The 72089-nt window shown below is 36.6% G+C and overlaps 2 protein-coding genes and 1 long non-coding RNA gene across 4 annotated transcripts; 1 reads left to right on the forward strand and 2 right to left on the reverse strand.

Annotated features, from left to right (window-relative positions):
- Positions 1-17683: 17683 nt before the first annotated feature.
- On the reverse strand, positions 17684-39358 carry LOC111023501 (uncharacterized). Of its 2 annotated transcripts, XM_088126409.1 has the most exons (10): positions 38350-39358; positions 37783-38232; positions 35975-36083; positions 35462-35543; positions 29126-29248; positions 27913-27990; positions 24946-25049; positions 23434-23521; positions 23243-23341; positions 17684-18111 (listed from the first exon to the last, which is right to left on the reverse strand). In XM_088126409.1, exons 1-10 carry the CDS (start codon positions 39251-39253, stop codon positions 18016-18018), a joined length of 2133 nt encoding a protein of 710 aa, XP_087982535.1. In that variant the 5' UTR covers positions 39254-39358; the 3' UTR covers positions 17684-18015. The 2 variants fall into 2 exon arrangements, with proteins under 2 accessions (XP_087982535.1, XP_022156652.2); XM_022300960.2 differs by having other exon boundaries at positions 37783-39358.
- Positions 39359-42443: 3085 nt separating this feature from the next.
- Positions 42444-43805, forward strand: LOC111023509 (uncharacterized). Its single transcript, XM_022300968.1, has 2 exons — positions 42444-42875; positions 42960-43805. Exons 1-2 carry the CDS (start codon positions 42444-42446, stop codon positions 43803-43805), a joined length of 1278 nt encoding a protein of 425 aa, XP_022156660.1.
- Positions 43806-50173: 6368 nt separating this feature from the next.
- LOC111023506 (uncharacterized) lies at positions 50174-55748 on the reverse strand. Its single transcript, XR_002603130.2, has 5 exons — positions 55280-55748; positions 53895-53956; positions 52457-52506; positions 52317-52349; positions 50174-50396 (listed from the first exon to the last, which is right to left on the reverse strand). It is a non-coding gene; the product is annotated as an uncharacterized LOC111023506 (long non-coding RNA).
- Positions 55749-72089: the final 16341 nt, after the last annotated feature.

The raw sequence follows: 72089 nt of genomic DNA on the forward strand, positions 1-72089 counted from the left end.
ACCGTCACGAAAGGATGTCACGTGACCTCTCCTCCCCTGTTCAATGTCTTTCCGTGACATTCTATAACCGTCACGAAATCATTTTTCATGACGGTTTATGAACGTCGTGGAAGTCCATGTCTTTCATGACGCTAATAAACCGTCACGTGTGCTAATTTTTGTGACGTTTTTTAAACGTCTCGTATACCTTTCGTGATGGGCGTATACGTGACGGCGTTAAAAACGTCACGAAAGCTTTTTGTGATGCCAAAAAAACGTCACGGTAGACCGAATTTGTAGTAGTGATATTGCACACTTCACTTAATGCCCTTCCTCTCTTATTTGGGTTTTCTCTTTCTCAAAATATTGAACATCTTTACGCATCCTTTAAATCAAAAGGTTTTGGCTTTTTTCCCCCTAAATCAAAGGGATTAAAGGGGAGGGCTGATTAAAATCCTCCAAAAACCAAAAAAAAACAACAAATCGGTTTGGTTTCCTTTGGTTTTTATATCCGCTTAATTGAACCGATTTCGGTTTTTCCTCTTTGTCCAAAAATCAAACCAAACCGAAATTTTTAAACACCTAGTATTTTTTCCATCATTGTATTGACCATCAAGGAAATAGTAAACATGATGAAAGACAACAAATCGGCATTAATAAAGTAACTGTGACAGTTAAAAACTAGAAAAAAGTTTCAACGGTCGGAAAAACTATTTTGATAACAGTTAAACATCATTGAAAAAAAAAATCAATAAGATTCATTCTACCATCAAGATTTTCGCGAAAACTTCCATAGTGTTAGTTAACTATCAAGAAAAGTTGATAATAATGTCGGTGTATTAATTATTCGTAATATATAACTATGATGGTTTTTTGTGTTTTTTTCTTTTTTTTTTTATAATAAGAAACATATCCATGGAAAAGAAAGACAAAAGAATAGGCTAGGGACGAGGGACGAGGAGCCCCCCTCCACAAAATTATCAAAGAAATACTTTCCAATTCTGCAAGATCGTAGAGACTGTTATCGTAATATATAACTATCACAATATTTTGTGTCACAATTGTTTTGAATCAAGGTTCGTAATTGTAAGAAAAGTTTCTATGATGACGGTTTTAATGCATGAAGTTTGATGTCGAACTAACTCTTGATTGAGCTTTTGGGCCAATAAGCATCTTCATTACATGGTACTCCATTTTCTTAAATTTGGTGAAATATATTTCAGCTTTCTCAAAAAGCCAATCGTGACATTTAATCCTTGCAAGGCATAAAATCTCTTCTTGTTGATTTCCTTTCTTTGAACCTTGAATTATACAGTTATATATACAATTGCCCACATGAAGTCTTAATCTATTTATGTGAGTTGAAAGATGTTGTGAATATAGAGTTTTCCCAAATTGAAATATATCATTGTCTAGGTTCTCCATTAGAAAAGATGAAAAAAAAAACGCAAAAATAACCATTCATTTGAGAAAGAGAGTTTTAAGCGGAAACTTAGAACTTGTTTGCTAACATTCTCGTTTCTTGTTTCTCGTTTCTAATTTTCTGAAGAAATCTAAGTATTTTACAACTAACTTTGTTTCTTGTTTCTCCTTATTTGAGAAATTCTCACAATTGCATAGAAATTTTGGAAACAATCAAAACAAGTTTCTTTTTTCTTCTTCTTATTTCCATTTGTTTCAAAACATAACTAAAAAGATTGTTTTATCGTACTTGAATTCATGGATGTTAGAGCCATGCAGTTCATTTTTCTTCATTAAACGGGAACAAGAAACAGGAACGCTACTAAACGAGCCCTTAATGACTGTACATCCCTCTTCATACTATGTTTTCTTTTTTTTTTTCTCTCTTTCTGTCAAAGGCCCTCCCAGACAAGTTGAAGACGCACAGGGACAACATATTTGGGAGCAAAGATTTTTTAGGGGAAAAATGTAAAATATAAGGAAAAAAAATCTCTTGATTTTCCTTTTTTTTCTCCCTTTTTCTGGGGTGTTTTTTTTTTTTTTTTTTGTTTATTTAAATTTCTTCAACCCCTAAAACAGAAGAAAATCTAGAAGAAAAATTGGGAAATTCCTTCTTCCTTCTTTCTCTTTCTCTCTTCTTTTGAGTATTTTCTCTCTATAATTATAGATTAAGATGATGAAAAAGTTGGAGTGAAAGTTTGAAAGCAAAGGAGTGTTGATTCAGAGGAAGGAGACAAACAAGAGGACGAGGGATTTTTTTATCTATCAAGTTAAATTTTGAAAAAAATAATAATAATAAAATTAGATCAAGAGTTTTGAGCTTGTTTTGGTAGGTTCTTGTACTGATTTATTCATTTCTTAACTTTCAACTATTTGATTTTGATTCTTGGATTTGTTATGAAAATTGTTTCTTTCTACTTCTATTTTTTTTAATTATTATGCTTGAATTTTTTTATTATTATACGTCTCAATTATTATCTACAATTTAATCAAAATTGCTACTAAAACTTCATAAAATAACATAATCTAAAATCTCAACTTTAGGATTGACAGGAGCAAATTTTTATTAATTAAAATTTGAAAAAAAATCATTGAAATCTAGGTATAGTGGTATAATACAACAAAATTGTACTGAAAAATCAGCAAATAGACACAACTCCACTGAATAAGTCTCTATCCCAAACACAGATTTCAAAACTCTAGGTTAAACAACTCTGCACCCAAACATACACTAAACAACTCTAGACTACTTAACATCTTGATTTACTCTCCAGATTAAACAACTCCAGGTTTAATAACTATGTTGAGAAAATGAAAGTGATAAAAATAATGTGGAAGCAATAGTAAAATTCTCAATGTTTGATGAACAATGAGCAAATAAGAAATGTGAGAGAGTAGAAATCAATAGAAGAGAAATCAACTTCAAATTGAAGTGATACAAAATTGTGAATAAACAAGTGAAAGTACAAATGTTGGTGATACAAACTTCTCATGGAAGTTCACCCTTATATAGGTGTACAAAACACATAACTTACCAACATTAAAATGAAGAAACTTACCATTCATAAAAATAAAACTTAAAAGATAAAAAACTGAAAATTAAATCTAACAATTAAAAGAAAGAAACTTAAAGAAAAAAAAAACTGAAAATCAAACTTATGTTAAAAGAAAAAACTCATAAGTCATAACTCAATACGCCTCCTTGAGATTTGTCTTTGTCACACCCAACTTGGGTGCAGAAACACAAATTGTCTGTGAGATAAAGCTTTTGTGAGAATGTCGGCAAGTTGTTCTTCAGAACTACAAAACGTGAGCTTGATTTCGCCTTCATTCTCTACTTCCCTCAATAAATGAAATTTGACTTTAATGTGCTTTGTTCTACCATGTTGTACAAGATTTAAGGTAATAGCAATAGCAGACTTGTTATCACAAAATAATGTGGTAGGTTCTTCTGGTTTAAATCCCAAATCATCAAGCAATTTGTGAAGCCATATTGCTTGATTTTCAGCTGATGCGGCTGAAATATATTCAGCTTCAACAGTAGATTGAGCCACAATTTCTTGTTTTCTTGAATTCCAAGAGAAAACTCCAGTGCCAAGAGAAAACACATAACCAGAAGTACTTTTAGAGTCATCAACACAACCAACCCATCACTATCAGCATATCCAATCAATTTCAAATCACCTGTACACTCAAACCAGATTCTAAAATCAAGAGTCCTTTTAAGTATACAAGGACCCTTTTAGCAAGACCAAAATGAACTTCACTAGGTGAATTCATATATCTTGAGAGTAAACTTGTAGCAAACATTAAGTTGGGCCTGGATGTTGTCAAATACAAGAGACTTCCTACTAAACTTCTGTCGTTTGCAAGATTGGAAAACTTCTCACCATCATTCTTCGAAACTTTTAAATTTATTGCTAAAGGAGTAGAAACAGCTTACATGTTTCCATCTTCAATCTCTTCAAAATTCCTTTAGCATACTTTCTTTGGGCAATAAAAATATCCTTGTCTTCTTGATGGATTTCCATACCAAGAAAATAACGCATGTAACCGACATCTGACATCTCATACATCTTTTCCATCTCAACTTTAAAATCTTGAAGCATTTAATAATCATTTCCAGTTACTAGCATATCATCAACATAAAGAGAAAGAATGAGTTGATTGGAATTTTCACCAACATTAATATGGAGAGTGGTTTCTCTCAAACTCCTCCTGAAATCTTGAAGGATCAAATATGAATCAATTTTGCTGTACCAAGATTGAGGTGCTTGCTTTAGGCCGTAAAGAGCTTTTCTCAGACAATATACTTTCTCTTCCTTGCCTGTTTCTACAAACCCTTCGAGTTGACTAACATAAATCTCCTCTTCAAGGTCACCATTCAAGAAAGCTGATTTTACATCGAGATGGAATATTTTCCACCCCAATTGTGCAGCTAAAGCAATAATCAGTCGTATAGTGTCATGTCGTGCAACTGGAGCAAATGTATCTCCATAGTCAACTCCAAGTTGTTGTGCATACCCTTTTACCATGAACCTTGCTTTGTATTTGTTGATTGAACCACCAGAATTATACTTCACCCTGAACACCCACTTCATACCTAAAGTGTTCTTACCTTGCGGTTGGTTTACAACTTCCCATGTATTATTTTTATTGATCATTTCCAATTTAGCTTTCATAGCAGCAATCCATTCGGTAGATTGTGAAGCTTCATGATAGCTATTTAGTTCAACAATAACAAAGTTACAACTTTCATATACATCAGCTAGTGATCTTACCTTGTAATCTGAACCATCATTAGTTGCATCAACAAGATCATCATCATTCGAAGGAGGATCTTGGTTATCTTGATCATTAGAGTCAATTGAATCAAAAGAAGATTCAATTTGTTCTAAATTTTCAAAATTGGTGGGGTAGTCTCTGACAATTTTCTGCTCCTCAAAATCCCAATAAGAATCTTCATCAACAATGACATCACGACTCAAGATAACCTCTTCGATGTTCAAATAAAAAATTATATACCCTTTTGAATCAGAGGCATAGCAAATAAATACTCCTTTAAGTGCCTTCTCATCAAGTTTAGATCTCTTAATAGAAGGAACAAAAGAGTAACATATAGATCCAAAAATCTTCAACTTTTTAACGGAAGGACCAAGTTGTTGGGAAAAAATCTCCTACTTCTATCGTAGGAATAAGCAGAAAATAACTGAGAAAGTTAAAGAAAGCAATAAAATAAAGAAACACAAGAATTAACGTGGAAAAACTCCAAACCAGAGAAAAAACCACGGCCCACAAGGGAAAATCCACTATGTGAAAAATTATTACAATCACACAAATTTATCTCCCCAACCCCAATTACATAAAACACTCTTTCAAAGCAAATACCACTCAGTTAACTAGAGCTAGTATATCAGGCTTAAAGTATTTCAATTGGGATGACAAAAACTCAAGCCCATGAGCTCCTTTTATAGTAGTTGGAACACATCTCCTCCTTGTACTTTTTCGATGTGGGACAACTTCTAGCACATGGAGATCATCCTTGTATTCTTCCCATGTGGGACAACTTCAATTCCAATATTTTGCCAAAACCCAACAAATTCCACCTTGGCAAGATATTGAAAAAGTTTACAGCTTCTACTGCACTCATTGTCTTCACCGACAATCATAATTCTCAATTCAGAGAACCATAGTCTGCTCCACCATAAAAGTAGATCACTTGGAATTTCGCCTTCCAAGATTTTTCTTCCTCGTCACATGTCAATAATTCCTGCTAAGATTTATGGTGCAACTTCCACCTACTTGGCTCACTTAGAAGTTCTTCAGCTATCGACATAACTTCCACCACACACACCTTGCATAATCGCCAAGCCAATGCCCATGTGTAAATTTGTGGAACCGCTAACATCACATCCTCTATCATGGTAAAGTGGACATACCATGAGGATGAATTCTCTCTCTTCAAAGGAATTGATCATCGTCTCCCATGATGAGAGAAACATTGTCAGCATCCCGCCCAAAGCCCTTTGACGAATCAGCTCTGTTGGGACAATCTTTCTTCTTCATCCAATTGCTAGCTACCAGTGCCGAATCTTTATGTGAAGTACTTCACTATTCAGCCTTTTTTCCTCTAACAAGAGTTTACTAGTAACCTCGGCAAAATTCAAAGAATCCTTCCCATACATCAAGATCGACTTCATGTGTTCATAAGAAGGTGGAAGTGATAAGATGAGCCTGAGTGCTTTATCTTCGTCATCTATCTTCACTCTGATCGCCTCCAACTCAAAGATGATGCTATTGAGATTACTCAGATGATCTAAAATTTTCGTATCTTCCTCCATTCGCAGCGTGTGAAACTGCTCCTTCAGGTACAGCCGATTTGAGATGCCCTTTGCCTGATGCAACGCTTCGAGCTTCTTCCAAAGTTCTTTGGCTGTCGAAATTCCATGCACATTCGCAAGAATATTCTTAGCAAAACCTATTCGTATCGCGCTTGCAGCTCTCAAATCCATTTCCTCCCAATCTTCGTCACTCATGCTAGACTTCTTAGAACCTCTGCTGGAACCACCATTGGACTCCATTGGACCACCATTACCGCTTAGCTTTTCAGAAGCACCTTCACTCGGTCTTCCCTTCAATGCTTTGTGTAACCCAGATTGTATCAGCACATCCTTGCTTGCACTTGCCACAAGCCAAAGTTGATCCTTCCGTCAAATTTCTCCACGTCAATCTTCACTGGACTCATAAAGAATGACATATCTGCTTCACACTCCTAACAAATCTGCAAATAGTGAACAAACCACACTATTCACAGAACCGTAGCTCGTTTCAAGAAATCTTTTCTGATGTGGAAGTTTAGACAATGCTACAACCACAGAGCATACTAAAAAATTCTAGAAACTACGAACCTAAAGCTCTGATACAACTTGTTGGGAAAAAATCTCCAACTTCTACAGCAGGAATAAGCAGAAAATAATTGAGAAATTTAAAGAAAGCAATAAAATAAAGAAACACAAGAATTAACGTGGAAAAACTCCAAACCGGAGAAAAAACCACGGCCCACAAAGAAAAATCCACTATGTGAAAAATTATTACAATCACACAGATTTATCTCCCCGACTCCAATTACATAAAACACTATTTTAAAGCAAATACCGCTCAGTTAACTAGAGCTAGTATATCATGCTTAAAGTATTTCAATTGGGATGATAAAAACTCAAGCCCATGAGCTCCTTTTATAGTAGTTGGAACACATCTCCTTCTTGTACTTTTCTGATATGGGACGACTTCTAGCACATGAAGACCATCCTTATAATTCTTCCAATGTGGGACAACTTCAATTCCAATATTTTGCCAAAACCCAACATAAGCTTCATAAGGAGTCTTGCCCTTAACTGCCCTTGTAGGAAGTCTATTGAGCAAGTAAATGGCAGTACATACAGCTTTAGCTCAAAATTTCTTTGCCAATTTCTTCCCAAAGAGTAAACATCTTGCCATCTCCATCACAGTTCTGTTCTTCCTTTCTGAAACACCATTTTGCTGTGGCGTATAGGTAATGGACAGTTGGTGTTGGATTCCCAAGTCTTCACTAAACTTGTCAAATTGCTTGGAAGTATATTTCTTCACATTATCTGTTCTCAAAGTTTTGAGCTTGCAACCACTTTGAGTTTCAACAAGATTCACAAACTTCCTGAAATTTCAAAAACTTGAGTTCTCTCGATCAGAAAATACACCCAAGTTCGCCTGGAAAAATCATCAATAAAGAGAATAAAATATTTAGTATTCCCAATACATGCTTTGCGCATGGGACCGCAAACATCGCTATGCACCAATTCAAGCTTTCTGTGGCTCTAAAACTTCCACCTTTCGAAAAAGGTAGTCTGTGCATCTTCCCTTCTTGGCAACTTTCACAAATCTGATCAAATGAGACAAAGTTGGTAAATCATCAACCATGTTAGAAGAATGCAAAACTTGCAAAACTTTATTGTTGTACTGTTTAAAGCGATGATGTCATTTTTTGCTTTCTTCCGCTTTGACATGAAGAGCATGATGACATAGTGAGTCACCATTCAAAGAGAAAGCATTACCAATCATTTTTACCCGTGCAATCTCTACTCCATGAGGGTCATAAATAACGCAATCGTTATCTTTAAAAACCACAGAAAAATTGTTATGCAACAACTGAGCAATACTAAGCAAGTTTTGAGATAATCTTGGAACATATAAAACATTTGATATTATCTTTTCACCTTGTTTAGTATGCATGTCGACAGTACCTTTACCTTGAGCTAGTACCGTCTCGCCATGTCCACGAACCACCTTAGACTATATAAATCTGTCAATTTGGCTAAAAAGATTGATATCTTTAGCCATATGGGTAGTGCATCCGCTGTCAATTAGCCATAAGGTTGACTCGTTATTACTTGTATGAGAAGCCATAAACAACAAATTTGTTTCCTGATTATTGTCTGCACAATTTGCTTGTTGCTGGGAATTTTGGACTTGGTTTTGTTTGGCATAACAAAGCTTATCCGTATGACCATCCTTATTGCAATAGTCATAATAGAAGACTTGTTTGTTTTTGTACCAACAATCTTTCTCAGCATGGTTGGTCTTTTTACAAAACGGCGAGGAAATTTACCATTCTTTGACGCTCCTCCTTTTCCATTGTTTCCCCGATCTTTGGTTGATTTTTATCATCTTGTGCAGTAGATTCTTACCTTTGAACTTGGCATTAAAGACACCTTCAACATGCTCCTCGTTACGCATTGTATCCCTCTGTTCTTGGGCTTGTAACTTGATAATTAACTCAGCTATAGAGAGAGTAGTCATATCAGAAGACTCCTCTATTGCTAAGATTTTTTATTCAAATTTGCTAGGAGCACCAACCATTATTTTCTCCACAACTCTTTGATCTAGAAAATCTTCACTAGCAAGTCTGATCTGGTTCACAATGGTCATCACTTTAGTTGTGTAGTCCCTCACAGAATATGAATCTTTCATCTTAAGCATCTCAAACTCTCTTTTGAGAGTTAATAATTTGACTACTTTTACCCTTACACTTCCTTCAAATTCCTCCTGTAATTTATCCCAAGCTTCTTTTGCCGTTTTACAATCAATAATCTTGGCAAATATAGGGTCAGATAAAGCGGCATGAATTGCAAATAAAGCTTTGGGCTTCTTCAACTTCTCATCTTCATGCAATCTGATTTTATTCAATGTTGGATTTTCTCCCAATGGTTGAGGATCGACATTTGTTGAAACTGATTCCCAAAGGCCAAGTGCTTTGAGATAGGATTGCATTTTAACAACCCAAAATTGGTAGTTTTCACCATTAAAGTGTGGAGGGGAGGTAACACCAAAATTAGAAGACATTATCAAATAAGAAATTTGAATTTCTCTCACTTAAATAAAATCACAGCCTTTTAAATCTAACTCTGATACCACTGTTGATAAAATGAAAGTGATAAAAATAATGCGGAAGCAATAGTAAAATTCTTAATGTTTGATGAACAATGAGCAAATAAGAAATGTGAGAGAGTAGAAATCAATAGAAGAGAAATCAACTTCAAATTAAAGTGATACAAAATTGTGGATAAACAAATGAAATTACAAATGTTGGTGATACAAACTTCTCATGGAAGTTCACCCTTATATAGATGTACAAAACACATAACTTACCAACATTAAAATGAAGAAACTTACAATTCATAAAAATAAAACTTAAAAGATAAAAAACTGAAAATTAAATCTAACAATTAAATAATCTTAAAGAAAAAAACTGAAAATAAAACTTATGTTAAAAGAAAAAACTCATAAGTCATAACTCAACAAACTTCACTCCTTCCTCCAAACACCCCGTTGGAGACTACTTAAAACATATATTTAACCCAAGATTTATTTATGGTTTAATATAAATCTTCCATAGCTCCTGAGCCACATGTCTAACCTCTATCTAGCTTGGGTCTTTTATTCCTTGTATTAACTCAATTCATTGGCCAAAAGTCTGAACTACCAAATGATCTAAAAAAAATTATATGAGCTAACAAGGATATAATAGACCTAAAATTTATATGCTTTTATCCTCCCTACTCTGTAAGGACCCTTCCAGTTAGGTCTGAGCACTCTGTCAGATGAATTTCTCATGTCTGTCATGACTTTCCTCAAGATGAGATCATCGACTCCGAACTTTCGTGGTTTGAATCGGGAGTTGTAGTACCTGGCTGCCAGTTCTTGTGCTTAGTGACTCTCAGATGAGTGGTCTCTTTGTGCTCTTCCAACCGGTCAAGGTTTGTTTGGAGGGTCTGGTTGTTTGCCCTCTCGTCAAACAGCTCTATTCAGATTTGAAGAACAAGGAGTATTAGAAGTTCAACAATGGTTAGATACACCAATGGGACGTTGAGAAGCTGTTTTGCCCAACCTTTCAGCCCTTCCAGCTTCGCCTCAAGTTTCCCTTAATGATATTGTTTACTGCCTCAATGTGGCTTTTGACTTGTGGATGGGCTGGTGATGAGTAGAATCGCCTGAAGCTGGAATTGTCAAACTATTTGCTATTGTCCGAGATGATGGTATGGAGGATACTGAAGCAGCACATAATGCTTCTCCACATGAAGTTGGTTACTTTGTGCTCAATTATCGTTTCGAGGGGTTAAGCTTCTACCCTGGTGAAGCTAACCTTGACCGCACAAGGTTTGGTGCTTTGCCGTTTTAATAAGTCCAAAAATGAAATATTATGTCCATACGATTTTTACTCTCTTTTTCAACATTAAGTAGACCAACTTTCGTTTCTTTTGAGTTTTAATCAGTCCCAAAAAAATAAAAATTATTTTGTGCAAACGAGTTTGTCTCTCTATTTAAACCTTGACTGCACAAGGGTCAATACTTTATAGTTGTAGTGACTCCAAAACATAAATATTTCGTCAAAATGACTTTTACCTACTTTTTAAATATTAGGTAGACGAACTTTTGTTTCTTTTGAGTTTTAATCAATCTCATAATATATATATATATATGTATGTGTGTGTATGTATTTCGCGCAAATGAGTTTGTTTCCCTGTTCAAACTTTGATTGCACCTGATTCCAATGCTTTGTAGTTTTATTGAGTCCGCAACAAAAATATTTCTTCCAAACAACTTTTACTCGCTCTTTTAACCTTAACTATACCATCTTTTGTTTCTTTTGAGTTTTAATCTTTTCCAAAAATAAAATATATTTGGTACAAATCGGTTTGGCTTCTTGTTTCAACCTTGAATGCACCAGGTTCAGTGTTTTACAGATTCAATGAGTCCAAAACAAAAATATTTCGTCCAAACAACTTTTAAGACTGATTTTTGTTTTTTTTAGTTTTAATTAGTCCAAAAATTTAAAAAGGAAATTTTGCAATTTGATATAGAGGAAAAATAAACTCTTTCCCTATTGTTTAATTTGGATAGGTCGTCATGTCGTCATGTTGAACGATGTTTAGTACCACTAGTAGAAATTCGAGTTTTCTGCACGTTTAAAAAACGTCACGAAACCCTTTCGTGACATTTTTTATGACGTCACTTATGTCCCCATCCCAACATTTTTTACAGTTTTTATAGACATTGGAGGAATGCCACTTTGCCCGACGATTTTAGAAACCGTCTGACGAACTGTGGTTTAGTTATTTCTAAATTTAATAACATTATTAAACCAAAATGATCATATTTTGGCATTTTTTAATCATTATTTCTGACATATTTTAAAAAGGCTCAGAACAAATAACTTTTTTTGACTTTTTTTTATAAAATGTTGGGAAAAAGTTGTTAGGAAATCTTTCGACATTTTTTAAAAATTATTAGTCCTGGTGTTTTCTAAAAATAGTCGGGAAAACGTTATTTTTCCATTAAAAAGCGTCAAGAAAAAGTTGTTATGATTTTTTTTTAAAAAAATCATTATTCTCGACGATTTCCAAAAAGGTCAGGAAAGTTACTTTTTCCCTACCTTTTTTAAAAAAATGTTGGGAATAAGTTGTTAGGGAATTTTTGGCATTATTTTAAATCATTGTTTTCGATAATTTTGAAAAGCATTGGGAAAATTAACTTTTCCCGACCTTATTTTAGAAAAGGTCAGTAGGTGGCTTACTTATCCCGACATTTTATAGAAAATGTCGGGATAAGTGGGTTTTTCTTTACGTTATGGTTTTTGTTGGGAAAAAGAGCTTATCCTAAAAACTTTTTTGAGCGTCGGTAAAAAAAAGCATCAGAAAAGCCATAAATTCTTAAGTGTCACTACTAGAAATATGGTTTTTCATGACAGTTGTTAACAGTAAAAAAATTTGGATGAAAAAAAAACTGTCATAAATAATTGGGCCGCATTTTTTGCGGGAAAAAACCCAACTTTTCGGATTTTGTAAGTTTTATGACAGTTAAAAACTGTCACGAAAAGGTGGAGGCGCGATTTTGGCAAGAAAAAATGGTGATCTACGAAAATTTCCATGTTTAGGATATTTTATAATTATCAAGAAAAAAAAAATTCAAGTATTTCGTGACAGTTACCTAGACCATCTTGAGAATCTATGACATACCAAAAGTGTCACAAATGATTTTGAGCGCATTTCATTTCAGTCTGAAATACTGCAGTTTTATGGATGATATTAATTATTCCGGGATTCTCCGGTTGTATGAGTATAGATTTATGATTAATAGTTTCCTCAAATACTCCATGAAATAAGTAGAAAATGGTATTTGGTATAATGGTCTGCTTACCCTACTTAATTGTGCCCTTCCTCCTCGGTCACGAGTTTGAGCCTAGTGAATTTCAATTATTTTCTCAACCCTCTATTATTATATTTTTACAAAAAAAAAAAAAAATATTACTTTTTACAATAAAAAATTTAATTTAATTATATTTTCTATTTAAAATAAATAATATATATTTATTTTGTATCCACATTTCCTTGCATAAATTTAATTCATCATGAAAATCAAAATATGATGATAAACATAAAATAATATGAGTTAATTTTAGTTTCACCAAGTATTCCGTAAATAAAATATTCATATTTAATTTACACCCTGAATTTTTTATTTTTTTTATTGTAATGAAAGGTAGTCAACTTAATCGAATGTTTAGGAATTAATTTTGTTTTAAATTGGAATTAGTTAGGTTCATGAACCTTTAAATTTTTTATAACATAAAATTTTGAATTTTAGATAGAAATTTTTTAATTAAATCTTAATTTGAAATTTTTAGAATATTAATAGCAACTTTTTGAAAGAAAATAGAAACAAGTCATAATTTTTCTCAATAAAATGAAAAATAAAATCTTACTAGATATATCTTGTTATCAAAAAAAAATTTAAAATATATAAGTGATAGCATATTTAGTTACTTGTGTGAATTGAACTCAAGACGAGTGAGACTTATGGACACACCAACACCAACAAAATAAGCTAATTTATGAAATGTTCAAATATAATATTAATATAGTAATATTTCTTCATTCTAGGTAAATAAAATTAAAATAAATTAAATCAAACCACGCCATTTGCGAACTACTTTCTTCCTCATATGTTTTTTATGTTCTTTTCAAAAAACCTAAAGTTCATCATCTTCACTGCACTCTTTTACCTTCGCCGTCATCCTTCATCTTCCTCTACCATCGTTCAAGATTCATTACCTAGATGACGCAAATTCACATAATCGATCGCTGACACTACAAGAATTATGAGTTTTTTCCAACGCTTTTATTCTCGACGCTAGGCAAACATCTTTTTCCCGACTAAAGAATAATATTCGGGACTTTGCCGACTATTGACTAAGACAATCAGGAAAGGAATACATTCTCGACACTAGGTGAAGTTACTCTTACCAACACTTTTGTATAATAGTCGAGTAAAATTTTGTTTTTATATATTACCACTCCCGACGATTTTTGAAATAATCGGGAGAGGTTTATATTACCGACTATTTTATTACATAGTCGGACAAAATTTGTTCTTAATTTTTTTTTAAATTACCACTCCCGACTATTTTTAGACAAAAGTCTAATAGTGGACTTTACACCAATATTTTAATAAATTGTTGGGCGTTAACTTCCCGACTATTTTCGAAATAGTCTAGAGATATTAATATTCCCGACCATTCTAAAATAGCGTCGGTAATATTTTTTTAATTTTTTTAAATATTACAACTCCCGACTCTTTTGAGAAAGAGTTAGGAAAAACATATTTTTCAAATTATTTTAATAATTGTCGGGCAATATTATTTTAATTTTTTTTAAATATTACGACTCCCGGCTATTTTGAAAAATAGTTGAGAAAAGTGAATCTAGCCGAATATAAAAGAGTATAGAGATATATTATTTATAAAAGTATCATTTTGTTTTTAAATTAAAAAGTTTTTTAAATTTTTGTTTTTTAAAATAATAAACCAACGAAAGTTTTTTACATTTGTTTACATAATAAAAAAATTGCATCCTACCTATTAATAAAATGTCCGGAGAAGAGACTAAAAATACATAATCTCATTTTTCTTCTCCCTCAAAGTCTCTTCCTCTCCTTCTCTTTCAAAGCAGCACCAATATCGTCGCCCAGCCCCACCGCCGTCGCCCAGCTCCGTCATTCTATCATCCGCCGTCCAAGGTCGGCCGCCCCTCCAATCCTCCATTCCTTCTTCCTCTCTGCCAACCTAGCCTCTCCATTCAAATTGCAAGGCACAACCATAGAAATCGTTGATTACAAGCTTCAGAAGTTGAATTCATCTATTTCTCCTCCTTTCTCATGCCTTATTCATGCAAATCAAGTTCAGTTTGTTCTGTTCTAGGTTTTCTCATTTGATTTACGATTATTTACGATAATTTGGCCTTCAATCCTATCTTCGTTTTGGGAATTTATGGCAAATCAGTTGCTATATTATTTTTTTGGCTGAAAAATTTCACTACAAGAATTACCCAACTCAGATGAACATTTTCTTGCATGTTTGGATTTGAAGTTTTTCGCCCCATATGAGTCGTTCCAGCAATTGATTTTCCTGTGCCTAAATTATGTTGGACGTGGATTTTACTGGAATTGATTTATTTGAGAACAGTCGAGGAATTGAGATGAAAATTGGAATGCGCATAATTTGATTTGATTTTTTTTTTTTTGCTTCTGAAAGCTTATATGAATTGCGTATATGGCGTAAAAGTAGCAGTACATCTTCTCCTGTCGGTAATTTCATATGGCGCTGTGGTATCCTAACTCATTAATTTGATCCTGGTCACTGTTTTATTAATGAAAATTAGCTCATGGAAGTGTGTTTCTTTAATTAATTTGTTTTGGCTATCTGTTCCTCTCATTTCCCTCGTCGAGACTCTGTAATAAATGCATTAAGTTAGAGGTACTTTTACGTATGGAGTCAATATCTTTCTTTCTGTTTTGTGGGGATTGCATTTCAATTATTGAGCATAAATTTTGATCCAAACTAGTGACCTATAATAACTCATCAATTAGGTTTTGTTTTTTGTTTCAAAATTGATTCGAAGTCCTAAAGTACTGTGATAATGCCATCATTATCTCTCTCAATAATCAAAGGCAAGAAGTGTAGAGTTAAATTTGAAGTATCTTAGTGAAGTGAGGCTGCCTATGATGGATAATTATTACCTATAATTAATCAACCACACTTTTTCAATTCTCTTTTTCTATCTTTCTTTTTTTAATTTTATCTGTCTCTTTTTGCTAATCGAGAGAAATAAAAATTGGATGGATGGATGAATGCTTTTCTAAGGGGTAAATGTGGTTGATAGAAATAAACATGTTTGTCTTTTCTTTTTCTTTAAATCTTGATAAGTTGGAGAGCTTTTATTTAAGTTTCATGAAATTCCAAGATTTTATGACCTTTCGCGACGTTAAAAAAATCGTAATAAAGAATCCGACATCTGTAAATATCTATTGTTTCACTCCAAAAATGCACTCAAGATTTTATGAAAGTTTTTAAATAAAATAAAATTTATAAATGACATTCACTTCTCGCAACGTTTAAAAAATGTCATAAATTGATTAAAAAAAATGAGTATAAATAGAGAAAAATTTTCTCGTCAAAAACACGGCTCACCATTTCATGACATTTAAAAAACGTCCTAAATGACAAAAAATTTAGCGGTATTTATGTTTTTCCACCAAAAAACATGCTCTACCATTTTCCTGCCAAAACAATAGACTCACCTTTTATTGACGTTTTTTAAGCGTCACGAAAAAAAGTAGTTTTCAAACTTTTTTGTGACATTTTTGAAACGTCATGAGAAAGCAAAATATTTGGAAAGCTCGTCTTTTCCCGCCAAAAATGCGCCCTCACCTTTTTGTTACATTTTTTAAACGTCACAAAAACTATAATCTTTCAATCTTTCGAGACGATTTTTAAACGTCGCAGGGCAAAAATTTGGAGAATCCTTTCATGACGTTTAAAAAACATCACAAAAAAAGCGTGTTTTCTTCCAATATTTTGTGATGGTCAAAAAACATCACAAAAGTCCAAAAATCCGAAAAAAAAAACTCCGTCTTTTCCTACCAAAAATGTGCCTTACCCATTCGTAACGTTTTTGAAACTCCACAAAAAAGCCTCAAATTCTAGTAGTGTACACTACTTCTAACAAGGGCGGAAAAGTTAGTAGAGAGATTTAATGATGAGAACTAAAAACTTAATCATGCCAATTCTATATAGCTTTTCCATTTGAAACTTTAAATTTAAAATACATTTAAAAAAAAATAAGTAAAATCTTTGACCTACATATTTTGTGTTATAAACTCATTCTATTTTTATTAAATTTAAAACATGTAAAACACAAATATTATAAAATAATACAAAATTGGTAACATATATGTTAGGAGTTAGCATTGATTGGGCAAAGTTAGTTTTTTTTTTTTTTGCCAAAACCATCAAAACCAACCAAGTTGATTGACCAAAGGGTCAGTTCAATCCATCGATCGGTTTAGTCGATTTTACTACTTTTAATTTTTTTCAAATTACTTTTTTTTAATAATTTTATTTCCAATCCTACTCAAAAAGAGAAGTCGCTCTACACAAATGATGCCCACTATGACAATGACCGGCATTGGCATTGGGGGTTGCGACACTATTAAAGTGTGAAGCATGAAGAAAAAAAATAAAGATTTAACTTGGAATTTGGAGGTAGAAAGCAAAAACCTTCAAAGTTTGAAAAAAAAACAAAAAAAAAAAGAACTGAAAGAAAGAAGAATGGTGAAGAGTGGACAGCACACACGATGGAGAAAAAAAAAAGATATAAGGGAAAAGGTCAGAATAGGGTAAGAGGCTAGTAACAATTGAATGGTTATTAAAATTAAAAAAGAAACCAAAAACCAGCAGATACTTTATTGGGGACTGTGAACTGCTGCAAGAGATGGTTTTTTTTTTCCAAATTTAGATCCTTTTTCAAGCACTTCGATTTCAAAACCGACCATCCATCAACCGACCTAATCTTTGTCAGTTTCGGTCAGTTAGTTCGGTTTTTCGAGTCCCTTCACTCACCCTTAATATACGTTAATAAATAAGCTAATAATATTTAAGATTTAACATAATATTTAGTTGATAACTCTCACTAATTTACAAATATACTACTCTATACACAATCCATTGAACAATTGTTTAAATTGAGATTCAATTTTCAAGTCAGATACAAAATCTATTAAAAAACGTTGAAAATCTAGTATAAACTCTGATTTTAATTAAATCCCTTAATTTCAAAATTCTGTTTTCTAATAGCCAATCAAACCAAATGCACCATTAAGTATCAACCTAAAACATAATTCAGTGATTTTCCTCTAAAAGGAACAATACATCCCTCTTGATAGATAAAATTCCCTCTCACCAACCAGTATCACAGGTTGGATATCTCATCTTTCTAATAAAAACTAAAAATTTCAAGCAGAAAAATTGGTACATATTTGTGAGACGAAATAAAAAAGGACAAATTTTCTGTCTACAATTGGCAATTAGACAATTCTTAGTTCAGCCAACGCCAAAAAGAGAACCACAAAAGTGTATGTGTGAAGGCCTGTGTACACTAAATTCAGAAGCATTTTTCTCAACGATTAAAATGAAAAGCAGCTTACAAATCAAGACATCCAGAACTTCTGACCCAACAATTCACGATCTGCAGCAGGACCCTGAGTAGCAGCAATCTTCTGAATACGTGAAGAAAACTCTTCGGCCTGAGAGGAAGATTATGGTCAGAGCTCAATGCCAAGCTAATAATAATAAAATAAAAGTAGGACCCAAATGGGGATCTAAATGCATATTTCCTTAGAAATTTCTGGTAACTATTGTATTAGGAGCGTAATTGGAGAGGTACAAACATGAGTATGGATCGGAGAACCCTTCGAACTTAACGAGACCAAAGATATCACCTTCATCCATTTCCTTCTTTTATTTTGTTTTATTATTTTTAGTTCATTAGGGGTGGATAGATTCAAACTTCCAACCTTTAGGGGGATAATTGACAAGTTGGGTCATGCTCATGTCGGCTCATCCATTTTCCTTCCTGAAGAAATGATTACCGCTTTTAAACATCCAAGAGCCTTGACTAATGTAGAGTTCACCGAACTTTCTACCATTTTAGCCTTTCTTCTTTGATAAACTAGGGAGTCCATTCAACCCGCAAAACTAATGAGTTCTCTTTTTCCACTCTTGGTTAGTTTACTTGTGGACCCCAAGCGCTATTCTTGTTAGTTTCTCGAAATTATGATAATCCCAATGATTTAACTACCAAACCTTTTATTTTATTTTATTTTCTTTTTTCTTTTTAATGAGCCGGAGGAGGCATCGCACCCACCCAAGGCTTGGATACAAGAGACATCAAGGACTTTTAGTATTAAGCTACTAGAAGGTTCGAACTTGACAGCTCTAAGCAGGCATGACCAAGAGGCTTCAAACCCTTGCCAACAGGGCTGTCTTTGGGGGCTTACTAAACATAATTCTTCATCAATATTCTCAATACATCCAGATGCCTTTTAGACTTCTTTGGAATTTCCACACAACCATGTAATAATGTTTCTTGGGACCACTCTTTCCAACCTATCTGCTTTAACTTCAATCAGTACTCCCAAAACTTCATCAACTGCTTTTGCACAGCCCAAATTTTTTTCCTTTCCCTTTACCTCCTTAAAAAATAATCCATCTAGTTCTTCCAAAAATTTCCCTCAATGGATTGCATCAATTTAGTTACCAGAGCTTCAATCACCATTAATAGAAGCATCACAATCCAACAAATTTTGCTGCGAAGGATTGCCCATCACCTGCACCACGAGATCACCACAAGAAGGGATTTTGAGCTCAATTTTAACTGGCATGAATCCACATCCTCTTATCTTCTATACAAACTTACAGTAAACCAAGTTAATAGTTGAAGGAAACTCTCAGAATTTTGACGCAAGGCTTCAAGAATCCCTTTTCCAAACTACCAAAGCCAAAGGAAGGCCTCTCAAATTTATCCATCCATCGTAACAAGGGAATAACATACCCTTTCCTGTGCTTAATGGTATTCCATCCTTCGAACTTACACATAAGAACTGTCACCGATGCTTTTTATTTCCATAGCTTTGACCAATGGAAAGACGAGTCTTCCTTTCTCGTCAGAAACTTCCTTTACTGTCTTATCCCTAATATGAGAATAATGCAAAACCTTATCAAAATAATTTTGCATATTCCTTTCCTCCCATATATTTTCCTTCGTGGCTTCAAACTTCTTTAAACCGTCACAAATCAATCCCCATAAAATGGCCAAGCCATGTTTGTTAATCCCTACAAGAACAAAAATGCTTACTCTTTTATCAAGTGAGAAGGTAGACATTTCAGCATACCACCAATAGTAATTGAAAGATTGTTCTAACCTCATCACTCCATTTTCAAATCTAGATTCCATAACAAACTTAATTTCTGAAACGAATTAAAGAAGCTCTACTAGCGAACTTTTATTGTCCGGACACTGAACTAAACTTCAAGTCATCATGCATGGAGCGTGTTTCAGTAAAGGCAGTCAAGGAGCTCATTCAAAATCACACAACTAAAAGGGTCGTTGTATGATAGGAAGATTATATCATTAGCCAAATTATCTAGTAGTTTGAATATCTAGGAGGTAGAGGATGTGGCAACGTTCAAGGAGAGATCGTATGGTACAAGCAGAGCATGCATCAAATTGATCAATATGTGTTGGGCAGAACAGGAGCTTGATGACCTCTAATATAATTTCTTAATTATGTAATAATACAAATATCACTTATGTTTTTAATACAGACATTGAGTGCTATTAAGAAATTTATATAAAATTTAGTGATTTCTATGATATTCCTCAAATTTTCCATCAACATCTTTTTTTTTTTTTTAATAAGAAACTACGCTTTCATTGAGAAAAATGAAACAAGGAACAAGAAATACAAAGAGGGCCTACAAAAAGGCAGCCCAGAAGAAGGGAGCCCCCTAAAGAAAAGGGCTCCAATTCAAAAGAATGAATTCTAACGGATAATTACAAAAGGCCTCGGAAACAGAGCCCCATAACACAGTATTAAATCTAATGAGCTCCCAAACATAATCCACAGATTTCTCCACCCCCTAAACAATCTGTGATTCCTCTCCAGCCAAATGCACTAAAGAGTAGCCAAAAAACAAGCTTGCCAAAAGAAACGCCCCCTATCCCGAAAAGGAGGGTAGCACCTCCTCCAACATCGACCTACAATCCCTCGCACGGACCCATGTCATCCAAAACACCTAAAGAAACGAAAGCAAAGATCTTGCGCAAACTGACAAGTCCACAACAAATGCTCAACATCCAACATTTCAATGTTGAGCATCAACATTTCAAATTTTCCGAAGTACTAATGAATAGAATATATGACGTAAGTATGGGATCCTATTGTAACTGTTTAGTTAAGTAGAAAATGGCATGTATCAAGTGCTTGCTTACGTAGATGCATGGGCAGTATACCTTTGGCATGTTTGGGAACAACTGTCATTTTCTCCTAAACTTGTACTTCCCTAACCCTAAATCTATAATGGAATCTATCAAAAGATCTATGCTTTAAATATCTAAACCATTGAAACTCACTTTATGAACAATGATTTCAATATTGGATTTTTTTATGGACTATACTGGATGAATTGAAAGTGAATTTTTCTTTTAGTGGAACAATAATCACCTAAAAGCCTCTACGAAGAAGGATTGCCTTATTGCGGACTATTGGGTAGATCAATCTGAGTCTTGAGATATTGGTTTCAGAAGAAATTCGTTTGACTGGGAGATCAGTAGATGGGATCAATTTACAGAAAAGTTGGATCTTTTTTACATGGGGCAGGGGCATAGATAGATTGATCTGGAAAGATGGGGAAGGTGGTTCCTTCATGATTAAGTCTGCTTTCTACCTGCTAGGCTGAAAGCCCCAGCGGCCAATCACATTTGGAACTTCAGGACTCCAAGGAAGGGGAAATTCTTTCTTTGCTCGATGTTTTTTTGTTTTTTTGTTTTTTGTTATTTATTATTTTTTTTTTTGGTCATTGTTTTGGAAGAGCTTAAATACGTCAAAGAGACTTCAACGGAGCTATCCTCAATGGTCTCTCTCCCTCTGTTTGTAACTTGTGTCTGATCCTGTCTGTCCAATGAGGATCTTCACTAGACCATATTTTCCTACATTGCGATTTTGCTAAAAAAGTGTGGGCCCATATTCAGGGGGCTACAGGTTTTCTACGTGCTTGCCCAATAGGGTAGATGATTTGATTGCAGAAAATTTTGGAGGTGCGATGCTGAGAGGAAAGGCAAATATCTTATGGAATTGTGCAACCTGTCCTCTCTTGTGGATGAGTTGAAAAGAAAGGAATAGTAGACTTTTTGAAGGAAAACAGACTTGGGTGGATTCTTTTTGTGAAAATGTATAGTACACTTCTTCGTGGTGGTGTACAAACTACAACAAATTCTCTTGTAACTATAGCTTCAGTATGATTATAAGTGATTGGAAAGCTCTTATCACTTAGTGTGAGGGATACGGTGACCTCCACCCTTTGCCCCTAGGCTATATTCTACTTTTTGTGATTAATACATCTCCTTTTCTTCTCAAAAAAAATAATAATAATCACCAATGAGAAGAGTATTAATTAAATATTTTTAAGTAATTTAGAATTTTCATTGATGAGTGAAATTACAAAAAAAGGGAGTGTGTACCCCAAAAATCAAAGGAGTTACATGACACTTCTCCAATTGGTCAAAAGAGAAACCGCTATCAGTCAAATACTTTAAATGCTTTACACCAAGATATAGCAAGAAAAATGGTATTGTGAAACAGTCTAGCAAATGGGAGCTTCTTTTATGTGAAGAGTATATGGTTTCTTTCGTTCCAAAATGTCAAAAATAAGCTCGAAGGATGTGATTCCAGAGGATCGTCTTTTCTTTCTTGAAGGAACGAACCACAAGAAAATATGAGAGTAAAGTCTTGATATCAGTCGATAGAGCCACTTTCCAATCAAAAGCGAGTAATATCTCGTTCCAAAACAATGTTGCAAGGGAGCACATGAGGATAGGTGAGGCTGTGTTTCTCCATCTCTTTTACAAAGGTTGCAGCACTATTGGGGAGAGATTGCGAGATAGGGGAGCTTTTGTTGTAATCGGTCATGGGTGTTGATGGCCTCGTGAGATAGCTCCCATATGAAGAATTTAATCATTTTTGGGTAGACTTCACTCCATATTGCTTTAAGTAATTTAGAATTTTCGAAAATACTTTTGAAAAAGAAAAATAGAATTTTCAAAAATATGTTTTACCATATTGCCAAATATAGTGATTTTAAAAAGTCCTTTTAATTAGTTAAAAACACTTTTTACTATTTTAAAAATTTGTAATGCATAATAATATAAATCAAAATTCATACGAGCAATATACATTAATGATCAGTCTATCAATTTAAACTTCAAAAAGTCATGATATAATAAATAATAAATGGTTAATTATCTGCTCAAAAACATGAATTATTATATAATGCATAAATTGGTCTTATCAAAAGTTTACAACACGTCTTTGACACATAAGCTAACAAAATTATCAAGTCTCAGAAAAAATTTGGCTCAGCAACTTATACTAACTAAATATGGTTCTTTTTCTCATCATGATTTCACTATCTTAAAATCAACTCAAATATATTATTGCAAGCTAAATAGTTCACCAAGAGTAATGCAGTTTGATGAAGGTCTAATAACATAGAAAATGATGTAATCGTTTTTATACTTTGGAAGCTGAGATACTGAGGTCCTCATGGTTAGAAGAGGTTTCGCACATGGATAGATACAAGTATACAAGAGACACTAACCTTTTCATCGATCCACATTAAAGAACTTAATTGATTGTTCAAAATCCGAACAACTGCATCTAATGGTGTCATCCCATCAATCACATCAAGTTCTCCTCCCTAGATAAAAATAATAGATAAATAAATCATTTATTACCATGTAGAAAAAAATCCAAGGCAAGAAACGGAATCAATTGGCTGTTATTCTTTACCTGGTTTGCATTTAGGGTCTGAATGATTGATTTGATTTGCTCTGTCATCTGTTCTAGTTCCCGTTCTATATATTCAGCCTGTTCATACCTGCAACAAAATTAAAATTGAAAACAAGAGATTGCAATTTTAACCATCAGTGCAATGCTGGGAAATTTAAAATCTCCAGAGGAGCCGTTAGTTTCATGGGGATTTGAGATTCCTATGGGATGGGCATCCCGACTCTCGTGTTTGTTTGATAGGAATGTTGGATCCCGAGCATTTTTTATGCCTGCTGCCTGGCATCCTAGGACGCCCATACGGGAGCCATCTAATGGGGTCATCCCATCAATCACATCAAGTTCTCCTGCCACGTCCTGATCCGTGAAGTTTAGGCTCCGCATTCCAATTAAATCTATCAGAACCATATAGACTGGCCACCACCAGCGCCACAAAGCCTCCGTCTCCATGCTAAAACGCCATCCCCATTTGGATAATAATGCAATGTTATTCTTAAGAATGCAACAACCAATACCCAAACCACCAGCTTCATTGGAAAGTGTGTTTCATCACCCTTTTGTCTTTTTTTTTCTTTTTTTTAGGGAAACAAATTTCATTCATAGCATGAAATATACAAAAAGTCCTACCAATGAAGTTACAAAAAAACTTCTCAAATTGGATATTAGAAAACTTAAAATGTAACTATTGATAGGATTTACACTTTTGCACCAAAGATAATAGAGTCTATCATTTGTGGGAGCGAATGATCGGTATCCTTGAAAATTCTGGAGTTCCTTTCCTTCCATATGATTTAAATGAAAGCCCTATTGATGTTCAATCAGAGAAGGGCTTTTCTATTCTTGAAAGAGTGCAACAAAAAAATTGTCTCAAGCCAATCTGAAATGTTGTTTGTTAGGCACAAGCTCCAACCAAAAACTGTGAGGAAGAAGTTTCATCACCCTTTTGTCTTAGGTTCTATTATTCAACTAGGTTGATCTACGAACAAGGATAAAGTGTTATCTAACTAGTCAAAGATTTTTTTAAAATATTGTTCTTTGTAAAAACATTTCCCCTCTTACAAATTGTTTTCTTCGTATTGTTCCTTCATCTCAATTCAAACAGATACCTCTCATCTTGAGCTTCTTCCCCAATCAAACATCTAAACAAGGTAACTTGCTGAAAAAAATACACAAAGCGCTGACAAAGTTGGCTTTACATGCAAGGTTGATACCAAGTCCCAAAGATGTGTTTTTTATATAAAATCTAGCTTTCATTGAGAAATAGGAAAGAAAATACAAGGGCATACAATAAACCAGCCCCTCAAAAGAACCCGAAATCCCAAAGATAAGCGTTAAACTATCATTGACTTGACAAGATCCAATTTAGGAATTGAATACCATTACAACTTTTAACTTTTAAGATCCAAAAAATATCTATTTTAACATAAACATCAAATCAAAAAAATATCTTAAATAACAAACGTTATAACCAAGAACTTGTAAATATAGTAAAAAAACATAAAAGTTAGCACTCACATTGCATCCCTTGTTGATGCAGCTTCATCATCAAGAAGTAAACCACGTTCATCCTTGTAAATGCGCTCAGCATCTTCTTCCACGCTTAACAATGCCTTATCAACCTAACAATAGAATAGATGAATGCAATTGATTTATTAATTTGATAAGAATACATGCAATTGATTTATTAAAAATACATGCAAATATGTGCAATTCAAAAATTTTCAGTAATTTTAATGGTCTGAACTCACTTCCAGTTAAGCTAAGAACGTGTCTTCTAAAAGAGCACACTTTGTTAATAAAGAAACAGAAATAAAAATAAGACACGTCAATGTTAGGCATGCATAAATCCTTTTTGGAAAAAAAAGCTTTTGTGGATGAACTTTACAAGAGCATTCAATGGGTAACTGAGTGAGAAAGAAAGCAAAGAATCTTCAAAGAAAATGAGCTATCTTTTGCTCGATTATTTGACACTATAGTTTGTTTGGTAGTTTCTTGGTGTAAATGTTTCCTATGTTTCATCAATAAAGTGTTTCTTCCCTATTATCTAATTGGAGAAGTTTTTTTATCAGAAACATGGATGTGATTGTATTGATAAATAAATAATAGTCTAAAGGTCAGGGAATGAGAGAGCCTCCGCCTGACAAATTCTAGTAAAAGGTCTGCTTTCCAATTCCGAATAAGCACCGTAAGACTGTAGTTACAACTTACAAGAAAACTCCTTGTGGTTTAAGCACCAAGAGGAAGCAGTAATTTGTACACAATTCCAAAAGAATCAAAAGAATGAGAGGAGTTGTTAAAAACCCGGCTATTCCTTTCTTTCCATAAGCTCCACAAAAAATGGCTCTAAATGTACACCCCCAAAAAGTCTTTGCGTTACCTCTGAAGGAGCAACCCTGTAGGACTTCAAAAAGCCAAACTTCAGTCACCTTAGGCACACAACCCACATAATCGAAAAAGTTGAAGCAGTAGGACCATACCGCCATGGTAAAAGGACAATGAAGGAAAACATGGTCCATGGTTTCAACCGCCTTGTAACAGAAACAGCAAACCGAGGGCGAGCAGCACTATTTTTTCAGTTTTTTCTGCAAAACCTCATGAGTATTAATGCTTCTGTAGGCTAAACTCCAATAAGAACACTTTGACTTTCTTTGGGTATTTGAAACTCCATGTCTGCCTTATCAAAGGAACTTTCAATTTAGGAGAGCACTCAGTAAGTTTGTGGAAAAGTGAAGAGGTAGAGAAGGAAAGCTTGCTGTCCAAAGCCCAAAAAATCTGGTCATCCTCTCTGCCCAAATATACAGCACCTAGAACTTCCATCGAAGAGAGAAGGCTATCTACTTCCGAGTCACGGAAACCTCTTCGAAAACTCAAGTTCCAATCTGATTGAACTTCATCCCAACAATCAGCCACAGAAGCCTCTTTCTTGAGGAAGAGATTGTACAAATCTGGATATATAAGGTCTAAGGCCGAGCCAAGCATCCTTCCAGAACCGAATTCTTTGTCCATTCCCAGCCTTATAAACAAATAAAACTTAGATACGACTCACTTAGCTTTGGACAATTTTTGTGTGACTCCATGGATAGGATTTCTTCATATTTTCTAATTTCTTTTTTTTTTCTTTTATAACCGAGAGTCGAAGCTTTGCTCCCCTATACCCAAAGTACCCGCACCTGCGTCCGCTCTAAGACCCGAACTCAAGAGACATCAAAGGTTTTTTTGTATTAAGCTCACCAAAGGGAAGAAACAACCTAAAGGCATAGGGTCAAGATTACCCTCCAGTAAAAACAATACAATCACTTTTTTCCATCATTCAGGATCATTTGTAGACTATAATTACAAAAACTTCTCCCCAATCATGGTTTCGGCTTAGGAAACCAAACTCAAACCCCAAGTAGCCTAGGACAGTTCAAGTGTTCAACCAAGCAAGATATTCCATAACAACAGAAAAATGGATAACTTCGACTTTTCTCAGCTTTCCAGAAAAATAGACCTTTTTTGGGTTGAAAATGCCTATCTACTTTGAATTATCTCCCCAGTAATAACATCTTAAAGAAATAAAGTCCACACAAAAAATTTACCTTTTTAGCATCTTATGTTTCCAAATAAAATTCACCAAGTTACTTGGCTTAATTTCACATTTGTTCAACAATCTCCTAAATAGTTATTTAAACAAAAATTCCCCTAATGAAAAGATGCTAAAAGAACAAAAAGACAAAAAAACAAAAGTTCCCCTAATGACATTTAGGAGATTTTTCTTTTCCTCCATTTCATATATCAATGAAAAGTAGTTTCTTGTTAAGAAGACAAAAGTTCTCCTAAATGATGATTTAATAGGAACCAAAAATAAAAACAATAGATAGGGCACGTATGAAAGAACAGATTATAAACAATGGGAAGTTCCCCTCCCTGCAAAGAAAATGATGACATTTTTTCCACTTAACAAACCTTCCTAACACCCTTTTTTCAACCATAAGATTCCAAAGAATGGAGGAATTTTAGTCCAAGAGGCATTCCCAAATAATAGAGAACAAAGCCCCACTATAAAGCCAATCTTATTAGGTTCAAGAAAAGCCTCCAGACGATCAACATTAATATACCTGATGGAATAGGTCTGTTCAGGCTAACCTTCGCATCTCCTCACCCTCAAAAATGTTAAGAACGCTAAGAACTGCCTAACTCAAACATCCTCCGTCCTCATAGGATCCAAAAGTTGGACAACATCAACAGATTGCAAATTATTTTAACTTGATCCTCCTAATATCAAACTCAACAGCCTCAATTGCTAGTTCAGGACACCTATCTGGAGTTGTACACCCCGTAGATCAACATTAGATAGAGAACATTGATAGGTCAATTATCCTAAAGCATGCACAAGAAGAGTCATATTGACAAAAGATGCATCACCTCCCTCCCCAGAGCAAAAAATATCATGCTATAAGTATCTATGGAAGGACAAAGGCACACAAGGCCATAGGTGAATACCTCTTGTTGGTGAGTTTCAATCAGCTCCAATTTCCTCTCCAGCTCAGCTTGGGTCTCTACCACCTTTGCAACTTCAATCTAATTTCAAAATCAAGACATTAGAGCAATATAGCAATAAATCTTTTTTTTTTTTACATTTAGACAGAGATAGATAGAACCCTCTTCTGTTCTCTTTTGTATATTTCTCCTTATCAAGGAAACATTTGTTTCTCATCAAGAGAGAGAGAACTTCTTGATAAAATAAAAATAAAAACATAATAAGAGTTCAAGATAACGGATTGCAATCAATGAAAAAATAAAGAAAGATATATGAGAATCCTTAAGATGTAAACAGGTCTTGCGAGGAGGACCGATGCACTTTGATGCTTCCCTTCGCATCAAGCTCTTATGAAACATTCCTTTGCTTTTCATTACCATTGGACTTTTTATTTTTTTGTTTTCTAGGGACTTTTTCTTGGGCTTTTGGTTTGTCGTTTTTGTAAGGCCTTCTTTTGTACTCTCATTCTCTTGGATGAAAATTGGTAATTTTTTGGGAGAAAGCAAGAAAAACTATCTTCAGTGATGGATTTTCTTAGATAAAGCAAGAAACAAGGTTATCTTTATTGTTGGTTTTGGGCAGATTAGAAATAACTTATTGGAACGTGTGCTTATGGAAATTTGGAAGGAGAGATAGTGAGTTTGATATTCTTTTTACCTAGTCATTTATGTTACTTCAGATTTGTGTATCTTCTCAAAAAGGACTCTCACTCTTGTAAATATTTCCTTTTCCTCATTTATGCTAATTGGGCTACCTTTCCATAAGCTCCTTTGACTAGTTTCTCTGTTACAACTTTTCATATTCTTTAAATGACTTCATTTATAAAGAAAATTTAGATTCAATTCAGAAAAGAAACATTGAAGGAAGATTAAACTGAGCATTGTACCGAAAAAAGCAGGGAAGAAAAGAATAAACTAAGGATGTGGACACTTGAATTCAAGACTTTCCAGAAAAATAAGCTAAGAGCAAAGCCCGTGCATATTAGGACCCTATGGAAGAGGCAGGGTGAATGAATGGTACCTATGAACCCAAAGAAATAATCCAAAAATTTAGCATTCACAAACTAGAAAATCCTTTTGCTAATAATTTGCACATGTTTCATTAGAACAGATATTGTGGCCTATAAAATTTCATATCATTCAAGGTCAAAAATATTGAAATCATGAGACATAACACCTCAAGTCTAAGGAGTATATCACGATTTTGCAAAATCCTCCTATCCCACTCAGCAATAGCATTGGCCTGCTTCCGAAACTTCCCAGTACGCTCTTGAAGCTCCGCATTCCACTCTTTGATGATCTATAAATAAATTAAAGAAAATAGCAAGAGGCATAAAATAAAAACAATTACTAAAATAGGTAAAAGACTAGACAATGTTGGAGACACACATTGTATGTGGATTCAGTGAACAAGGCAAGAACAGGATATACAATAACATTTAGAAACAGGAAATTTTTATAACTTAAACTAAAAGAGAAGTACTTCCCTGGATAAAATGGAACAATTGCAACACAAGTTTTTGAAGACAGTTTCATTGCTAGATGCATCATTTTTAGAACTTGAGTACATAACCTATAGAAAGATCTTGTTCAAGTAAGGTCATTACTAGATGTGTGATTAAGCCATCAATTTATTTCTTATATGATTACTATTTCTTGACTTAGACAAGAACATTAATATCCTTTACCGTATACCCAATACCCTAACAATAAGTTTTCTTCTCTTTTTTCCATCCAGACACAAAGAAATTTGCACTAGAAGATGTTAGTACATAAAAACGGTAGGAGATAAGGTATCCCCACCAAAACAAGGAATTACTGAAAACTTCTCAATTAATTAAAAGAAAAATAGTCAGAAAATTTCCAAAAGGACACCAACTAGAAGCTAGCAGATGAACCAACCCATATACTCCCCTAGGTCCATGACTGTCTTAAAAGATCGTACCATTTTGTTAGGCCCCCAATTATAAAGACTTACCATAGAAAGGGCAAAGGGGTAATTGTGGGGGGAGAGGGCCCTAACGGCCAAGAGAGAGAAGTGGGGACCAGTGGGAACATGAACATGTAAGGGAAAGGGCTGTCACCTATAAGGCCAGGGGAATGTTGGGATGAGGGGATCATTCTAAACTTTTGTGCTTTTGCAGCTTTTGTTGGTAGGGAGAGATTACCCACCCTCTCGGATTGGTGGGTCTGTTTTGTGCCTACGAGCTTCTTGTTCTTGCTTTGTATTGCCTACGGGCTTAATCGGAAGGAGTAAAAGCAGTTGTGGGGGGCTGTTACCTCACAAAGTGGTATCAGAGCGCGTCGATTCCGGGAACAATGACGGTCAAAGAGCTGGAAACCAGGTGTGAAGTGGTGGAGAAGGATGTTGCAGACATGAAGATCCAGATCACGTCGCTGCACCAAGACTTCGCAGAGCAAAAGAAGGTGCTCCAGGAGGTCAACGTGACGCTGAAAGCATTCATGGCTCAAGTTATTGGGGGTACCTCAGCATCTTTGTCGATGGTGACTGGGGAAACTTTGGTGACAAAAGGAAAAATGGTAGAAGGGGAGAACCCAGAAAAAGAAGATGGAAATAGGGGGACGGATAAAAATCGCTTCAAGAAGGTAGAGATGCCTATCTTCGCGGGTCCGGAATTGGAATCGTGGATATTCAGAGCGGAGAGGTACCTCGAGATACAGAAGCTGAAAGATGATGGTTGCTATCATCAGCTTCGACGGCATCGCTCTGGCGTGGTATAGGTACACGGATAACCGCGAGAAGTTTCGTGACTGGAACGATCTCAAAGGACGCCTCAGGGACCGATTCCATCCGGCGAAAGAAGGGAAGCAGTGCGCGCGGCTGTCATCTATCAAGCAAGAGGGGACGTTCGCGGAGTACCGACAGCTGTTTGAAGCGTTAGCCGCCGCCCTCCCTCAGCTCTCCGACGAGGTATTGGAAAGTGCATTCCTAAATGGACTGGATCCAGTGATGCGAGCTGAAGTTCGGGCCCTAGAACCCAACGGCCTGTACCAGGTAGTCCGCAAGGCCCAACTTATTGATGATATCAATACTGCCAATAAGGAAGCGGAGGGAATTATGACCGTTGAGAAAAGCCAAAGTGGCCCAAGCGCGTTCAAAACGGCCACCAAAACCCTAGAGGTAATCCCTACTCGCACTGTTACTCTTTCTAGCAAACAACCTAACCAAACTAAGGGAACCGGAGCGTCACAAGCAGCTAAGAAGGAACCACCCTTCAAAAAGCTATCGGAAGCAGAGTTTCAGAAAAGAAGGGAGCGAGGCTTGTGTTTCCGCTGTGAGGAGAAGTATACTGTGGGCCACAAGTGCAAGAACAGAGAGCTCAGAGTTTTTGTTCTGCACGACGACGAGATGTTCGAACTGAAGGATGAGATGCAACAAGAGGACGCATCAGGGGAGAAGGGAAATAGTGAAACCCAAGCCGTCGAGTGTCAACTTAATACCATTGTGGGGATCTCTACCCCTGGAACAATCAAAGTTAAGGGGGTGATACAAGGGCGTGATGTGGTAGTACTGATAGACTGTGGGGCAACCCACAACTTCATCTCCCTCACTTTGGTTGATGAACTGAAGTTGGCAAAAACAGAAACACTCAACTATGGAGTGATAATGGGCTCGGGGGCAGCGGTCAAAGGGAACGACGTCTGCAAGGGGATTGTCTTATCATTACCAGAACTTACGGTGATGGAAGACTTCCTTCCTCTGGAATTGGGGAAGTTAGATGTAGTCCTGGGGATGCAGTGGCTCCAAACAATGGGAAAAATGGAAGCAGACTGGCCGACTCTTACACTACGTGTCGACAGAGGAAAAAAGAAAATAACTATCAGGGGGGATCCTACGCTAGCACGCATCGAGGTCTCAATGAAGAGGTTGGCTAAACAATAGGCGGCTCGAGACCAAGGCTTTTTGGTGGAGATGAGGGCGCTCAATGCAGCTGAGGAGGGATCAGTGGAGGCCCCAGAGGAATTACCCCCGGAAGTAGAGGGACTCATTCATGGCTACTTGGATATCTTCCAAAAACCCGAGGAGCTCCCACCCCACATTCCTCTAAAGGAAGGGCAAGGTCCAATCAATGTTAGGCCACACCGATACGCACACGCTAAGAAGGAGGAAATTGAGAGCCTCATCAGTGAGATGTTGGAAGCGGGCATTATCAGACCTAGTGTAAGTCCTTTTTCGAGCCCGATGATCTTGGTTAAGAAGAAAGACGGTAGCTGGCGTTTCTGTGTGGATTATCGCGCATTGAACCAAGCAACTGTTCCAGATAAGTTCCCTATCCCTGTGGTGGAAGAACTACTCGACGAACTACATGGCTCTATGATCTATTCCAAATTGGACCTTCGTTCGGGTTATCACCAAATCAGCATGGCAGAGGAAGATAAGCACAAGACTGCCTTCCAGACACATGAGGGACATTATGAGTTCCTAGTGATGCCCTTTGGCCTCACCAACGCCCCATCCACTTTCCAAGCATTGATGAACAACATATTCCGACCCTTCCTTCGCAGGTGCGTGTTAGTATTTTTTGATGACATCTTGGTGTATAGCCCTGATTTGCCAACTCACCTCACCCATTTAACTATGGTCTTTAATCTGCTGAGAGATAATTCTCTCTTTGTGAATCTAAAGAAGTGTCAGTTTGCTGTGAGCCGTGTGGAATATCTGGGGCATTGGATCTCTGCAAAAGGGGTTGAGGCAGATCCTTCGAAAGTCGCGGCGATGATTCAGTGGCCACTACCAACCAACATTAAGGAACTCAGGGGGTTCTTAGGGCTCACTGGCTACTACAGGAAGTTTGTTTCCAACTACGGGACGATAGCCGCCCCCCTAACTCAGCTATTGAAGAAAGATGGGTTCCGATGGACGGACCAAGCGACAAAGGCTTTCGAGTCATTGAAGAAGGCCATGATCACATTGCCGATATTGGCATTGCCTGATTTCACCATCCCCTTTGTAATTGAGACATATGCTTCGGGAACAGGGTTGGGAGCAGTTTTAACCCAGAATCAACGGCCAATTGCTTACTTCAGCCACACTCTATCACTTCAGAATCAGGCCAAGTCGGTATATGAAAGGGAATTGATGGCAGTTGTTATGGCAATTCAAAGATGGAGGCCTTACCTGTTGGGCCAGAAATTCATTGTCCGCACAGATCAACAGGCCCTTAAACACTTGCTAGAACAGCGAATCATCCCTCCTGAATACCAGAAGTGGATCTCCAAGCTACTGGGATACGATTTCGAAATTCAATACAAACCGAGGCTAGAAAACAAGGCCGCAGATGCTTTATCAAGAATGCCAGCCACCCCTGCCCTAGCAGTTCTATCAGCACCCGCAGTACTAGATGTGGAAGTTGTCAAACGAGAAATCGCTGAGGATCCACACTTCTCCAAAGTGTTGGCGGATCTGGAGGATGACCCAGAGGGCATGGAGAAGTACCATGTACAGCACGGGACTTTGTATTACAAAAATCGGTTGGTAATCCCCCGCACCTCATCTCTCATACCAGCGATCCTACAGATGTACCACAATTCAGTGGTAGGCGGGCATTCAGGTTTTCTCAGAACCTACAAACGACTCACGAGGGAACTCTTCTGGCCAGGGATGAAGGAAGATGTGAAAAAGCATGTGAGTGAATGCGAAGTGTGTCAAAGACACAAGACCGAATCGTTGGCCCCAGCTGGATTGCTCCAACCTCTGCCCGTACCAGATCGCATATGGGAGGATGTCACTATGGATTCCGTGGAAGGATTACCCAAATCCTTGGGAAATGACACGATCCTGGTGGTAGTAGACAGGCTAAGTAAATATGGCCACTTCATTCCACTATGCCACCCTTTCTCAGCCAAGATAGTAGCAATGGCTTTCATTAAGGAGATTGTAAGGTTGCACGGGTTCCCTAGGTCTACAATTTCGGATAGAGACAAGGTCTTCATCAGCCATTTCTGGACAGAATTATTTAGATTGCAGGGAACCACTCTGAAACGAAGCACTGCTTACCACCCCCAAACTGATGGGCAAACAGAAAGAGTTAACCGATGTTTAGAAACATACTTACGTTGTTTCTGCAGTGAGAAGCCAAAACTATGGGGGAATTGGCTGGCATGGGCGGAGCACTAGTACAATACCACCTACCACAACTCTCTGGGTTCCACGCCTTTCCAAACAGTGTATGGACGGGCCCCACCTCCCCTGATTTTGTATGGCAGTCAAAAGACGACAAATGCTACACTAGATCAGCAAATGATAGAAAGGGACATGGCGTTAGATCGTTTGAAGGAACATCTGTTGAAGGCCCAGGATCGTATGAAGAAGCAATCCGATAAGCGACGCAGAGAGGTCGAGTTTGTTGAGGGGGACCTCGTGTACCTCAAGGTACGTCCTTACAGACAGTTATCCTTAGCTAAAAGAAGGAATGAGAAGCTAAAGCCCAAGTTCTTCGGGCCCTATACCATTCTGCAACGTATTGGGAAGGTCGCCTACCGCCTAGACTTGCCGGCCGAAGCTCGCATACACCCCATCTTTCATGTCTCGCAACTCAAAAAGGCCATTGGAGCAGCCACGGCAGCTCAGTTTATTCCTCCTCAACTGACCGAGGAGTGGGAATGAATGGTGGAACCTGATTCAGTGTTTGCTTATCAGACCAATCCCACCACGGGAGAAGCCGAAGCCTTAATCAATTGGAAAGGTTTACCGGAAGAAGAAGCAACCTGGGAGTCTGTGCGCGACATCAGCCGACAATTTCCTGAGTTTCACCTTGAGGACAAGGTGACAGTTGAAGGGGGGAGTGATGTTAGGCCCCCAGTTATAAAGACTTACCATAGAAAGGGCAAAGGGGTAATTGTGGGGGGAAAGGGCCCTAACGGCCAAGAGAGAGAAGTGGGGACCAGTGGGAACATGAACATGTAAGGGAAAGGGCCGTCACCTATAAGGCCAGGGGAATGTTGGGATGAGGGGATCATTCTAGACTTTTGTGCTTTTGCAGCTTTTGTTGGTAGGGAGAGATTACCAACCCTCTCGAATTGGTGGGTCTGTTTTGTGCCTACGGGCTTCTTGTTCTTGCTTTGTATTGCCTACGGGCTTAATCGGAAGGAGTAAAAGCAGTTGTGGGGGGCTGTTACCTCACACATTTCTTCTAGGCATAAAAACCAACAAAAAGCTCCATAGAAATTCCACTAAAGAACCAATGCCTTGACAGCTCAATATAGCCCAGCACAAGCTTCAAGAAGAAAATCCACAGTGCTCTTAAGCATACACCAAGCATGGTCAAAAGAGCAAGAAGCCCATCCATGAGCAAGATGACCAATATTCTCGGCACTAAACTAACACAAACACGCCATCACTGGTAATGAGGTATGTGCTGATTCCTTTTCTAGACTCAGTTTACACTTTTGTTACACCCCATGAAGAACTATTTGATAAAATTAGACCACTAAAACGCACAGTACAGAAGTTGGATGCCATAATCATGAAAAAATAGCAATTTAGTAGTACCTCTTCAACAGTCTTCCCAGTTATCTCTGATGGTAATTTTGGTGTAGTAGACACTGCAGCGCTAACTGTTGAAGTTGTTCCACTGGATAAAAGGAGGGTCAAGGAGATGGAAAATCTAAATCATTGAATTCCTCATAACAACCATTTCAACATAGAGGTATTAATGTATAGTGGAACGAGTTAATAGAGCTTTCACATAGTAGAAATGCAGCATTTCTAGATTATATTTTTTAACGATGCATAAAAAACTATTTCTTTAAAAAAAAGGAGAATAAATTTTTCAAAATCTCAAAGACAGAACAAACATATTAAGTTATAACTAATAGCTCAAATGCATGGCCTTACTCCCTCTATAGATAACATTCAAAAAGAAGAAAAGATGAAGAGAATCAAAATCCAACCTAAGGATGATGAAAACAAATAATATAATCCATGCTCCCTTGATAGACAAGCCACAAGCTTTTTCTTATAAATGTAGCAGACACTAGAAAAGTAGCGGGACCACGTACAGACCTACTACTGGATGCAACAACAAGAGTTGATGAAGTCTGACTCTGACTTGGAGCACTAAAACCAGACGAAGTGGTAGCAGCAGTGGAAGCAGAAGGGAGAGAAGGAAAACCTGTAAAGAATAAACACAAAATTATGTAAAAACAGGCACATTAAAAAAGTACTGAAGCTATATCATAAACTTCACCAACCACACATTTATGTGGTTTCAAGATGCTTAGATACTTTTCATATACATTAGTAATCTAATAGAAGTCTGTTACTCATACAGTAGTAATTTGTGAGGTTCGCTTTGGAGAAGTATCCTTGGGGTAAAACTACTAGGTCCATGAGTTTTTTCAAAAGTTCGTTGAAAAGTGTGGTTTGTCTGATTCCCCACATAAATGCTAGATTTACTGGGTCAAATCTGCCCCACAGTGTGGAATGTCAAGATACTTTTCTAGTGTCTAAAAGGTGGCTGATTAGTTTAGAGGTGTCAGATCACTAGTCCATCTCTGTCTCTGTCTCTGTCTCAAACTTACTTCTAATTATTGACCTCTTAGTTTCTTTACCAAGAATGTCAAGTGGGAGACTTGGTCCAATTCAATTAGAAAATGTGTGGCTTCAACATGTCTCTGTAAAGGTCTCTCTATGCATGAATGGTGTAAAATTGATGTTTGAAGATGAGAGGGGTTTAGATGCATACAGAAACTAAAATCATCAAATCTAAACTGAAAGTCAAGAATCTAGAGGTAATCAGGGTTTTTAGAGTTCAAAAGCAGGGATTTTTAATATACTTAAGGATTTAGATGAATTGGATTCTTCTGGGAGTCCAATTGAGAATTTAATGGATGGACGTGTTGAACTTAGGGGAGATTTTGGTTCCAATCAAGTTATGGTTATTCTATTAGAAATTTCAATAGCGTATTTCTATCCATTTCCCTTCTGATTTATGGTTCCTGTCAGGCTTCCAATTCCATTTAGGAAGTTAAACCTAAAATTTTCAACATCAAGGCTCTAAAGATCTAAATAAAGCAAAATCCAAACCAAATATGGGGAGAATTACCCAAAAAAAAAAACCCTTTATAACTAACCAAACCCGAGGGCATCCATAGCAAAAACCATTGGGTAAACAAACCCATTTTCTCTCACTAAGGTACAAGCTAAATAGCTCTACTAAATCTACCATACACCTCAAAATACAAAGTGCCAACACTCTTATGTAATAATGCTTAAACATGTCAGATGCATAAACTAAAGAATCCAGTTTTTACCTTTTTTTTTGTAGGAAGCTAAGCTCTCATGGAGAATCATGAAAGAATATAGAAGGCCATACGAAAAAACAGCCCAAACCTAAAATAATGGCCTTCATCAATCCAACATAATAACACCTAACTGATAATTACAAAAATCTCTAGAAATAGCAGCCCATAAATAAATATTGAATCTAATAATATCTCAAACATCCACCCAAGAACTCTCGACTCTACTAAAAGTTCGATTGTTTCTCTCAATCCAAATACCCTATAAAACTATGAAGAAATAGGCTTGTCAAATAAATTTGCCCTTATTTGTGGATGCAGCTCAAATTAAAAACTCTTCAAAAAAAACCAGCCAAAAAAGACTCCTCCCAACAAACAAATTTGAAAATGAAACTCCTTTCTCTCCCAACAAACCTACTCCTTAAGCACTATCCACTCCACCTATTCCATTCATTCAGATTGGAACCAGGGTACAAAATCACTTAACAACGTGACTCACAAAACTCATTCACATTGGCCAACAAAATAAATTAAGCATCAAGAATTCAAAAAATAAAGTGAAGAACTTACCAAAAGAGGCTGGTGGTTGCGATGATGAAGCAGCAGTCAGTGTTTTGGTTGGCAACGATAAGGAAACAATTGGACTTGATGAAGAAGCTGTGTTTGTGACACCAAAACCTGTAAATGAACTTGCAGCACCTGAGGAAGCAGCTGAGGGAGTGGAGGATGCTGCTGTGGATATCGTAGTAGCAGCTGAAGAACTCAAACTAAAAGCTGGCACGGAGAAGGATGGCTGAGTTGTGCTACTAGCAACTGGAGTAGAAGCACTGGTGGTAGTAACCGTAGAGAATAAAGGTGCCACGGAAGTCGAAAATGATAGAGAAGTAGGCTTTGTCGCAGTAGTCCCTGGAGCAGCAGACGCTGCTGTTGATGCTGCATTGCTAAAACTAAACCCGAAGGAAGATTGAGACGCTGAGGAAGCAGGTGTTCCAAATGAGAAGCTCGACGAACTAGTTGAAGCTGATGTAAGAGGGGAAGAAGAAGAAGATGCAGTGACACTATTAGTAGTTTTGGACAAAGAAGTGGTCGGAAATGAAAATCCAGAAGAAGAAGAAGCCGCAAATGGTGAAGACGAACTTAAACTCTGGGAAGAACTCGAAGAAAAAGAGTTCTGGAACGAAGAGGTCGATGCCGATGATATAGATGACGCAAACAAGCCCGATGAAGATGTACCGAAGGTATTTGACCCAAAACTGTTCGTGGATAACGGAGCCCCAAACAAAGCTGAGCCTGCACTTCCTGAAGATGAAGCTGTCCCAAACAGAGAACCAGAAGCGGCAACAGATGCGCCAGGCAAAGCTGATCCCGGAGTTGCAGTGGGTGCAGATGAGCCAAACAATGGAGTACTGGAACTAGTTGCAGAAGACACCCCTCCGAACAAGGATGGCGCCGAGGCCCCTGCAGATGGGGCAGCCCCAAAGAGAGAAAAAGAAGAACTCCCGGCGGAAGAAGCAGAGCTCCCGGACGGAGCAGCCCCAAACACGGACCCAGATGAGCTTCCGGCGGCCAGAGCAGCCCCAAACGCGGACCCAGACGAGCCCCCGGCAGCCGGAGCAGCTCCAAAAACGGACCCAGATGAGCTGCCGGCCGATGGTGCAGTCCCGAACGTGAAAGAAGCTAACCCACCTGAGCTACTGGCAGACGAAGGAGCACCGAACAAGGGGGCAGCGGTTTTAGCCGCCGAAGAGGCCGCGGCGGGCAGCGAAGGGCCAAAGCCGAAAGAAGTGGAGGGGGCGGCGGCAGGAGCAGTGGTGTTTTGGATGGAAAATGGGGATGAGTTGAAACTGAGGGCAAAGGATGAAGGAGCGGAAGAAGAGGAGCTAGGGTTTGAGGAGGATGTTGCAGGGAAAGCGGATGATCCGAAAGAGAAGGCGGAGGTGGATCCGAATGCGAATCCAGAGCTTGAAGAAAATGGGGAAGCCAAAGAAGAAGAAGAAGAAGAAGATTGTGAGGAGGAAGATCCGAGCTGGAATCCCGACATGGCGATTGAACGCCGATCGAGCTCCGGCAGAATGTGGCAGACAGAGACTCTCAAGTCGAACTGAGGGCTTTAGGGGTTTTTTTTTTTTTTTTGGAAATTTGAAACTTTGATCCCTCCATAATTCACTATTTTTTATCCCATTTAAAAAAAAAACTAATATATGACCTTACTCTTTCTTATTTATTAATAATTTCATAATTTTCTAATGTGAAAATACCGTAGTATCCTTCTCATGTTTCAAAATCAACATCTCCTCCCACAAATCCCTTTACGAATCTTTATTCCCTCCACAAATATCTCACAATAATTAATTACAACCCTAAAAAATCTCACTTTTAAAAAAAATATCTAACTCAAATAGTAAATTAAAAGTTTAATATGGAAAAAATAAAAACGTACCTAATTACATAATTTGTATGAATTTAATTACAAAAAAGTCAAGATTACAAAAATCTCGGGACAATATTGCATTAAATGTTCGAGATTTAATTGATAACAATAGGGTCAAGAGGAGGGAGAATGCCAAAAAAAAAACTGGAATTGGGATCCCGGACCGAGATTGGAGGATCCTAGTTCGGGTTAGAAGGGATCCCGATCAGGGATTGCAGAAGCCCGGACCAGGTTATTATTATGTCCGGGATTCTGCAATCTCGGTCCGGGATGGTTCAATTCTGGACCGGGATCCTTCTAACCCAGACCAGGATCCTCCAATCCCGGTCCGGGATCCCAATTCCAGTTTTTTTTTTTTGCATTCACTCCCTCTTAATTCCAGTTTCTTTTAGCCCTTATTGTCAATTACATCTCGGGCATTTAGTGCAATTTTGGCACGACATTTATGAAACCTTAATTTTTTTTTTGTAATTAATTCCAGACAAATCTTATGCATTTATTCTTGGATCATGCAAATCTTTTTCTCACCCTAATTTAATTATTGGATAATTTAATCTACAGATTTTTTTGTTTGGATTCATTTGTTAAGTAATAAATTAATCTATATTAGATTCAAAATTTTAAAAAAAAATGTTAAGAGTTGAGAGAAGAGATTGGTGGATAATTTTACTTAAAATAAACAAGCATATTTTGGTAATTTTACAAAGACAACAAGTGGAAAGGGGTCAAAAATCCAGATGAGTTATATAATGGGGTTAGAAACCCCAATTTCACGGGTTTATTTGCGGAAACTGTTTGTTTTCGGAAATATTGTTCTCAAGAAAAATTCAGGAAAATTTGAATTTGTGACCCCTTCAATAACTGAAACTGGATAAATGACCCTATTTTCAAAAAACCTAATTTGTGACCCCTCCACCCCTTATTTATGATCCCTTAAATATTTTATTCATGGGAAAAGACCAATTTACCCTCATTGTTAATAAATGTGCATTTTTGATTTCCACCTAACCATTTCACCAAACTGTAAACTTATATTTTACATATGTTTGAACTTGTCAATATTTTAGATTATGTAAAATTCATAGATCACGTTTTCAAAATCCGCTCAAAGCATCAACGTGTTTGATCTTTCTTTGTCCCCACATTATCCAAAATCATTGTCCCCACAATTTCACTTGTGAAAGCTAGGTATGTTATTTTACACAAACTTTTGTACTCTATAATTGTTGAACTTTATTGAAATATTTTCCCATTAATGGGTTCAACTACTAGATTTGGTTGTTGACAAGGAAAAAAAATCAAATTGTTGTAATTACTTCAATCCCGGATCTATACCTGGTTCGGGATTGAATGTAAACAATCCCGGTGCATCACGTATTTGGACTGTCTCGGATATATCTCGGACCTGTCTTGGTTCGTGACATGTCCCGGACTAATCTCAAAGCATATTTAGTCCGGGACATGTCTTGGACCAGTCTTGCTTCGAGATTTGTCCGAGACATGTCTCGGACCAAGACTGGTCCAAGATTCATCCGAGACATTTATTTTTTTTTCTTGATTTTTAATATTTTATTTTTGAATGATCGATTTTCCTATCTCACTTAGTTTTATCTATTTGCAGGATACCTCGTGTTTTCATAACATTCGATGGAGAATGGAATGATAGTGAAAAAGATTATGTCGGCAGTTGTACGAGGGGATTGACAATGGATAGTACAATCACGTACAGAGAATTTCTAGGTCACGTGTATAGATTGACTAACATTAACCCCCTACAGTTTGATATTATAATTAGACAAGTGTATCATTTTAAAACCAAAGTTTGTGTGGTGGAAATAACTGATGACGATGACTTACGTTTTTTTTTTACTGGTGAGGATGTATCTGAATTGCTTATATATATATCTAATGTGCTAAAGCAGGTATATGGGAATGAAACATACATGCCTTCTTTTTCATATTATGTAGGCCAAAACGTGTCCTCGATTCCTATGTCCGCAGCTTGTATTCTCCCATTCCAGAGACCCAAATATCCTATACCCTCATTTCCTTCCTCATCATCGAACCCCTCTTCTTCCCGACAACCACACCCCTCCTACGAGCATATAGGTCATGATGTAGAGGGTTTAACACCATTGGGGTCAGATGTGTTCCATGTAATCTGGGAGATGACAGATGTGTGATTGGGATGTGCCGGGAGTATGGAATGATAACGAAGATGAAAGTGGTGAATCATATGACCCGTTGGCAGAGTTTGAAGAAGAACACTCTCAAGCAAAATATGGGAATGAAGAGCATGACAATGCGCTTGATGATGAGCTTGAGCCTGATGTGGAACAAGTGCACACTGAGATTCGCATGGATGAAGAAGCGGTCCGGCCACCGGGATGTAATGGTCTCACCAGACACCCTAATGATGAGAAATTGCAACTCATAGTACAGTCTTCTGGGACAAATGATGTTAATGATGGCGATGTATTTGATAATAAGAAGGAGTTGAGTTTGAAAATGCATTTAATTGCAATAAGGAAGAATTTTCAGTTTAAAGTAAAAAACGTCGACGTCGGAGCTATATATATTGCGGTGCGTTCATGCTGATTGCACGTGGAGACTTTGAGCTACCAAGCTAAAGGAATGCACCTTGTTCAAGATAAAAAAGTTTTGTGCTGCCCATACATGCTATGGTGGGACTTTAAAACATGATCATAGGCAAGCCAAAAGTTAGGTGGTAGGACATCTTGTGCAAGAGAAGTTCACAGACGTCTCCTGCGCGTATAGACCGAAGGACATTATACAAGACATGAGGAAGGAGTATGGTGTCAATTTAAGTTATGATAGAGCATGGCGTTCTAGTGAAGAAGCACTCCGGCTTATTAGAGCTGATCCAACATCGTCATATGGTCTACTTCCAGCTTATGGTGAAGCTTTGAAAATCATGTACCCAAGTACTATTTTCGAATTAGAACTAGAAGGTGGCAAATATTTCAAATATGTATTTATGACATTGGGTCAATCGATTCGAGGTTTTCTGGATTATATTAGACCAGTGTTGGTTGTTGACGAGGCCCATCTAAAGTGGAAGTTCGGAGGGGTATTGTTATCAGCTTCTGGTGTCGATGCGAATAACCATATTTACCCGATAGCATTTGCGATTGTCGACGGTGAGACGGTAGCATCATGGGTGTGGTTTATGACTCAAATAAAACGTGCGCTCGCCGGAGTGGATAATTTGGTTTTTGTTTCTGATAGACATTAAACCATTTGCAAGACAATCGACAAGGTATTTCCTGTTGCATTTCATTGCTTTTGTATACAGCATATCAAAGTTAACTTGATAGCAAAATTTAAAGACGATACGAAGACAGTTGAGGAACTATTTTTAAAGGCTGCAAAGGCGTATTGCGAGTCATATTTCAACTCGATCTGGGCCCAACTTCGTGCATACCTTGGTGTACGGGAATATCTAGACGATATTGGGAAGGAGCGTTGGGCTCGTTGTTTCCAAACTCAATTGAGGTACACACAGATGACTACAAATATCGCAGAGTCTGTAAATGCCCTCTTCAGGCACGCCCGTAAGTTGCCGGTTACCGCCTTACTTGACCACATTAGAGGTAAGTTACAGACTTGGTTCTATGATCGACGGACGCTTGCAGCTTCCCGATCAACCACATTGTCTGACTACGCAGAAAACATGTATGCCGAATATTCAGATAGGGCGCGGAGACACGTAGACAACATTGACCAGTTCCATTTCCAGGTACAGGATGGCAACCTTGACGGGATTGTTGATTTGAACGCTATGACGTGTAGTTGTCAGGAGTTTTATTACTTTAAGATTCCATGCTCTCATGCTATTGCGGCAGCGACGATGCGAAATATAAATCCATACAGTCTGTGCGACGAGGCATATACGGCGAACTCTTGGATATTGGCTTATGCAGAACCTATATTTCCAATCAGATACATCTCGACATGGAGCAGTTCGCCAGAGTTTGTCAACATACCAGTGGAACCACCGAAGACTGTTCCAAGAGTTGGGAGGAGGAAGACAGCTAGGATTCCTTCCATGGGCGAGGTACGACAAATATGTAAATGTGGTCGCTGTGGTGCGTGGGGACATAATCGCAAAACATGTAGTAAACCCCTTACCACATTGTGAATATATGCTTCTGTTGTTCATTTACTTTTAAACATGTATGAAGTGGATTTTAAAAAAATTGGTAAGGTAACTTGTACCTCAAGAAACCAACCATGCATGCATGCATTTGCAACTCTATGTGTTCTACTATTATTATTATTATTGTGGGGATTGGATTGTATTATTATTGTGTGTTTCATGTATCATGCTTCGAGAATGAAATACGAATTAGAAAAGACAATATCGGAATTCTATAAATATTCAAAAAATGGGACGGCGCGCCCACATCTGTACAGCGTACTAACGCCTAAAAAATACAATATTACCGGGTCAAAGTGTCCAGCTTTGACCCGGTAACATCATACTCGAAGAAGCGTACACATAAAATCCCGCAATTTGTGGCGTTACTCTGTAGGGGTGTGCGAACCCGACGCACCCTCTATGGCACCACTGGTAGGTCCGGTCGTGCTGCAAATATCCCGCCATGATGCAGTATTGCAGGTAGGATCGTACAAATGGACTTCAGTTTCTTCTCGAGTGAATCTAGTGGAGTGGCCGATTGGAGTGAATCCCATACGGTTAAGTCACCTTCCACAAGATCAATTCCGAGCATCACCCAGTGGTTCCCACCTATGTTGATCGGGGTGTACACAATGTCTGCATCAGTCCAAGCCACATTCTGGTCCGACTGCCTACCGAAGACAAATCGAAATATGGTATTCTCTTGGCTCCAGGGGTATTCGATTCTCGTGGACATGACCCTTGGTTTCATGGTCGCATACGGACCGTCTGTTCGGTTCAGCAGAGTCTGTACAAGAAGTACAAAATGATATTAGTTACATAGATAATTAAAATAGTATTTTTTAGTTCAAACGAAGAGTGGTAAAAACTATGTACTGAAAGTAGCACGTCGCCTATCGCAAACTTTTTGCGACACAGATGTAGACACTTCTCCAACTTTTTGGCCATAAATAGGACGAAAGCATCAACTACCTATTGCATTTAAGAAATGCAAGTTGATATTGGAATATTATTGACAAATGTAGTACTAGATAGTGGAATAAGAGGTACTTACCTCGTCCTTCAATTGGACAGTAGGGTTTAATAGATCGCGATACCATTCCTTCCCTTGTAAGCCAGCTGCAGTAGACCTAGTTCGTCCATCGGTGTCCGGGTCATCCATCCATGTTTGGAACTGACCATCCAGCTGCAGAGGAATGGGACATGCTGGGTCATATGCGTCCACGGTGATCCTACGCCGGCCGGTTGGTGTGTATATACCCTTCAGTTTCCACGAATAATGGCGCTTGCGTAGTCCCCGGCCAGTTGGGGCATGCTGAAGGTCAGTTTCGTCCTAGTCAAGGTACGGTTCAACCTAAACCACAATAAACAAGTAAGGTCGAGTAATGACAACTGACAAAATGCATGACATTAAGTTTACCTTAACGATCGCGCAGGTGCCCAGTCCTTATAGGGACACCTAACTCGTCGTCTCGTGGGCTGTGTATCTGGTTGAGCATCCGGCTCTTTCCTGCCAACGGTGAGATCCTAATGCACAAAAAATATTAATCACATTACAATATGGGTAGCATGAATGTATACTAGCATTACAGAAGGTGGTTACCTGAATTACAGCCACCCGAGGTCCATGGTCATCTGCATGATCCACTTCCGAGCCATCAGACGGTCTCCCGATCGTAATGTCCTAATATTAAATAACATGACGTAAGACAAGGTCATAAATAATCCGACGAGGAAAATAAGTACGAGTTACCTTATTTGGATCATCGTCCCCATCCGTTATCATACCATCGTCCTCCTCTGTTATCATTGAATCATCGTCCCTTCTCTTCGAATCCTCGTCGATACTATTCGAACCATGTCCTGACGTCGGTTCCTTTTCAGTCTCCAGGTCTTCATCCGTCCTCTGGTCCTCATCAGGCCTCTGGTCCTCGTCCAAACTCTTCCGACCTCCATCTGGCTTCGGGGACTCATCAGGCCTTGATCTGATGGACCATCATCATCGGGCCCACCCCTACCTCCGAAATACTTGCTCGGATCAGGGAATTTACCTTGCACCCAAACATTGGCCCATGAGCATTATTGTAATAATTAAAAACAAATTTGTATACATATTAAATTAGTAACTTCGCCAGTTTCTTCAGGTATCTCTGAATACCTTTTAGGGCGACTCCAAAGTCGCCCAGTGTGTCCTCGATAGCACCGACACGGTTATCGAGCCTCTTCAACCGTCTGCTGATCCTCTTCTTGAATTTATTCTTCTTCGACCTCTTCTCTAACCCTTCACCATCATTTGCACTAGGTCCAGCCTCGTCTACCGCATGTGCCTCTACTACCGGATCCTCTAGAGGACCCATTTCCACATCAGTGGGCGGATCAGGTACAGCAGCCCGATAAGGTGAAGCAGGCGGGTCAGGTACAACAGCCCGATCAGGTACAGTAGGCGGATCAGGTATAACACGGGCTTCTGGTGGAAGAATGACACGAACCATGTGTTGTTCCTCAGCATTCGTCGCCAACAAGTGTTCTTTAACCTTGGACTGCAAAAAACCTATGATTAGATCGAAATGAAAAACCAAATATGAACCATACGGCCACAAGATAATTACTTACCCGCGTGTTATCGAAAATCTCATTCGCCAGCACACGAAACCCGCGCGAATAAGTGCACGACCACCTGAGAAGTTGAGGAATGGCGTCATCGCTCAACCTCGTTGCTAGTCGCAGGCTCAACGTCGAGATCGTCTCATACGCCTATACCTGGAATCCAGGGAAGGCAAATAAATGGTGCAGTTAAATAATGTATAAAATTATACAGTTGACTTAAACCTCGCTAACCTGAAATGCGTAGGGAAACCCGTACAGACTATAAGTCTCAATGTGTGTGGGGTCCGCTCTTGCCTTCTGTTGGTACGCCGACAGTTTATCCTTCAAGGCGTTCTTGAGACTCCAAATCGTCCTATCAAAAATCATCGGACTCCAGTCATAGTTGCAGAATGCCTCCCACTGATCCACAACACCTAACAGGGCCGTATCTATGAACTGCTTCCTCTCCTTCCCCATCATGACAAGTTCTATGAAGTAAACTATGCCAACCTTCACAACATCCTCGTCATCGTAAAAAACGTCCTCCAAAAAAATCTTCTCCAGCTCACAACACTTAACCCTAACACTGTCCTTAAAGTAACGTGCTCTAAGTCTTTGTCCAGGAATATGATTATCTATCATATTCATCCTATGACTGAGCCCGGTGATTAGGTCAAACTCTCGCTTACCAAAAGACACCCTCTTCCTAAACAAGTCAAAGCTAATGACGTCCTGTCTAGGCTCTTCAACCTCTCTCAACAACAGGTGATGGATCAATGGACCGTTGAAAACAATGTCCATGTCCAAAATAGGACCGAAACATGTTTGCCTAAACATGTCTAACTGGGTTGGGGTTAGTCTGGCCTTAATCCTAGTAGTGGTTTTATCAACATGAGCAAGGTTCGTCAACGTGGCCGGAAACCAGTCATTACGATCTAGGATGAGTCTCAAATCCATTCTACGTTCTAAACAAAGTTAAAATAAAACATATTAGATACAACCTAATTCTAAGTGACAAGGAACTAAAAAAAAAAACTAAACAAAACAACATTCTGCCTTTCATCTCGGACTTGTCCCGGTCCGATTTGGTCCGGGATGAAGGTCGATCCCGGACACGTCCCGGTCCTGTTCGGATCCGAGATGAGATGCAGATTGAATTGACCTTCATCCCGGACTCTCATCTCGGATCCGAACAGGACCGGGACGTGTCCGAGATCGACCTTCATCTCGAACCAAATCGGACCGGGACAAGTCCGAGATGAAAGGCAGTCCTGGACCCTCGAAGGCTTCAATCTTGGATGCAATCAGTATTCAATCCCGGACCAATGGTCTGGGATTGAATACGAGATAGAATCCGAGATTGAAGCAATCTCTGGATTTTTTATTCTCCTACAATCACAACGTCAAACTAAAACTAAATCTATAAGGCCGCTTCAGATAGGGTCGGTAATGCTAATACAACAAAGAATAGCAACTTTCGTTATATTGTAAAAGATAGAAACTAACCTTGCAGCCTCCGAGATGAATCTGACGCTTATAGATGGGTGCGAAAGAATGATCTTCAGAAAAAATGGATGAGTGCGAAATGAATTCTCCGAGACGGGGATTCTCCGAGATGGGGGTTTAGGGTTTTACTTGGGATGGGAGTGCCACGAAACGTCCGAGACAAAGGATGGGGAGGGAGGGGATGAATTTTTTTAAAATAGGGGTACAATAGTAATTTTATTGTGTCATATTTTGATAGGGGTCATAATTAATAGAATATGGGGTCACAAATTAGGTTTTTTGAAAATGGGGTCATTTATCCAGTTTCAGTTATTGAAGGGGTCACAAATTCAAATTGCCCAAAAATTCACCAGATATGTCAAACAACCTGTTTTCAAATAAGAAAGGAAAGGAAGTCGTTGCCAAAATCAACCTACTTCCGACCTCGAGGTTGAGGCTCATACAAACATGTGCTAAATCAGGCGACACACGTTTGAGACTCATCCAAGCTCGTGGAATAGGTCGACCAAAGAATCCAGTGATAAGGCCAAGCGCTTCTACAAACTCTATGACAACTTATAGGCAATGTCTTGTGTTCAAACCATGATGCACCCCAAGGGACCATACTCACTGCGCCCCTGTGTGTAGAACAGCAGAAACAGAGATGTCGATGGCCCATGGTTCTCAAGCATGACATACCTCTCCTTGTGGACGCTTGAGGGAGCAAAGTCTCATACTCTCCCTCTCTCCTTATATATAAAGAAAACAGCCCTAACGAAGATAAGTTGCATTTCCCTACACAACTTTTTGTGATACCCGTTACACACTCTCAAGCAAACTCACTCTCGAGATTATTGTTTTTCTACTTCATACCTGTTAGCTCCCTACTTGATTTCTAACTTAAGCATTAGAGTATATTTGATAGAAAACCACATTAGTACTATAACTCTATGTGCGGATAAGTCAGGTTTCAAGACGAAGACGTATGTAGCACCTACGTGACACCTACATGGACCTCATCCAAAAATCAGCATCAACTGATACTATGTGTAGTTGTCGATATCACTCATTGATATTCTTTTTTAATTTTTTAATTATAATTATTTTAAGTATGCAGGACCAACTTGTTAACTAGCTTTTAATTTTTTAAATAATTTTTAATTTTCAATGTGCATAGCTCGATTAATTAAGACATATATTCTCAACTAAAAGTTTGGATGTTAGAATGTTCCCTGATAGTTGAATCTAAAGAAAAAAAATGTATTTGATTACTTTCTTAGGATTTTTTTCCCTTTTATATTTATAAATTATTTAATAATTTTTTTCCATTAAATGATTATGATGATTGAGATTTATGTCGAAACTTGGATGTTTGTATGATTATTGTGTGATGCAATTTATTTTTTCTTTGTACAAAATGGATATAAAAAAAGGTAATATTTAAAATTATACTATGACACTGTTTAAATACAATTACAACATCACTCGCTATTATTTCACCAAAATACATTATTTATTTTCAATTTAATAATCCTATACGCAATCAATACCACTACTATATCAAAATATATAAAGGGTGTTTGAGGTGTAAAATTATTTAGCCTAAAATATTTGTTTGGGATGGAAAATTATGAAGTCTGGAGTTGTGAAAGGTGAATTATTATTTGCTGATTAGACTAGATGAGCGTCCACCTCCCACCCATAGAGAACAAAGCCTTTTTTCCAATGAGAAGAGGTGTTTCTAGACCTACTTCGCCATCGGATTCCAAAAAGATTACCAATATTCACTAGTAGAAATTCGGTTTTTCGTGACGTGTTTTAAACGTCACAAAAACCTTTCATGATGGGTGTAACGTCACGAAAGGTTTTTGTGACGTTTAAAAAACGTCACGAAAATTAGCACACGTGATTAAAGATCGCATGCAAAATATAGGCTTCCGCGACGTTTTTTAAACGTCATGAAAAATGATTTCGTGTCACGATTAAGACTTTTCGTGACGTTTAAAAAAGGTCACCGTAAATGAGTAACTGTGACGGCATTTGATTTTGTGACGGTTATACAACGTCACAGAAAGACCTTGAGTAGCGAGAGAAAGTCAAATGACATCCTCTCGTGACGTTTTCTAAACGTCGCCAAAAAAAGAGTTCATGACGTTTAAAAGTCGTCACAAAACCTTTTTGTGACGATTTAAAAACGTCACGAATTATTTTATTTTGTGACGATAAAAAAAATTACAAAAAATGTATTTGATTTTGGTTGCAGACGTCGTGTAATACTTAAATATCATATAATTAAATTGTCGATCGAAATCTAAAATAGATTAATTTAGATAACAAAGTCGAAATATAGTAGGAACAAAGTATTCTCGAACTTACTAGTACATTATATTAAACATGTTCAAATTCCTACAGACACAAATTACAGAATTAAACAAGTCTCACAAACCAACCACAACAAGGAAGCTCATCCATCAATTAATTGCATCCCTAATTGTCGACTTCTTTGGGTTCGTGAAAGACCTAATGAAAAAAACAATACCCAAGTTAGATAAATGAATAATCAAAGATAGATAAGGGAAGAAAGTCACTTCTAAAAGAACCGAATCTATCTATTAAAAAGTGCAAAGGATCGTGAAGATAACTATATATTCCACATTGTACAAGAAAAAATTCAATTAACATTCTTAAATAAACACACTAGGAGCCTATCACAATAGTAATTTTTCAAATATAGATCCCAACAGAACAAAATTGATTGACAAAAACCAACCTACGTACATTTCTTCTACATCCTTTAGTAATATATCATAAAATATCAGGATTAAACAAGTATCACAATGATTGAAAACGTACATTAATCTTAAACATTTCAATTAATGGACTTTTACATCTCTGTTTTACATTATCAATTCCAGCTTTTATAAGTTATTTTCTTGTATTATTTGAACCTAATAATTCTACGCCACGTGTAGGGTTTCTTTTGGGTTGTCACTATTTATTTGTAACTTTCTTCCCTTTTGAACAGTTTTGAGAGATATGAGAATTTATCCATCATTCTCTGCTGTCATTTTTATTTTACTACAACACTACAAATAATCAACATTCATAGTCTTCCTTATCAAATTACTCAATAATCTGATAAAACAACCAACATAACGACCAAACAAAGACCCCAACAGAACAAGCGCGATTAGAACCTGACAACCATTAAGTTCCCTTCCGCCTAGCACACACAATAGACTATCATGCACAAAAACCATTTAAAATACAAGCTAACAAGATAGTAGATAAAATTTATACTATCCAAACTGCTCTTAAAATTTGCACATCTTTGTTCACATATTCCATTACAACTAATGTATTATAAGCTCATGAAGAGTATAAGTCATACGAAAGTAAAGTATTAATCTTCAAATTAGAGCTAATAGCTAAGTTTCCATATTACTAACTAAATGATAGAAACTAAGAAACACAACTTAAAAAGCAAAGGATCTAGAAGATAATATAAGTATTTGATTATACTAATACTACTACAAAAAGTAACTTGACTTAAATTACATCAAATAAACAAAATGAACGAATCCATAAGTAGGCCTATTTCTCGTATATCCTTTTGCACATAGTACTCGCACTTTCTAGACCCCTCTTGATGAGGATACTATATGTAGAAGATTCGAAAAATAACATAAGTATGAGTTACATAAAAGATTTCAATATAAATTTGATTATGTTTAACATTAGAAGTTCCATATTTTGAATAGCATGATAGATTGTGAAGCTTGTAAAGTCCCTATCATAAATAAAGAAAGAGTGACTACTACATCACTATAGTAACTGCCCGCATATATTCCACAATATCTATGTCCTATAATTTAAGATAACATCTGGCAACAGACACATTAAAATCAAAGCAATAAGTAGAATCTTACGCTTTTGATGGTAATAGTCCAACAACTTAGTAGGTTAAAAATTCAAGGCAATCATGTGGTGTTTCTTCAATTTTTGAAGCAAGCTTTATAAGAGTAAAAATAATAAGAAATAAACGGAGAAGATAAATTCAAAATGATATTAACATAATTTAATACAATATTGGTAGAAAATATATCCAACATTATAAAATAAAAATAGACTACATAACAAGCTCACTACATACTTATAGTATAAAAGGAAAAAGAAAACTATTTTTTCCCAGTTGTCTTTAACTTTGAAATCAAACATGTCATTAGAGTGACTCAGCTCTATCCAAAGTTGACCTTGATAATTTAATCCACATGATCATGTTAACAAAATAGAATAAAATATCAAAATTATACAAAATAATCAAAATTTTGGGTTATAAATTTCCTAATAGATAATATTAAATAGACAAAAAATACACTTGTAAAAAATAAACCAACTGTAAACAACCAAGAACATAAAATCAATACACGATAAATGAACCTGATAAGTTGAGATAAGAGTGATTACATGAACCTGTCATTAAGAAATTGAGTGAGTACATGAGCTTGAGCGCCAAAGGAAAACAAAGAAGAAATTATTGAGGTGAAAATACAAGAGTTTGAGATGTACATGTACATCACCTTCAATTGAGAGTGATGCACAAGTTGGGAGAAGAAGAATGCGCCTACACCTACACAAGTTGGGAGAATAAGAAGAATGCTTAAACCTCATTCCTAAGGCATTATGTAACACCCTAAATTATCAACATTTCCAAACAGGGACCGTTACTAAAACTGCCTAAAAATTCCACTTAAGCAAGAGAATTAACTTCAACAACCAAGACTAAACAATAAAACGACCACTAAACATATTTTTCAAACACAACCAAGTAAGCAATAACATAATTGTTAATCTTTAAGAAGCACAATCAACTAAAATACATAAACAATCACGATTTCCATAAACTCCTTTAGTCAGAACATATCATCGTCAAATTTCAGATAACCAACAAGATGTAATCCAACATGTTGAAACTCATCATTAATATATCAAGTGCAACATCTATAAAGTAATATAAACCACGAACAATCATGCAACCAACACTCATAGGCACACAAGCATACAAACAATTTATACATCAAAGAACAAACATTCCCACAAGTAAGAACTACTTACTACCAAGGGTCCTAACATGCTACTAAGCTCGCCGAAGGATTCACTTCAAGAAATAAGTTTTTTCCCGACGCTCCAAAACGTCGGGAAAAAGTATTCCCGACGAAATTTTTGCGTCGGCAAAAAAGTCGGGAGAAGCGCGTCTGGAGTGACACAGAACGTCGGGAAATATTAGTTTTCCCGACCTTTTCTGAAAAGTCGAGAAAAGTTGACTTTTCCCGACTATGTACAAAAAGTCGGCAAAGTGATATTTTTCCCAACTTTCTTTTAAAAAACGTCAAGATTCTTTTTTTTTTCCCTTTTTTCCTCCAATGCTAGTTTGAATCGCGTCTCTATATAACGACCTAATTTATGATATTTCAATTCACATTATCAAAATATCAAATAATATGATTTTATATTAAATAAAATAATATTCTTATAAATTCAGTGAGTTTAAACGGTACATTACAGAAGTCGAGAATGTAATAATAAAATATTACATCAAAACAAAAGTTGCATCTATTAGCAAAGACTACATTTTCAACTCTATCTAATCTTCTAACACGTGAAGCCTTGCAGAACAATAATAATTCCCAAAAGTCCCTACGAAAACAAAACAAAACTATTATGAATGTATAGTAATTCGAACTAGGTAAAGAATGAAAAGTAAAATTTTATACAATCACAAGTTCTTAATACAATACAAAGAATCTTAAAGAGATATCAAACACAAACAATTTCTCACATTTCATAATAGGAACAAACAATGAGAAGAAACCAAAATATTTCTCGACAACTCCAATATTAGATTCAAGAAATTTATACTGATATACAAACTTTACAAAAACTAAACCTATTGATCATTAACAACTAACAATAAAAAATTTAACATCAAAATCCTTTCAAGCTAATAAATTTTAATACTCTGCAAACATCACGTTGAGAAGCACCGTGGCGCCCATGGCAAGTCCAGCAAGTTCATTCATCTGTAAGATAAAGAAAGGCAAATCAATTATTGACATCGGATATGCAAGATAAACCGAGAAAGTTTGAAGCTTTGAAGTTGAGGAACTAATGGCTGGCAACACCAGACACCACAAACATTAGATAAAATGTGGTTATGAATTCAACCACAAAGGTCTGAAGATATGAGTCACATGGGAAAGTCCTTGAGAAGTGGTCTTGATTTCCATTAAACATTAGCCTCAGAGTCCTACTTGCTAATGTTGATTCAAGAACTTGAGCTATCCCGTGAAGTCATTCAATTACTAATCATTTGATACACTAAATAATTCATCAGATGAATTCATCTTTAGGTGATAAATCAACACATAAAGTAAGTTTTGACATAGTCTATATTTATCAATATATGTATATACATGTCTTCCCTCTATTGGTCTCTATCCATAAAAAGACTTAAGAGTTGGGAACATGCATAATTTTCAAACATACTTCCTAGTTTCTGCTACAAACTTACGAAAAACACAAACCAGACAAAGAACCTTGTAGAACCTAACATAATGCTAAAGATATAAAAAATTTGAGCTTTAAAATGGTTCTTTTATGGTGGATAATATAATATATACACCAACATTGAGATTTGAGGACTCAATATACCTATATTGAGATTTGAAGACTCAATAGCAGTTCACCAATTTAAAAAAAAAAAAAACAATAGTTCACCTTCCTCCTTTCTTATACTACCACTGGAAAGGAAGAGAATTTTTCTGATGATGGCGTAATAAGTAAATGGTGTAGATTTTCTTGTTCAGCCACGCAAGATAAGGATATGAGTAGGCCAGGACTTCTCCCTATAAGCTTTTACCTCTATCTTGATATTGATTTCCTCCAAAATTTAAAACAAAGGCACAAACAAAATATGGATCCGATTCGAGCATCAAAACTTCACAGAGTTTTTTAGGCTTCGTTTACAACATGCATAAGGAGATTATATAGATCCACGGCTACTCGATCACTTGAAGTTGCCACTGAATTGTTTAGTTGAAAAAATCACAGTAGCCTGAAGAAGAAGATATAACAACTATACAAAATCAAGTCGAATCTCCAAGCGAACACTGCGCATTCACTTCCCAATCCCGAAAACTACATGCGGATTACGAGTCTTCAAATTTTAAAATAGAGAATCAGAGATTCCACATGCATTTAATTTCAAGAAGCTATGACAAAAAATTTCACGAAAGTCATATCAAGACAACATTTATTTTCAAAGAGGTGAACTAGAATAGAATCATACTACTTTCTCGAGAAACAAAAGAAATAGCAGAGTAACAAAAGTTCAGACGAGTCACCATTTTGAGTGCCGTTTTTTTTCCGGTGACGATCCGGCGATCGAAATCGAGAGGGAAGATGCTCTGATGAAGAAGAAGAAGAAACCGTGGTTCGAAAACGAAAAAAAATGTAGAGAGGATTTTCTCGCGGTAGAATAAGCAATTTTCTAGTAGCAAATTAAATAGAACATGATCGGCAACTACGGATAGCAGACGGTGAGCAACGGACGGCTGCGGTAGTGTTAAGCGGCGGGCAGATGAACAACAAGGAACGGTAGCTACCAGTGGCGGTGCTTAAGCGATGTACGATAGTTGGGAGGGGAAAATCGATTTGAGGGGGTAGGCACGAATGAGGCTGAATCGAATTTAGGGCTATTTTGTTAAACACCTCGCGACGTTTTTCCAAAAGTCGGAAATTTTAGAGATCTCCCAACGTCCATTCGTAAAAGTCGGGATAAGTCTGCATCTCTGACATTTTCAAAAACCGTCGGCATAACTAACTCTAGATTTTTTTTATTCTTTCCATTAAAAAAAAAAGAAGGAATACTAGTGATCTCCCTACCGTTTTACACAAAACTTCGCGAAAAAATGAAAGTTCGCTACGATTTTAACAAAACATGGGAAAAGTATTCCAATTTCGAAATCTATATGTAAACTTCCCCCGACATTATGTAAAAATAGTCGGTAAAAGTTAACCCATTAAGCAGACCGCTGTTCGTGATATTTGAGAAATAAAATCAATTTGCAAAGAAGGAAAAACACAGGGAAAAATTATCTTTGAAGAACGTTTCTTCAACTTTTTCCTAACAAACACCACCACTGAATCTTCCTTACTATTCTCTTGGGTTTCGAGATCACGTTTGTGGGAGCGTTTCCTTGGAACGAGAGGGAGAGTTTGAGAGAGATCGATTGAGAGAGAATAATGGGAGTTCTATGCTCATCCTGTTCTGTAACCATTGCAGAACTTCTCTAGAAAACCAGTGACGTGGGGAGTTACACTCCCCTGCAATAATGCAGGGGAGTTAAATATTAATATTAATATTAATATTAATAATTAATAATTAATATATATATATAATAATTAATCTATAATTAATTAATCATATTAATTAATAAAAGTTAATTAATTATTAATCTAATTAATAATATATATATATATATCAAATAAATAATTAACCCTTAATTATTTATCACATGAATAGAATCATATTCTAAAACATTTCTCTCGTATAACTTATAGTTTTAATGTACATCTTATGCACATTATTTATAACCTATAGTTTTAATATGAATCTTATTCATATTAATTTTATTTGAATCTCATTCAAATAATTTCTCTCATAATATATAGTTTTAATTTATAATTAACTATATATTATAATGTATCAATATACATATAATCCCTTAAGTAATTTGAACAATTCAAATTCTTCCAAAACTTGATCCTCGTTTTACCCGTTATGAGCTAGCAAGGGGACCTAATGGACCTACAGATCCGAAGCTCCAACAATACGAGATTAATCGGTAAAACTCATTTACCGAGTTAATCTACATTCGTTAATTACGGGTCATTCCACTAAAGACCCGCAGTTGCACTCTTCTCACTGGAGAATGTTTTCGTGTCCACGGATATACGACCATTAATGACAAGTCAGTCCTTCACGAGTGCTCGTAACTCAAGTTGGGTCAAATTATCGTTTTACCCCTAAGTTACATCTTACTCCTTAAATACACTGCTCCTTTAATGAACAACCCGATTATGGTCCGACCAATAACCGGAAGTCCCTCTCGGGCCAATGAGAGGGTGGGGTCCCTTGTTCAAGTCCAGGAGTCAGCATTTAAAAGAACACTCATCTACTCCCCTAAAGTCGGGGAGGAGTGAATTCCATCTTGTGAAGTTATGTTCCCAGCTCCCCACTCGGTCTCGTCCCCAAAATGGTAGGAATATTGAGTCGGCAACTCGGGCCACTCTCACCCATACAGATCAAAGGGCGAGCCGTCACGGGCAGGAGTCCATAACCCACTCACGATTGAGAATGAGTTGTCTGATCATCCTAAGAAACAACAATCTATTAGTTAACGGTGTTACATCTAAATATTGGCTATTTCGTGGTCCGGTCTTATACAAACTCATTGTATAGGATACCCTCACTCGCATGTCTCCACACGAATGACCTGGATCGAGTCGTCTGTAACCTTTACAGAGTGGGCCGTATCCATAGTGTTGCCAGGACAAAGTACCCAGCCTTATCCATATACTATAGACCCTTTAGGTTATTCACGGGACATTATCCACTTGTATATCAGAGTATATCAAATATATACCTCGTATATCAAGGGTATATCAAATATATACCCAGTATATTAAATATATACCCAATACATCTACTGTCCCAGTTACACTAAAATAACCTCGGATGTTTAGTTTATTGGATTTTGGACGATGCAATGCTATGAATTCAACAGCAAATTTATTGAATAAAACTTTATTGAATATAGATTTGTTTTTACACAAAATATAAACTACGAGTTTAGGGCAACACACCCAACATTCCCGACTATTGTAAAAAGGTCGGGAAAAAGTAGGGTTCGTAAGTGAATAGGAAAACTTTCTTCCGACGTTTTTTAAAAAACGTTGGGATTGGGTTAACTTTTCTCGACGTTTTTGAAAAATCGTCCGAAAATATAAACTTCTTTCGACGTTTTTGAAAAACTGTCGGAAAAAGTAAACTTCTCCAAAAAACGTAGGGAGCAAGTAGATATATCTCGACGATATAAAAATCATTGGGGAAGGATTTTTGGTGCGTTGGAAAAAAAAACGTCGGGAAAGCTACTAATTCTTGTAGTGATTTCCTAAGTCAAAAGCAACCAAACTTGGGTTAGAAACAAACTAAAACACTTTAATGGAATCGAAACTCAAATTAGGTGAGTCGTTACCTACTAACTCACACTAAGACCACTTGGGTTAGGAGTGGCCAATACCGAAGGGGGTGGGTATCACTAATTTGATTTCTTTCGACGTGGGTAACTCAAAACTAGCTTTGAACAATGGTGGCTATCTCGAATTGAGCTTCGTTTAACTATGGATCAACACCAAAAGTCGTCGGAAGCTACCAAAACCCCGCTGTTTGTGAATCGTTAAAGGGAGAAATCACCAATTGCTTGCAGATCTTGGTGTTGGCGTTGCAGATTTTGGCGTTCGTGGGTTGTTGTTACGCCACTTTTAGTCTGCTTGTCGTACCGTCTTCGCTGGAAGTCTCGTTGAAAGCAGGTGGGTAGTGGGAGAACAAAACAGTCATTGAAGCTTATCGGAGGAACGCGCTGTGTCGTCAGTTATAAGCTGCCGTCGCAGATCTGCTCGTGGGTAGACATTGTGCGCCGTTCCATTAACAGGATTAAGAGTCATCGCCGTTGCCTGTTTAGATCCATCGTTCGTGGGTCTTACTCGAAACCGATGCACCCAAGAGCTGCAAGGAGTTGCGCCACTACTCGACGCCGGCCGCTGCTAAGTCGTGGTTCTCAGACTACTCTGTGCGCCGCTGCTACTGGTTCGATGGAGGGAGGGGGACGTCGTGCTGCCATGGACCGACGAAAGAAGAGCAGGAGATGTTGCCACCGAACCAAACACATTGCCGTTGGTGCTGCAGTCGTTGCCGCTGCAGCTGGTCGCCTGAGGAGTACCCCTTCGGAGAAGAAGAAGAAGAAGAGGGTTGGGGGAGGGGCGATTGAAGCAAAAGGAGAAGGTGGAAGAAGAAGAAAGGATAAAAAGGATTTTAGGGTTTGTTCTTTTTTTTTTCTTTAATTTCTTTTTGTCTTTTTACCCAAAAGAAGTAAATCCAAATAAACCAAACAAAAAATAGACTAAAGTGAAAGAAGGAATTTTCATAATTCTTTTCAAAAATAGAACTCATTTTAAAAAAAATTGAGAAATTTATTTAAGAGATTAACTTAATTTTAAAATCTGAGAATAAAAACCAAAATGAGAAATTAAATTTTCAAACTCTTGGAATAAGATTTAATTAAAAATCTCTTCCAAAATTTAAAAACTTAATTTATTTTAATCGAACAAAGTTAAACTTTAATTCTAATTTTAAATTCTAATTGAACAAAAATTAGAATCCTGAATTTAGAAAATCCAAAAAATTAAATTATCAATTTAGGGAAAAATTTAAAGGCACAAATTAAATCTTAAAATAACCAAGTCCGAGAACGCAGGGCGTTACAAAAGGAATGAGAGGCTAGGGAAGAAACGAAGAGAGAAACAAGTCTTTGTGATGTTTTTAACTTTCATGAAATCTCTTAATTTTATGACCTTTCGTGATGTTCAAAAATCATCATAAAGTACAAAAAAATCTATAAATATATGTTACTTCACTTAAAAAAAATGTATTCAATATTTTACAACATTTTTAAATAGAATAAAAATTATAAATTACAAATTCACTTTTCGTTATATTTAAAATATATGAAAAATTTTGTATTGAATTATATAGATAAAATGAAAAAGTCAAAAATAAAATTTGCAATGGTTTGGAAGTTAATATTTAAATAATATTTTACGACATTTTTAAATAGAATAAAAATTATAAATTACATATTCACTTTTCGTTACATTTAAAATATATGAAAAATTTTGGTATTGAAATATATAGATAAAATGAAAAAGTCAAAAATAAAATTTGCAAATAATATTTTGACTTAAATCTATTTTTTAAAATCTATAAATTTAAGGGTCCTTAGAGTCAATGTCGTTGCTGACCTTCACAGACTTTGTCAAATTTTTCATGAAACTGTAGTTTAACTTGAAAACATATTGGAGTACAGGCGGGGCAGACATATGACACTCATTTGAAACTAAACAAACCAACTAAAATTCCTAATAATCACATAACATATGAAAAACTCACTTCATCCACAAACATAACGATCAAAATGGATAACAGATGTGTGAAATTTTTTGTGATGTTTTAAGTTTCATGAAATCTCGAAATTGTATGACCTTTCGTGACGTTAAAAATCGTCATAAAGTACCAAAAGTCATGCATCTGTAAATATATGTTCTTTCACTTTAGTTCAATATTTTACAACATTTTTTAAATAGAATACAAATTTTAAATTACATATTCACTTTTCATGACCTAAAATGTCATAAATTGACAAAAGAATCGTGAAAAAAACACGGCCTACGAATGCTGAGGCAAGAAAAGCTCTAGCACAGAAAACAAAATAAGGGGGAACAGATATGGAATTAAGATGGGGGAGACTCCTTAACTTTCACTCAACTTCAACCTACACTCTAGCATAACATTGCTACTGCTGCTCAACTCAACATGGTTGCCTTCCGAGACACCCAAACATGAATACCCACAACTCTCGTTGCTAGATACCCAAGTAGTAAAAACGAGTTATAAGCATGGTTACCCTATTCCTAAGTATCCACGAACCTACTAAAGAAAAGTAGCCAATCCACAAATAGAGCAAATCACACTATATCCTTCCGGGTCATACAGAAGTTAGCTAACTAAATAAAAAGGGCCAACAATATTCAACAAGATGAAAAAATACACACAGCTCTATTTAACATTATACAAAATCAGTTAGAGTATCACTTGTTCGTGAGTTACAGCATGGAAATCTCCCATGAAATGAGGTTTAATTCATGAGGGAGGGGTAAAAAGAAATGGGTAAGTAAAAGAAGCAACCTATTTTTAAGAAGATAATAAAAACGCAGTCTGAAAAGTCACCAGCCACACGAAATGGCAGCTTCCTCCTCTGTCGTAGGCTTCTTCCAAAAACAGGTGATTTCCTTCCTTGTCTTCAGCTACACACAAAGAATGTTTCTCTCTTGTGATCTGTGTGTGCCAGCTGGGTCCTCATTTCCCTTTTATATCGGGCCCTAATTTTAGGGCACCCAGCTGGTATTTGTAGTTCCCGTGTGGGACAATTACTACATTGTGATCCCATGCTACCACATCTGACTACTCCAGCTTTACATGCTTTGACATAATGATGCTTCTCCACTTCTCCTCTGGGTCTGATGCTCTTCTCTCAACTTAGTCCTTCAACTTTCTTTCTGCACAAAAGAACCAATAAAGTAGAAATAATCAGAAACCCATGCCAAAACATCAAATTAAAGGATTCAAGCTCATTCTTTAAATCCTATATCAATTTCTTACTCCCATGAGCTAAATAAAACAAAATTTCATTATTTTGTACGAAATTACCCAAATCATTATCACAATAACTCTTTTTTGGAGAGCTATCACATGGCCCTTGTGCATAGTGTTATGGCGTTGCCTCGACAATTTTTTTTATAAAGTAGGATTTTGCAGCCACCGAGAGGGAGGAGTTTGAGAGAGGTTTTTTGGCAGTTTGGCTTTTTGGCCAATTTGGCGTGTGAGGAGACTATTGGAGAGCTTAGAAAATAAAATTTTAAGGCTCGAGATCGTGGAGGTTGCTTCTGGGACAGACGATTGACACCGAATTTAATTTCTTCTTCTTTCCTTTGATTCTTCTCGTTTTGTTATGGAATTCTCATTGAGATCTTATTGTTTTACATTTAATATGAGTAGCAAAACCTCTTATCTTAGGGATTGATGTAGTCATTGAACTTTATGGATTGATTGTTTAATTCTCTTGATTGAATGATTATGAATGTTCTATTTATGTATCTCTATGCTTAGTGCTTTTAATCTACTGACCATAAATTGATTGATTTTAGACTTGAAATCTTACTGTTAAGGATCCCACAATGAAAAGAAAAGGGATCTTACAATGGTTTATAATAGACATGAGCTACTCATCTCATTGCCAATTGGTTTTGAGATGAAACCCCATGAATATTAATACTTACGCTCGGGAGAGGTGGTTAAGAGTTAGAATCGGGATGCATAACTAAAGAGGTTTTAAGATTGGGAGATTTAGAAGTCTTTTAGAGGTAGTTAAAAGATTTATCCAATAAAACCTTTACTTGTTATAGAAACTAGATAGAGATATTTGTTTCTTAATTGGTAAGGACAGTTGCTTGCGGTTCGGAGAGACAGTTGAGATTTGAGAGTTCTTGGCCTATAAAATTAATAATTCGTTCAATCTTGAGTAATTGGCTAATTGGTTATAGATTTAATAGGTGAAATCAATTCTCGAGGACCATTCTTCCCATTGATTTTATGTTTACTATTGTATGTTTAATTGTGTTGATTCTATTTTCTCATTCGACTTTGATTCTCTAAGTAAAATTAAGTGATTGTATCTGTGGTACTTAAGCGAGCTAGAAACCCAATCTAGAGGACGATATCGGTATTTACTTATCATCTATATTAAAACTTTACTCGCACACTTGCGCGGTAAGCAATATTTGCTATAGTGTCGGGAGAAAATTGGCCGATGCTCTAGGTTGCCAGGTTTGACGTATCTATAAAATATTAAATTTATTGTAACCTATTAGCTTAAGCTATTGGGTCATCTTGGTGATCTAACATGATATCAGAGCAAGAAGTCCTGTTCTCGAACCTCTATAATGTCATTTCCTCCTTTTAATATTGACTACCACTTGTTGGTACCCTGTGAAATATATAACACTTTTTATACCAGAAGAAATTTTGAAGTCAATAAACTTGTGCATTTATATGCATGCTTAAGAAAAACAAGTATATTTCACCCTAAATTTATTACTTTTTTTTTGTCTTACATTACTATTTATTTAATTTATTTATTATATTTAACACAAACACGCTGTTAAATAAGAAATCTAACAAAAGTTTATAATATGCTTGGATTACTCATTCTTATTGTCAATTGGTTTTGAGATGGAACCTCATCAATATTTATACACTCAACATGTATCTAACAAATATAGAATTCGACATGTTTTAACACATGATGTTTATTGTACTAATAAGTGTGTCCAACGACACATACATATCAGTACTGTTGATGAAGAAATTTGACCATTTGAGATTGACCAAATTTGCACCAATCTTAAAGAATAAAAAGAGATTCGATACTTGCAAAATAGAAAGGTTACACATCGGTGTGGTGTTAGCCTCACACACTTTGATGCTTAAGTTATAATCAAGGTTTAATGTGAAGCTTAGCAATAGGAAGGGTTTTTGTAGTGTACCTTGATTGTGAGATTTCTCTCTTTATTTATAGATATCAGAACCCTAAGGTTGATGAGATATATTTTCTTCTCAAATAGCTTGGACTTTGGTGATAGCACAATCACGCCGTAAATGGTAAAAGAAAATGAGAGTTGGCCCATCATTGGGCTTATTGACGGAGCACACAAATTGAGCACGAGTGTTAGCCAGCTGACTGCCATGACCTAGTCAGTTGAGACTTGGTTGGTCGGTACTTGGTCTGATCAGGCGGGACATGGTCGACCGAGACCTAGTTGGGCCCTAGGTCTAGTTACGTCCTGGACCTGGTTATGCCTTGGGCCTAACTGAGCTTTGGACTTATGATGCTATTTGCCTCTCGGGTCTAGCTTCGTCTTCCCATAATAGTAGCCCCCACTCTTAAAATAGAAGATAATAAGCTTTACAAAATGTTAGACTTCTATATTGAGAGTATTTGTTGTTAGGTTTTCAAAGACTGCGTTATTCATGGGTCGATCCATATAGCTTTTAATCAAGTCTCTTAGGCTCTACTATACGGATCTATTCGTTAGTTTTATTGGCCCTGGGCTTTAATCGGCTGAGCTCATTTGCTCACATTTTTCGATACCTTTGGGTTTCTCAACTATTTTGGCTTTTTGCTACGGGCCTTCTATACCCTTGGTTTCATTGACTGGCTTGACACATTTGCCTGCTTTTAGTTTTAACCAATTGGGCTCGTTCGCTTGACTTTTTTAGAAACTTTGGGTTTTGATCATTTGGCCTTAGTTTGCGATTGATTTTTTTCCATTCGTTTCACTGATTGGCTTTGCTTGTTTGCCTGCTTCCAGTTTCATCATATTTCAAGTTCCTCGATTAAGATCGCCTTTTGTCGTTGATTAACTTTGTCGATGTTGGGTGTGTTGCTTTAAACTCGTAGTTTGTAATTATGTAAAAACAAATTTATATTTAATAAAGTTTTGTTTTTCTTATTCAACAAATTTGTAGTTGAATTTACAACATTGCATTGTCCAAATCCAATAAACTAAACATCTAAGGTTATTATCATGTAATCACGACAATATACATACTGGGTATATATTTGATATATCCTCGATCTACATGTGGATAATGTCCCGGGAATAACCTAAAGGGTCTATAGTATATGGATAAGGCTAGGTACCTTATCTTGGCAACACTATGGATACAACCCGCTTTGTAAATATTACAAACGACCCGATCCAGGTCATTCGTGTGGAGACATGCGAGTAGAGGTATCATATACAATGAATTTGTAAAAGATCTGACAATAGAATATCCAATCTTTAGATGTAACACTATTGACTAATAGATAGCTATTTTATAGGATGACCAGACAACTCAATCTCAATCTTGAGTGAGTTATGGACTCACGCCTGTGAGGGCTCGTTCTTTGATTTGTATAGGTGAGAGTGGCCCGAGTCGCCGACTTAACATTCCTACCATTTTGAGGACGAGACCGAGTGGGAAGCTGGGAACATAACTTCACAAAATGGAATTCACTCATCCTCGACTTTAGGGGAGTATATGAGTGCTCTCTTAAGTTCTGACTTCGGGACTTGAACAAAGGGCCCCATCCTCTCACTCGCCTGAGAGGGACTTCCGGTTATTGATCGGACCATAACCGGGTTGTTCATTAGAAGATCAATGGTACTTAAGGTACAAGATGTAATATAGGGGTAAAACAGTAAAGGATTGACTTGCCGTTAATGGTCGATATTCGTGGACACAAAAATATTCTATAGTGAGAAGAGTGTAGCTGCGGGTTTTAGTGGAGTAACCCATAATTAACGTATGTTGATTAAGGTGGTTAATGAGTTTAACCGATTAATCTTATAAGGTTGGAGCTTTTGATCTATAGGTCCATTAGGGTCCCCGCTACTCATAACAGGTAAAACAAGGATCAAAGTTTGTTTTTTATTTTTATTTTTTTAAAAGAATTTGAGTTTTTCATTTTAAATGAGAGATTGTAAGTTAATTGTATAAGATATGATTAACATAATGTATATAGATACACTATAATATAAAGTTAATTATGAATGACATTCATAATTCAACTATATATTATGAGAGTTATATTTGAATAAAATTCAAATAATAATTAATATGAATTGAATCATATTAAAACTATATGTAAAATTAATGTGAATGAGATTCACGTTACAACTAGGGTTATGAGAGAGATATACATTTGAATGTGATTCAAATAAATCTATAATAAGCCAAAATGAGCATGACTCAGCGGTAATTAGCATATGTCTCCAACCAAGAGGTTACGAGTTCGATCCCCCACCCCCACACATTGTACTAAAAAAAACAATATAAAAAATAAACCTATAATTAAATATCATTTTTAGTTTTATTTTACTCTATTGAAGATATATTTCAAATTTTCATTCTCTTATACATTAAGAATGTGTATTCGAAAATAGTAGATTATGTTCTGTCATACTTCCTCTAACAATACTAATTGGTGTTGGATTAAATGACATTGAAAAATATGAACCATTTTTTCTTTAAGTCAATATGTCGAAGGAAGAAAGAAAAAATGAACACAAAAAGTACATTTCTATTTCATATCTAGAAAATGGAAACTTTTTTTTTTTCAATCTATGATACTTATAAAAAGGCAAGAAAAGTTTTTCTTTATCGGTTTGAATGAGCAATATTTCTAAAAAAAAGTCATAATATGTTTTTATTTCTTTTTTTTTTAAACCATTGTAAAAAAGAAAACAAAAACAAAGCTAAAAGTTCTCTTAAATCTTAACTTTGTCTTTTTTCTTGTCTTCTCCGCGAAACAATGCATTTTCTTACAGTATACTTTTCAGGCCTTTGATTATACTAGTTTTTTAATACGTGCCTTGCACGTTATATCTAATTTGATTTTATTATATATTTATGTAAACTTTAATTAAAAAAGTTGAACATCTATCAAATATTATAGTTTTTTATATTTATCAAAAAATAAATTATCTATAAAATAGTAAATGGTCTTCTTAATATAATTTAATAATTATTTATTATTTCTAAAGTTTATTAATAATTATTAAAATAAGTAGTTCACCATTTTTAAGTTCACAAACTTAACTTAAAATTTGTAATTAGTCTTTTTTTTTCGTTTATGACATATATTTATGTTGAAATTAATATATCTTTTAACTGCTATTTAACTTGCTATCACAATTATTTTTATTGTTATCAATAAATAACTAAACATACATGTATAAGTGAAATGGTGGGGTGTGAGAATATCAAGTGGTTTAGAATGTACTTAAGTACTCAAATCAAAACATGCAGACGTAAGTTAAAGTATAAAAATGTTAAACAGGATTTACAAACAACATAATTATTACTCAATTACTAAAGATAAACATGTTTTTAATAGACATCAACTATTTAATCTAGCAATATTTATGTTGGTATCTTTTTCTTTGCCTCTTTTTAAATGTTTAAAAAAATTAATGTAATTGTTCTTAATAAAAAAAACCAAGATTAATATTGTATGTATGTAATATATACCGTTCATCAATGTTGAAGATCACTAAATTACAATAAAATTGAAACGTGATCTACTACACTAATTAAGAAACCTTAAAAATAAAAAATCGTGAGAGAAAAGATAAAAACAAATACATGAATAATAAAGAAATGAACCTAAAAAAATCATCTGCATGTATAATATTTAATAAAATAATGATAATATTGTCAAAAAAACATAATAATTCTTATTATAACAAAAAAATATCAACAAATACAAAATAAAATACATAATAATATAGTAATTGTAAAATAAATAAAAAGACAACAGTAACAAAAAAAAGAATTGAAAAAACTAATAACCAATATACACGTTGTTGAAGATAGAAAAACATCATTGTTCAACTTTATCAAAGTAACATTCTAACCACTCAAACTTACGAATTGAAATATAGTCTTGATATATAAATTTCGTGTCGACTTGAACGTATCAAGTATGTGTTGAGTTGTTTTTAGTATTAGAGAGACTTTAAAAGCAATAAATGAGAGATAACTAAAAAAATGGAGATGGACTGTTGGGAAAGAATGATGGAATAAAATGCCTTTTTATATTACTACATCGGAAAAAGTTACAATCTTTTGGAATTCCAAGACTCTTGAAAAGTAGAATTTCAAAAGGAAAAAAAAAACAAAAAACAAAAAATCAGGCGCTCATACGTAGATTAATACTAAATCAAGAGTATATATGTTAACTAATAAAAAAACTGAAATGGAATTCTAAAAGACAAAAAAAAAAAAAAAAAATCCACGGAATGGAATAGGAATTCAAAAGGAAGAAAAAGAAGGCAAATCAAGACCTATACATAAATGAAGGGCATGGATACTATTAAGTTAAAAAATTAGGGGTAATATTGTCAAAAAAAAATGTTTCTTCCATTTCATTTATCTACCAATATTGTACTAAATTATCATGAACTTATTTTCCATTAAAATTAAGGAGTTTGGGATGATTTTTTAGAACAAAATTTCAAAACTGTTTTTAAAATTTTCAATATCATTTTTGAAAATCATATAATCATCACTGATGTTAATTAGTTGGAGTGAAGTGACTAAAATAAAACTATCAATACAACATTAACATTGACATAAATGGCAAATTGCAACAATTGAAAACATAATTTAACATAAAAATTAAAGAGATGTTGCTGAAATATTTCTATTGGTGAACTTGAAATTTGAAGGAAAGAAAAACTAAAAAGTCTTAAATCTGCAGAAATATTAATGGAGGATTAAAATCAAATCGCCGTAACTTTTAAATGTTTTTAATTGCGGCCTTTTTTCTTTTTACCTTTCTGAAAAACCCACGTAACTGTACCTATCGGACGAAGAGGCGTTGAACGGAAGTGTCCATGGACGACCATTCACGCCGACAAATAGCAATAGTGAACCACAAAATCAAGATATATTATCCTATATTTACTTCTTAGCGATGTTTGAGATTAAACTAACCAATGTTTGTAAGATACACACAATGATCAACTGTTGCTAAACAATACCGCTCTACAAAACATTAAAAAGAATAACATAAATATTAGTATTCTATCACTAAATCGAGGAATCACAATGAACTAAAGAGAGAAAAATATGTTTAGAAAAAAGATAGAACAAAGTAGTGTGAAAATTAGTGGAAAGATAACTACTTTTATAGTTGTAGAAAGTAGACAAAGTTACTTTTATATTTGAGATTCTATCACCTTTTATAATCAACCATTGAAACTAATTAAATGAAAAAAAAATTCAATTTTAAAATTAATTTATATAAATAAAGGTAAAACTTTTATATTATTAACCTTTCATATTTCATTCATTTAATTCTTGTGACAATATTCATAATTTATTTATGATTAAATTTTAGGAAATTTTTAATATCTCAATTTGAAATAGAAATATTCTCATAATTTACTTCTTATGAATATATTTTATTAACTTTGATATATATAATTTTTATTTGCTAATTATCGGTTTAATGTTTTTCATTATTATTGTAAAATATTTTATTTGCTAATTATTTAATTTTTCCATTATTATTTTAAACATAAATTATTACATAATTAGAATAATATTTAAATTTTCTCTTATTCTTTAAAAAAAAATCTCTTAAAATTTAAACTAATAAATAATAAAACACAAAGCTAAATTTAACTTCGATATATATAATTTTTATTTGCTAATTGTAAAATAATATTTCAAACACAAATTATTATATAATAAAATAATATTTAAATTCTCCTATGCTTTAAAAAAAAATTATCTTACCATTCAAACTAATAAAAGACAAAACTAAATTTAAAATGTTATTTTGTTAGGAAATAATATTATCTTTGTTGTATTTTTCTCTACCAAAAGAAAGAAAGTTGGCCACAATAAATAAGAGAGATAATAAATGGAATACCGAAAGGTTAGCCATGAAGGAGAGAGGGAGAGAACATGAGAGATAAAACTTGAGTGGTGGGATAACATAAATGAAACTAAGGATAAATTTAGTATTGTATAAATAATCAAGGTTAAAATCGTCCAATAAAAGTTTCTTTAACATCCGTGTTTGGGGAAGGGAATACCCTGGACACGTGGAGGACCCCTATTGGTGCTCCAAGATGGCTCATGAGTCATGCCCAGCTCGGATAGCCGAGGTGGCCGCCACTAACGTCGACAAATGCTAAGTATGAGGGCCGAGGTGAACCTGGCCCAGGTCTGACCTACCGGGGAGCTCGGTAGGGGCCGGTGTGAGCAACTGTCTGCGGCGTGATTATCGGGCGTAACCGTCGGTCCCGAGATTACCGGGCGTAACCGACGGTCCCGAGATTACCGAATGTAACCGTCGCGAGATTAGCGGGACTACCACCCATAAGTAGAGGACCTCACTCCCCGATCAGGTACGACGATTTCTGGCCTCGAACTAAACTTGGAATCCGACCTATACTGACTTGATCGTTGGAGTGCTCACCTTTTTGTGCAGGTCCGCCCAAGTGTTTAGGTCGGTCCGGAGACCGAGTTCGAGCTACAATCTGGAACACACTGTTGTGCATATCCTTGCATAAACATGTGCAGGTCCGCCCAAGTGTTCAGGTCGGTCCGGAGGCCGAGTTCGAGCTACAATCTGGAACACACTGTTGTGCATATCCTTGCATAAACAGAGATCCTAGATAATCCCTCGATCTTAGAGCCAGATCTGATAGAGATCGGCGCTCCAGAATCCTCATGGATGGACCCGATCGCGGACTTCATTAGGGGCAACTCACCACAAGATCCCAAGGAGCGCAGAAAGTTGGCAAGGCGGGCAGCTCGGTTCGTGGTCCGAGATGGGGCATTGTACCGACGTGGCTTTTCCCTGCCTCTATTGAGATGCCTAACCCCTGAAGAGGGCCTGTACGTCCTCAGAGAGATCCACGAAGGAGTGTGCGGCAATCACTCAGGCGCTCGGTCGCTGTCAACCAAAGTGATCCGACAAGGATACTATTGGCCGACCCTCAGCCAGGACGCCAAGAAGTTCGTTAGAACTTGCGACAATTGCCAACGCTACGAAACCATAATCCACCAACCTCCCGAGCTGCTCACCCCCATCTCGGCCCCGTGGCCATTCGCGCAGTGGGGGGTAGACATCATTGGTCCTTTCCCTTTGGGCAAGGGCCAGACCAAGTTCGCTGTGGTTGCTGTGGATTACTTCACCAAGTGGGCCGAGGCCGAAGCGCTCTCCCACATAACGGAATCTAGGGTCACGTCCTTCGTATGGACGAATATCATATGTCGCTTTGGTATACCGCAGGCCATAGTGACAGACGATGGGAAGCAGTTTGACAACGCCAAGTTCAAAGACTTTTGCAGCAAACTTGGCATAAGTCATCTTAGCTCGTCCCCCGCACATCCGCAAGCAAATGGGCAGGTGGAGGCAGTCAACAAGATCATCAAGCGAGGCATCAAACTTAGACTGGACTCCAAGAAAGGCAGGTGGGCCGAGGAGCTACCAGAGGTTCTATGGTCGTACCGAACCACCCAACGAGAGTCGACGGGTGAGACCCCGTTCTCCCTTGCCTTCGGCTCCGAAGCTGTAGTCCCGGTTGAGATCGGCATGCCATCTGACAGAGTAGAGCATTACGAGCCTACGACAAATGAGGATGAGCTGCTCCTCAACCTCGACTTGTTGGAAGAAAGAAGAGCAATGGCCCAGCTACGCCTGGTAGAATATCAGGGCAGAATGGCCAGACATTACAATGCCCGCGTTCGACCTCGGGCCTTTCAGGTCGGACATCTGGTCCTAAGGAGGGTCCAAACGCATGTGGGTGCCCTTGATCCGGCCTGGGAGGGCCCATTTGAGATCAAGGGCATAGTCCGACCTGGGACGTACATATTGGCCGATCTGAAAGGAGATGTCCTCGCGCACCCGTGGAACGCGGAACACCTGAAGCGTTATTATCCTTGAAATGCCAAAAGGGTTTTCAATGAATCTATAACGACTGTTCCAAAAGAATTATGATCGGAATAAATGTGATGATTTAATTTCATGCTTTCGAATTCGACCAGAAATTAAATGGGGGCCACAGACTCCCACGCGATCACATTCCAGCAGTTGGTTCAAATTCAATCCTCCGAAGCCTAAGGGAAGCCTAAGGGTACGAGGTGCGATGCCAAAACCACTGACGAACTTAAAATTCAAACCTTCAAGGCAAAGGGGCGATGTGAAAAGTTCAAAATGATCAAGCCTCCGAACTTGGGGGTACGAGGAACGATATGAAGAATAGCTACGAACTTAAAATTTTAGCCTTTTAACCTTTTTTAAGTTAAGGGTGAAATGTTAAAAATCCAGAGTTGGTGCAATGTATTGAACATTAAGAGATTCAAACTCAAACTTACAACTATTTTAACTGAAGGCGCGACCTCAAAGGTAAGAGGTGCGAGGTGACATTGGCTGCAGTTCAAGGAAAAAGCAAAGAAAAGAGGTTGCCAACAACAAAGTAGAAACAAATGGGAGCCTCTTTATTGAATGAAGAGCAGAGCCAAGGCTTATAGACCTTGCAGCTCTGCCCTGACACTTACAAACAGAAAAGAAAAGGGAGGAAGAACAGCGAAAAGCCTCGTGAAGTGTGGTCGCCTAAGAGCCTGCTTGAGGAGCGCCCTCTTGAGTGGAGTCGACCTGGTCCTCTTCGGGATCGGAGTAGTCAGAGTCC

Source organism: Momordica charantia (genome assembly GCF_013281855.1).
Source record: "Momordica charantia cultivar OHB3-1 chromosome 7 unlocalized genomic scaffold, Mcharantia_2.0 BLBB01000007.1, whole genome shotgun sequence".
Lineage (NCBI taxonomy): Eukaryota > Viridiplantae > Streptophyta > Magnoliopsida > Cucurbitales > Cucurbitaceae > Momordica > Momordica charantia.

Bases quoted from the DNA above. Each gene is read 5' to 3' on its own strand.
- LOC111023501 (XM_022300960.2), bottom strand. From the start codon at position 39,253: ATGTCGGGATTCCAGCTCGGATCTTCCTCCTCACAATCTTCTTCTTCT. The intron at 36,084-37,782 runs GTAAGTTCTTCA...TATTCTTTACAG, and splicing joins GCAACCACCAGCCTCTTTTG to GTTTTCCTTCTCTCCCTTCT. The intron at 35,544-35,974 runs GTCTGTACGTGG...CCTTTTATCCAG, and splicing joins GTTGTTGCATCCAGTAGTAG to TGGAACAACTTCAACAGTTA.
- LOC111023509 (XM_022300968.1), top strand. From the start codon at position 42,444: ATGAGGAAGGAGTATGGTGTCAATTTAAGTTATGATAGAGCATGGCGT. The intron at 42,876-42,959 runs GTTTTTGTTTCT...TTTTGTATACAG, and splicing joins TCGCCGGAGTGGATAATTTG to CATATCAAAGTTAACTTGAT.